This window comes from Phascolarctos cinereus, unplaced genomic scaffold, assembly GCF_003287225.1.
Source record: "Phascolarctos cinereus isolate Bilbo 61053 unplaced genomic scaffold, phaCin_HiC Scaffold_4;HRSCAF=312, whole genome shotgun sequence".
NCBI classification, from domain to species: domain Eukaryota; kingdom Metazoa; phylum Chordata; class Mammalia; order Diprotodontia; family Phascolarctidae; genus Phascolarctos; species Phascolarctos cinereus.
Window position 1 is genome coordinate 147,842,579 of NW_027555847.1, and position 72,089 is coordinate 147,914,667.

The following is a 72,089-nucleotide window of genomic DNA, read 5'->3' on the forward strand; positions in this document are numbered from 1 at the left end:
TCATCTACTGGGATCACCATTATCCAAAGAAATGTTCCAAGAGTTGATGGAAAATATATATTTGTGAGTCAAAATTCATGCATTTAACAGGTAAAGCTGCCAGATCTTGACTTTCAACCTCCCCCTCTCCATTACCACCACCTCAGCCCCACCTAAGCTTTTGTTTGAGAATACGCAAAATGTATCCTAATAATCTGGCATAACTTGGAATGTTTTTTTTTAAATTATTGAAATCTGTTTACATTTTGCTTTGAAGGACAAAATAAAAACAAACTATATATACATGTATACACACATATGCGTGTGTATATATTTGCCACTCTTGTTGTTTGGGTGTTAGTAACAATAAGGACTTGGGTTACCATTCAAAACCTACATATTTATAGAATATGTTCTTACCCAGAATGCCTGGGCCACACACACATTTTGTGTACACATAATACTAATACAAGCCCTCTTTCTGCCCTCACACCTTATCCTCTAATATCTATCTCATCAAGTGAATCTGATTTAGAAATCTTGTTTCCCCACAGTTGCTAGGGCATTGAACCCTTCCACCCAGGGTCTACTACCCATCCTTAGCCATAGTCCATGGATGTTATCGAGCAAGATTTCTCATGCTACACTCTGCAGTCAGATGTTTTTGTGTATCAAAGATCACTTTTTTTTTTCAGGGGAGCCTCCCAGGACTCTTCTGGTTTCAGCTCACTTCTTTCCTCAGGCTTCCTATGGAGAAGCCAATGGGCTAAGCATGTAGAGTTTAACCTTCAAGCCAAGGTCAAGTAACAGTATAGCCCTCCAAGGCCTTTATACACTCTCTTCTTAAGGGTGGCCCACCTTTCTTCTTCCATGTTGCTTCAGCTTTTGATCAGCTTTGTTTTTCTTATGCCTCTTGGATTCTTAAATCTTGTGCCTGGCATATTGATCCTGGAAGGCAACTTCCCCTCTGATTCACAAATGGAATTAATACTGGACTATGTCTTATCCCTTGTTAACATCAGCCAAAGTATCTCAGCAGGCCTTTCTGTTTCACTGAAATCCTCCATGACTAGTTGTATGGCCAGAGAGACCTCTCTTCAAAAGGTTTAGCCACTCATTATGCAACAGCCTTATAAGATTTCCTTTGGTATATATTCTTGTACTGGTCACTGCGCAGCTGAATTACTTCTCTACATACTAGATGTTTAGTTAGAGTATCATTGCAAGCAAATTTCTTCTTAAATACTTTCACTAGTTTCCTTTTTATTGTAATCCTTACCATTGTAACCAATGATTCCATGGACAGTGGTGAGCGTCTTCTCAGTTAAATTCTTATATAGATATACTCTTCAGTGCCAGTGAGAAGCAAGTTTTTCCCTAGTTTGAGTACTTGGCGTATGAAGGGCCTGATTTTCTCATGAAAAGAGACTAAATTTAAACCTCTGGGTTCAAGGTGTCAGAAAATATTCTTTTTCTTACGGTAAATATATAGTTCCTAAGTTGAGGACTCTCGCTAAAGCCCAGAAACTGGTAACAGAGAGAAGGTATGTAACAAAATACCCATTTGAGTGATGCTTTGCAATCAACCATTGTATGCACCACGCAGCACAAATAATCCAACTGCTATAAATCCCTACTTGGAAGAAACCAACACTAGACAATAGGCCCAGTGGTAGAAGTATGATGAAATCACCAGAAGGCAATGTCAGCCCAAGAGCATCAGAGATAAGTGGCCTCTCCATCTGTATGCCCTAGTCACATGTGCTCCCTCCATATGTGTCCCTTCATATGTCTTTCCTAGGTGTGTCTAATTTTCCCATTGATGATGTATTTATAGAATATTATACCCAAGGTTTATAGGGAAGATATTCTATTACTAATTTTTCTACTGTGATATTTCACGAAATGCCTTTAATTTGAACTTATTCTGCCCTCTGGATGATTTTTTTAATGGTAGACACATCGATATGAGCTCATTAATTTTTTTAAAAAATTTCTTATAGTGAATGTGAAACTATGAATACCTTGAATCAGTTACAGCTTCTCTGTAGGGGGCTCACATGAGAATGGGATGGGGAGAAGTGGGCCAGTTCCAAATGGATATATACTTTTGGTTCTGCTTTGTTTACTCTTTTTTAATTTTCTTCTTCAAAATAGCCACCCCACTGCCAACAAAGTATGTCTGTGCAGGATCAAGTTAAGGGTATATGCCTGCCAATGAATGCCCAAGATTCTAGACCAGAAGTCTCCAAAATCAAGTTAAGTCAAATCCTCTTTGAAGGATTTTTTCGTCTAGAAAAAAATTGGGGATGGGGATAATTTGTAAACCTTCTCAAATAAAAAAAACAATAAAATGCAGAATTTTGGGGGGGTGGGAAGAAATATATAGTTATTGTTTATTGGAAGATTTTTGCCATTAAAAAACTTGCTATAATAAGAAAAGATTTGATGGAGCTGGCATGCCACTCATATTTTCAAGAAAATCCCTTCTCTTTTTGTCTTCAGTGCCAGAAAATTTCTCCCTTCTTTCAAGGCCTAACCTTTTCAGACCTGGGAACAGTTTGTGAGTCCCACAGACAAGACTTATTACACATGGTCAAGAATGAGTACTGTGGAATTTCTAATTTCCAATCTAATTTCTTTTTGATTAATGTTTATATTATTGAGTCATATCATCAAATGGTCACATAATGATGGGCTGACAGAATAATTAGTTCCCATTGAAATATATAAAGAATATATGAAATGCTCTGTGTGGATAGCTCATATTGATGACATTTTGGTAGACACAAGACTATTCTAGGTGTCCTGAAAATTTTGTAGCATTTTTCTTGCTACAATGATTTACATTTTATCCATTTTATTCATTTATTTTTAAAGGGGTTGCAAGGACACTGGTGGATCCATATTTTGCTGGAAGTTGCATTCTTTTTACCCCTATAATCAAGGATTCTACTCATAAATTCAGCTTGAATTGGAGTGGATTTGTGGATCTGTAGTAGCCCTCTAAATCTTAGGTATTTCCTCAGATAATCTTAGAATCACTGAGCTGGAAATGACTTGAGCAGGTAATCCCAATCCATAAACAAACCTAAATTCTGAGAGGAAAAATGCCCTAGGAATGAATGGTATAAAACATTTGCTTTGTGGATCACTGCGGCATCAAATAGCTTAGACACTTATGAAAAGTTCAGTTTCTTAATATTTTAGTTTTTTTTTTTCTGAAAGGAAAAATAAAACCCATCAGTCATCTACCCAAGTCTCTGGACTCACAAGATGTATCAGGCAACGCATACTTCAAGTCGACACTTTCCTCTAAAGGCCAACATCTCCCTGAATTGCAACTGCTTCAAAGGGATAGAATTAAAACAGTGGGAAAAATCAAAAGGTTGAACAGCAGCCTCTGAAGAATCTCTCCTTCAAAATGGCAGTCAGACTGTAACGTATCAAAAAATTTAAATGAAATGATATAGAGGAAATATTTTAAAAGGTTCACATAGATTTGCATTATCTACAAGTTTATCTTCCTACAATAACTTTTCCCAATGAAAAAGAGGAAGAAATTAAAGAAGAACTATGTAAATACAACATACTACATGAGGGATTTTTTTAAATGCAGGCCAAATGGTAGAATAGTCAACCATCTCTTTCTGTGGTGTAATGATTGAAGGGGTACCTGAAATAAGGTCTAAAACATGGTCACTCCTAATGCGTGATCATGGTAGACTAGAGACGGCTGGCATGAAGGTGAAGAGATTGAAGAAGGCCAAGATAGAAGAATATGGAAGTTGGGTGGACAAGAAGACCATAGGGCAGACACTAAACTTATTGGGAAGTAGAGGAAATAAATTAGATGTGTGACAACAAGGATCTGGACCGTATATAATATTACTATCATTTAGAAAGCTTATTCTCTCACTTTTAAAATCCCCTTTCCCCCCTTGTTTTTGTGCTCCTCATGTTGTCTCAGTTGTAGGTTTTCATTCTCTTCACATTTTTATGGTTTGAACATAGTTTGCTAACATAGTTTAACCCCTAGCTGGTGTTTTTGATCCTATGCCCAATATGAGCTAGTTCTGGGAAGTTTCATGCTCCTCCCGGCAGGTATAATAGCTGGTATTTATATATCACTTTAATGTCCACAAAACATTTTACATGTTATCTTATATGAACCTTCCAACAACCTGGTGAGGTAGGTTACATTTTATCTCTATTTTACAAATGAGGAAATGAAGAAGAGAGAGGTTAAGTGATTTTGCCCAGGGTTACACAGCTAGTTAAGTATCTGAGGGAGGATTTGAAGTCAGGTGTCTCTGACTCTATTACTGTGCTCTCTACCATCCTTCACCCTTCACCAGACAGAGCTCTAAGGAAGTGCCAAGCCTTCTGTGGTTCTTAGAGAGTATTCAACCCCCAGCTCTGCCTTTATCTAAGTGGCTCTGTTTGGATTGTTACCTTAAGAAGTGTAGCCAGTGTGGGTCATCTAATCAGAATGGTTCTGAGTGCCCATCTCACCAGAAATCCCATCTCCTCCCTAAATTTGCTATATTTCTTCTAGTCACATGAATATGACATGACATCCTCCACTCAACAGATAGGCTTAACTGTATACATTGGGTTTTTTGATGTTTTGTTTTTGTTCAGGTAGAGACTCAACAAAAGGGATAAAATTATACATATAATTCAATACTACCCTATCATTATATGCCTACAACTTTTCCCAAATTTGGCAGTCTTTGACCAATTTACAGACATGCTTCAAACACACAGGAATTCTAGGAAAGAAATAATTTTTTTTAAAAAAAAATCTCACTGGTTGCTTTGCCCTAGAGCCCCTTCCCTATGAGCAAGCAAAAGATATTTCTGCAATAAAATATGCTTCACAAATTCTGATCCATTCACAGCATCTAGGAAGGTAGAATTCCACTGCTTTTCTGCTCAGAATTTCATTGCCAGCAGCAGCCTCCAACCCTCCCTCAGACTGCTTCCTTGCAGGTTATTAATCAGCTAAATTTTAGAAGCCTCTGAACACTCCTACCGTTTGTTCATCACTAGTGGAAGAGTGAAGTCAAGGGCAGGCCACACACATTGCTAGATTCTCTCCACCTTGATTTCTAGCTTGCCTACCTTGTTCCCTTGTGTTCTTCAACTTCCTTTACTCTCTTTGTATTTGAGTTCTGCTTGACTGAAGACTATGTCCATTCCTTCTCTATCTCTTCAGTTCTTCTCAGCAATTCAGTTTGATGGACACAAAGCTGCCTTGGTTGTCAAATGGTGCCTTGATATTTAATCTCCTATTTCAACAGATTTAGAATTGTCCCCTCCCTTTCTACCACCCTAGGAAGGTATCACATATTATCTTGAATTATAGTTGATTGTGAAGCAATGGGAATGGGTTGTGGTTTTTTCCCTAGAGATCTTTAAAGGTAAAAAAGATACCTTTCTGAATGAGATAATTTAAATTGAGTCCTGCTTTAAGACAGGAGGATAGAATTATTGAATTTTAAAGACCCTATACATCTGAGGGTTTAGCACTTTTAATCAGTCATTCATTCTAATTGTCACTGAACCCCTACTTGACACAGTACTAGGTTGGTAGCTAATATTAAAGAAAATAACAAGAGCTAGCATTTATATAGTGCTTAGCCTAGCTAATTTTGGAGAGACTCATCACCAGTTTGGACACAGGGTAATGAATTTTTTTTTTACCACAATAACACTTTAAAAAACACATATAGTGAAATGTAGAAGGTTTGAGGAAATCAGAATTGGTGGAATACTCTCAACAACAAAAATCACAGATACTGGTATTAAAGTTAACATTCCCTCAGATAGAAACCAAGAGGACATGGGTTTGAGTACAGCATCTGACCCATGTTAGTTGAGTGACTGTGGGCAAGTCACTTACCTTCCCAATATCCCAAGCAACTCTCTAAGAGAAGGACAAAGAATCTATTGATTTGCTTTAGCAGAAAGAATTTCCTGACCAAGGAATGTCCTATACCAATGAAATCACAGGTTCAGTCCCTATCCCTCTTCCCCCTAAAGCCATCACTGTTTCCTTGTACTCAATGACATAGTTGTAATTTTCCGTTTCTACATTCCAGTGATGTCTCAATGATGAATGCAATTTTTTAAGCATTTTAATATGAAAAAGAAGAAAACACAGAATGACATCAAATGAGAATCTGATCAACTCAAACTTGATCAAACTTGAAGGAAAATGAAGTACTCCTCTTAGTTACAGTGTTTTCTAATGAATTACATAGGAAATGATTTCTCCATGGTGGGAAGAGGCAACAGCCAGGGTTTGCTGAAGTAATAGAGATATTGGGCTCTATGAATGTATTGCAACTAGCCATATTTGTCAATTTCAATTTCTTTCCTAATAATAATGAAATGACACTATTTGCAATGGGAGAGGCAGTATGGCTGGTTGGTAGAGAGCTTAACTTGGATTAAAATATGTTAGTACCAAATGATATAAGAACACTTTATTTAAATTTGTATTCAACATTATCATAATGTAGAAAGCAATTGTTATTCAATTTCAGGTACACATTTAGACAACCATGAAAATCTTACTTTGTTGCCTTAGGGTGTCATGGAAGTGACATTGAGTTCTTGGAGGCTGTCCCAGTGAAGTTCAAGATCTGGTAGGCCCTATCAAACTGGAAAGGCTTCAAGATTAAGAGAACCAGACTGGCCAAGCCTATACAAGTCTGTTATCAGAAGAATGATAGCCAGGTGATGAATGATTGGTCCACAACAACTCACAAATATGGCCCATTGTGACTATAATCTGGATTTAATAAGTGAGTTACCCACACTGACAAACTCATGTATTCTTCAATCAATGGATCAACAAGTATTTTGGGGATTCAAAGAAAGGCAAAAATGCAATCACTGCCCTGAAGAACCAAGGCATGTATTTAGTTAAAAATTACTTCTATGATACTAAAAAGATGAGAAATTAGTTTTATAATGGTTGTGTTGTTGGATAGCTGTTATTTATTGGGAAAACTATCACAAAATGTGCATTTCCTTGTGACCATGCAGCAATCACCTGTGAATACTATGTGAACAAAGGCACTTAATAAATATTGAAGCCTAGTTCTCCTGTTTGAGAAGGGAGAATAGGCTGTTCTAAAACTACAGATAAATACTCTTAGCATTTCTCTGGAGATTTATTTGTGTGTTTTGTGTTGCCATGAAACAGCATATTGTCTAAATACAATCATATAGCCTTGAAAATGGAAAATGGCCAGGAAGTAATCAGAGACCATGTGTTTAATGAAGATTGGTTGAATGATTGATGAATTCATTTAACAACTGTTTATTGAGGGCCTACTATAGGCCAAACACTGTTTTAGGTGCTATGTTGGATATAAACTGAAGAAGAAATGGTTACTCTCCATAAGGAGCTATAATCCAGTGAGGGAGAGAAGACATATTCACAAACCACTACAGTACAAGATTACATAAAATAAAGGGGGAAGGGAGAAGGGAACAAACATTTGTTAAGCACCTACTACATGCCAGGCACTGTGCCAAGTGCTTTACAAATACCATCTCATTTTATCATCATGACAACCCTGTGAGGTAAGTGCTATTACATCATCCCTGCTTTGCAGGTGAATAAATTCAGGCAGACAGAGATGAAGTGACTTGCTCAGGGTCATATAGTCAATGTATGTCTCAGGGGGAATTGGAACCCACTTTTTTCCTAACTCCAAATTCAATATTCTATCCACTGAATCACCTAAGTGGGAAAAAATTAGTTCAGTGCCAGATTGTAGAGAGCATTCATTGCCGAGCTAAGGAATTTGAACTTTATTTTATGAAGAACTGTAATCTTTTGAAGATTTCTAGAGAAGGTCAATATAATCAAAGCGCTAGTTTAAGACATTATTTGGCAATGGATAGGGCAAATTGGTTGGGGGGGGGGCTCCAAGAAGCAGTTAGTAGGTAAGATAGTGTGGTATAGCACCAGGAATCCTGAATTTGAAGTCAGAGGATCTGGATTTGGATCTGGCTTGGTGTGACAGATAGGTGGTTGGACTTGGAATCAGGAAGATTTGAGACACTTACTAGCCGTATGATCCTGGCCAAGTCACTTAACCTCTTTCTATCCCCATTTCCTGATCTGTAAAATGAGGATAATAATAGTACCTATTTCCCAGGATTGTTGTGAGGAACAAATAATATAACATATGTGAAGTACCTTTGCAATCCTTAAAGCTCTCTCTATATGCTAAATATTATTGTTGTTATTGGTGGTAGTAATATAATAATGATAAAGATGATAATAATAATAATAATAATAAACTGATCATGTTACTAACGACCTGGACATTAGTTTCAGTGTATATCAATAATATGCTCCCATGATACATAGGCTTAGGTAGCTGACATGTAGTAAATACAAACATGTGCTTTTCCAGGGCCATATCCACCTATGCAAGGACATGCATAAAAGGAGCTGTCAAAATACGGAAGGACAGAGAAAGTACAAATATTCAGCCTGCGAGGGGACCCATTTGTTATGTTGTGAACAGGAGGGAACCTATGAGCCCATCTTAGTCTGTCATAATAGGAGGGGGGAATAGCTGTTTGTATATGGTACATGTGTCTTTGCTGGCACTGGAAAGTGCCAGCCTTGGTGGAACAAGGAATATAAGTGATTGTGAAAGATAAAATATATAGTTTTGATTATATGAGATTAAAAGGCATTCTCATGAATAAAATTAATACAGGCATAATAAAAGGAGATACTATTGAGTGGGGGGAAAGCTTTACAGTAAGTTGCATCAAAATATCAAATATTTCTGATAAAAGTTTGAGATTCAAGATGTCAACTAATCAATCAACAAGCATTTATTAAGAGACTAATATGTGCCAGGCATTGTGCTACGTTCTGGGGATACACAAATAAAAGTTTACTTTAAATAATTCTTGACTTCAGGAAGCCTATATTCTAACAGATGAGACAATATACAATGTATAGATATATGTAAAACAAATATAAGGTAATCTTGAAGGGGAAGAGACAGCAGCAACTAGGGGAAGGACGAAAGGCCTCATGGAGTAGGTGGTGGTTGAGCAAAGTCTTGAAGGAAACTAGGAATTCCAAGATATGTCAGTGGAAAGAGAAGACAGCTAGTGCAAAGGCATTTAGGGACAATGTGATGGATAATGACCCAGCAAAGGAGACTTCAGAGTAGTCAAACAGGTAGGAAGAGGACCAAGAAAGGTTTTGTCCACCAAAACCCAGAAAGGAAAGAATATTCAGAAGGAGAGGGTAGTCAGCAGTGTCAAATGCTGCAGGGAGGTCAAGAAGGAAAGGTCATTTAGATTTGGTAACTTTAGAAACTTTGGACAGAGTAGCTTCAGTTGAGTGGGGCTGGAACACTGATTGTAGAAGGTTCAAAGGAATAATATAAAGAATATGGTTAAAAGCTACGAATAATTTTCAAGATAAGAAACATAAGTTGTCAACAACCACATAAAAATGTTTGAAATCAATAATAAGACATGTAAATAAAAACAATTTTGAAGTTTTATTTCATACTCAGAAAATTGTAAGAGTTGAAAGAAGTAGTTAACAGTGGAGAAGCTGTGGGAAGACAGGGACGCCAATACACTATTAGTGGAGCTATTGATTGGTCAAATCATTCTGAAAAATTGTTTAGAATTATATGAAAAATCATTAAAATGTATATACTTCTTGATCCAGTGCATATATTTCAAAGACAGAAAGAAAGTTCCCACATATTATATATCAAAATATTCTTAGCATTACTTTTGGTGGTAGCAAAAACCTAGGTACAAAGAAAAATAACAATTGCTTGGGGAACAGCTGGACAAATTGTGGTATATAGGTGCAGTGAAATACTACTATACCATAAGAAATAAATGTATGTGAAGCATTCAGAGAAACATGTGAAAATTTGTTTGAACCAATGCACAGCAATATAAGCAGAACCAAGAGAACAACAAACCCAAAGACTACAATAATATAAAGGAAAAGAACACTATAATTCAGTTAAATTTAGATTGACCACAATGACCAATCTTGGTCCCCAAGAATAGAAGATGAAAAACATTTTCCCTGGTCTCAGTAGGGAAACTGCAGGTACAAAAAGATGCATTTGTTCTAAGTCGGGGTGGTTTTGTTGGTTGGTTTCACTTAGCTGGTCTTTTTTGCTGTTGATGTAAGGGAAGGCTCAGCAAAGGAGATATATTAAAAAATGACTGGTGTAAAAAGTGGAAGGCATTAATAAAAACTTTTAAAAATAAGATGCGTATTTAAAAAGTTATTAGGCTAGAAACTCTTAACCAATCACTTACATCGTTTTTGTGTGTAAGCCCTGGCACATCTTGCCTACATCTTCTATAGATTTCCTTTGTGTCAAACTTAACCATTTCATTGACTTCAATACCAGATTAAATATTTTATTACTTGCTAATGACTTGGAATAACAGGTTTTTGATTGCTGTTTATTCTTTCCTTATCTTCTTGTTAATGACCTAGTATTGATGAAAGAGTTTGATTTTTGCTTCCCCTGAAAACCATGGACCCTGACAGGATGAACAGATTAGCAAAGATAACAATGTTATGGAAAACCGAGACAAAGCAGAACTATTCAATTTTTTTTTTTTTGGCTAGGCAATGGGGTTAAGTGACTTGCCCAGGGTCCCACAGCCAGTAAGTGTGAAGTAGTCTGAGGCCATATTTGAACTCAGGTCCTCCTGACTCTAGGGCCAGTGCTCTATCTACTGCACCACCTAGCTGCCCCCAGAACTACTCAGTTCTTAACTTGTTTCTGCTTTTTTTGTGCCAAAAAAAGAATGATAGAACAAAATATGTTAATAGGGACTTAAAGTCAGGAAAAGTAAGATAGCACTTTATTGCTCTCCATGAGTTCAAGTCCCTGAGACTGAACAAACTACATCCAGGGTACTGAAAGCATTCTCAGATTTAATTGTTGAGATTCATTCACTGACTTTTGAAAACTGGAAAATTAACAGGGAATAACAGGGAAAGGAATAAATATTTATATAGGGCCTACTATGTGCTAGGCTCTGTGCTAAGTACATTTTAATAATACAGATATTATCACATTTGATCCTCACAACAAACTTGTTACTATTTGTTTGTTTGTTTGTTTTTAGGCAATTGGGGTTAAGTGACTTGCCCAGGGTCACACAGCTAGTAAATGTCAAGTGTTGTCTGAGGCCGGATTTGAACTCAAGTTCTCCTGCCTTCAGGGCCGGTGCTCTATCCACTGTGCCACCTAGCTGCCTCAGTAGACACTATTATTATTCTCATTTTGCAGTTGAGGAAACTGAGGTTAAGGGACTTGCCCAGGGTTACATAACTACCAAATGTCTCTGAGGTCAGATTTGAATTCAGGTTTTCCTGAGGCCCAGTGCCCTATCCACTGATCCCATCTTGCTGCCTCTAATGGGAGAGGTGCCACAAGATTGAAGAAAAGCAAATACCTCCATTTCAAAAAAATCAAAATTGGCAAAATTTTGGCCAAAACTCAAGATTTTATATATTGTCTCCCCAATTAAATTATGAGCTCCTTGAGAGAAAGGACTCTCTTTTCCTATATGTATTCTCTATACTTAGTACAGTGCTTGGCACAGAGCAAGCACTTAATAAATGTTTTTTCATTCATTCATTCATTCATTCATTCATTCATTCATCCATTTGTTAAAGGGAAAGTTTATGAGTACTTAAGAAGGTAAATGATGATCAGAAGGAGCCAGCATAGCTTCATCAAGAGCAAGACATGACCATTGTTCTGGGGAACAATTCCCCCAAAACAGATGAGAAAATACACCTCCCTCCTTTCTTGGTGGAAGTGGGGAATTACAGGTGTAAAACATTATATAGTCTGTCAGATGAAATAATATGTTGATTAGTTTTGTTAAACTGCCTTTTTTTCTCATTTTTATTCTTTATTCCAAGGGATGGCCCCCAGGGTAGGAGAGGCTTATATTTAGAAATAAATGTGCTGTAAAAACAAATGACAGCAACAAAATTTAATTAAAAAAACAAACATGGAAAATTCAGAGAAACATGGGAACACTTCTATGAACTGATGCATAGCAAAGCAAGTAGATCTATAGAAACAATATATGTAACTACAACAATGAAACAGAAAGAACTATAAAACAAAACTGAATGCTATGTAATTATGATGATCACACTTGGAGAAGAATTACAAAAATGCATCTCCTTTTTTTCATGACAGAGGTGGGGAATATTGTATAGGCTATCAGATGTGGCTAATGTATTGGTTGGTTGTGCTTAGCTTTTTATCTCTTTCTTTTTTAAACCACTGATACAAGAGCAGGCTTGCTGGATAGTTGGGAAGGGATATATTTTTTTAAAAATGCAATATTAAAATACAAGGTATCAATTTCTTAAAAGATTAAAAATAAAGAACAAGTCATGCCATACTAACTTCATTTGGCAAATGTCCCATTCATTAAAGGAAGAGTTTGTGAATATTTAAAAAAAGAAATAATAATTACAAGGAACCAGGATGGCTTCATAAAGAACAGATTGTGTCAGATCAACCTTATTTGACAGCTTTCTAAAATTTTGTAGATAGACATGGGATATCCAGATTTTAACAAAGCATTTACCCAAATCTTTCATTCTAGAATTTATGGACAAGACTGAGAGGTATAGACTAGATGTTAGGACAGTATGGTTAGCTAGATTTGGGATTGGCTGAATGAACAGAAGCAAAGAGTATTTACTAATGGGTCATTGTTGACTTGGGGGTAGTGTACTATAGTGGGGTGCCTTGAGGAGCTGTCCTTCACTTTGGGCTCTTTAAGTTTTATTACTGACTTAGACGAAAGTATAAATGACATGTTTATCAACTCTTCAGGGGATACAAAGATGTACATAATAATTAACACTTAGATGACAGTATTGATTCCAAAAGATCAAAAAGTGATAGACCAAATCTACTGGACAAAATTTAATAGTGATAAAAGTCCTACACATAGGTTGAAAAAACAACCTCATAATTACAGAATGGAGGAAGCATGGCTAGACGTAGGAACTTAGGAAAGATTCTGGATTTATGGCTGGAAGGGACCTATGAGATCAACTAATCCCAATGCCCTTTATTTTACATATGAGGAAACCGAGGTCCAGAAAGGATATGGAACTTGCTTAAGGTCACACAAGTGGTCGAACCAAAATTCGATCCTATTTCTTCCACATCAACTTCAGAACTCTTTCTTCTGCACTAGACTGCTAACAAATTGCTAGGAAAGGATTCTTGTTCAGTTAACAGTCGCCTTTGAGGTGTGTTTCAACTCTTGGAGTCCATAAATAACAGAATTATTTTTCCTTGCCAGATAAGTGGGCAATTGACCTATCTCCAAAAAAACTGATTTTTAAAAAGTTAATCTTTTCTCTAGCAACAAAAAGCTGGAATTAGAAGCTTCACATTTCCTGATGTGTTGAAAATTCCTGTATTTACCGACATACTTCCTCCCTAAATATAAAGAAGTCAACTTTTGGAATTATTCCAGTGGCAATCAACACTGCAATAAGAATTACAACAAATATATTATTTAGTTGGATTTGTTTATTAATTTAATACAATTTCCTTGCTCAAAAACTATGATAGCTGCCTAGTGCTTATCACCAGGTTCAGGTAATAGTCATACTTCAATTTTAATGGATTCACAATCTCAATGCCATGGTTCTGAGGATTCATTGATGCATATTACAATCCTCATATGACTCCTTATCCTGTACACAATTCCTGTTCATATCTTCCCATAAATGCTCCATAGAGTCAATGCACTATAGGCCTTTCTTGAAGTCATTTCACATTATATAGGTATCATGTCAGCGCACGGATCTGATATTCCTTGCTCTTGCTGTATGACTAAGCCCACAACTTTGTTCAATTACACATTTCCTTTATAACATCACAATCTCTTGACATGCTCTATATTGACCTCTAGGTCACTTACAATTTCTTAATTCTTTGGAAAGTATTATATTCCATGATCAGTATGCATATGGAATCAGTGCAAGAATATTGGTTTTGAAAAGATTTTTTTTCTATCAAGGTACAGCTTGGAATCATCAAAAGTGTTATATAATTTCCCAGATGCAATACAATCAATTCCCTCATCCTCTTCTGAGCTTAGTGGTTGTCTATCTGTTGTACATATCTAACATATATATATATATATACATGTTGAGAAACTAATTCAATAGGTTTCCTATGCAATTACATATCATAATCTGTGCAATATACATTTGTCATCCACTTAGTTTTCCTGTGTGGACAATTAGACTTGACTCTTTTGAGTGACTACAGAGTCACTGTAGTATTCATTGCAATTCAACAAGCCTTAATTAAGCACCTTCTGTGTTCAAGGCATTATTCTAGGTATTAGTGATACAAATTCAAAACAAAAACAAAATTCTCTTCCCTCAAGAAACATATTTTGAAGCCTTCTAAGAGGACTAAGGCTTGACCCAATCAATATGTTTCTAAACAGGAATATTTGGAAAACGTCACAATCTCCAGGAAATCTCTCTTCCATTAGGACATTGCATAGGATATCATCCATGATGTCTACACATTCAAAGTGGTTTAATTCAATCCATGATGTCATCATGACAGCATCATGAACACTTATCTGACTGTTTATGCCTTACTTTAAGATTGATAATATTGCTGAATAAAGTTACATCTACATTTATAAAGAATCATATATGTTCTTCACAAATGCATGCTGGGGTAGAAACTTCAAAGCTATGTTTTTCTCCTTATGGATTCTCTATAGGGAGTATATTGGAGGATACATACATCTATACTGCAATGTGGTAATGGCATATTCTTTGTATCTGTTCCCTTCTTACCCTATGTGACTAAAAGATAAGACTGACTGTGATGGTCATTGTTGGAAGGAGTAGCCACAAAAATGAGATAACAGATCTATTGAAATACCAAAGAAATGTGTGGTAGAAAAATTAATTATAATAATAATTTATTGTCCCAGTTCACAGGCCCCAGATTAAGTACCCATGCTCTAGGAGAAAACACATAATTTTCTGTTTAGCATTTAGAGCCCTTCACAAACCGGCTCCAATATGTCTTTAGTAGACTGATTTCATATCGCATATTTAATGTTCCTTTTGTGTAATTTACGTACCAGACAACCTGACTTGCATGCCATTCTCTGCAGACAATATTCTATCTCTTACTTCTTTTGCACGCACTGTTTCCTATGCCTAGAATGTTCTCCTGCATCTTATATCTTGGAAGCCTTACTTCCTTCCCTTCAAAACTTAACTCAAAAGACATATCCTACCTGAAGCAATTCCTGAGGCACTCCCTACCCCCATAGTTAATGCTCTTCCTCTGCTCTCAATTTGCTCTGCATGTGTTTTTATTTATGCATCTGCGTGTTTTTATGTGTCTATAGCCATACCATCATGTCTACTCTCTCTCCCCCTCTAGACTGTAAGTTCTTTGAGAGTAGGTATTGATTCCTTTTTGTCTATTTATCTGAAATCCCAAAACTATGCCTAGCACGTAGTACATACTAAATGCTTGCTGAATTATGTTTTCATCATTTAGACAAAATGTAAGAGTTTAAATGATGACACATTTATCCATTTAATGTGAAATTGCAGGAAATTTATGATAAGAGTTGTGGAACTAATGCAAAATGAAGAGATGACTGCATGACTGTGTAGTACTCAAGATGTGGCCCCTGGAAAACCCCAGTCTACAAACTGAAGCAATCATTAAGACAACAATAATACTCTGCATTTGTATCCCACTTTATAGATTTCCAGGCATCTTTTATAATCGCTTTGTCTTTTAATAAGTGTGATGCCATCAAAAGAGTATTGGAGAAGTGGTCTATGCACAAGGAAACCTGGGTTCAAGCTCTGGTTCTACAACAAACTAGCTATGTAGTCTTAGGCAAAGTCATTTATCTGCTTTGAGCTTCAGTTTCTTCATTTACAAAATAAAGATAACAACCCCTCTCCTTTCTATCTCACCACGTTGTTTGTTGTAAGAATCAGCTGAGACTTAATTCCTATCAAAAAGCTATATAAATTATAAAGAAGTCTGTGATTATGATTATTATTCAAACATGATAATAATCATGATAAGTAGATATACACTAAACAGAATTATATAATTATATATAGAATCTTATATATATATATATATAATTATATAATTCTTATTTAACATTTTATTTTTTTATCCCAATTATATGTAAAAACAACTTTTTAAATTTTGAGTTCCAAATTCTCTCCCTTTCTTTCCCCCTCCACTGGGAAAGAAAGCAATTTGACATAGGTTATACCATGTGCAATCATACAAAACACATTTTGATGTAAATCATCCTGTGAAAGAAAACAAAGACAAAAAAAACCTCCAAGGGGCAGCTAGGTGGCACAGTGAAAGAGCACCAGACCTGGAGTCAGGAGGACCTGAGTTCAAATTTGACCTCATACACTTGACACTTACTAGCTGTGTGACCCTGGACAAGACACTTAACCCTGATTGCCTCATGCCAAAACAAACAAACAAAAACTCCAAGAAAAATAAAGTATGTGGTTCCTCCTATTGGTTGTAATTTTTCTTTACAACATGACTAATGTGAAAACATATTTAACAGGAATGTATATGTAGAGCCTCTATAGGATTGCATGCAGTCTTGGGGAGGGAGGTAGGAAAGGAGGGGGGGGAAATTTAAAACTCAAAAGCTTATGGAAGTGAATGTTGAAAACTAAAAATAAATTAATAAAAAAATTAGAAAAATAAAGAAAAATAAAGAACATAAAGAAAAAGTATCTTTGATCTGCATTCAGGATGCACCAGCTCTTTCTCTAGAGATGGACAGCACCTTTCATCATAAGTCCTACAGAATTGTCTTGGATCATTGCATTGCTGATAATAGCTAAGTTATTCATAGTATATCATACAATATTGCTATTACTGTGTACAATGTTCTCCTGGTTCTGCTCATTTCACTTTGCATCAGTTCATGTAAGTCTTTCCATGTCTTTCTGGGAGCATCCTTCTCATCATTTCTTAAAGCACAATAATATTCTATCACAATCGTATACAAAAACTTGTTTGGCCATTCCCAATTGATGGACATCCCCTCAATTTCCGATTCTTTGCCACCACTAAAAGAGTTGCTATAAATATTTTTGAACACACAGGTCCTTCTCTTTTTTGTTTCTTGTCTCTTTGGGATACATACCTAGTAATGGTATTGCCTGGTCAAAGAGAATGCATGATTTTATAGTGCTTTGGGTAGTTTCAAATTGCTCTCCAGAATGGTTGAATCAGTATACAACTTCACCAACAGTACATTAGTATTTTAATTTTTCCCACATCCCCTCCAACATTTGTCATTTCCCTTTTCTGTCATATTAGCCAATCTGACAGGTGAGAGGTAGTAGCTGTTGTAATTTGCATTTCTCCAACCAATAGTGAGTTAGAGCATTTTTAAAATGTGACTATAGATAGCTGTGATTACTTTGTCTGAAAACTGCCTGTTCATATCCTTTGACCACTTATCAATTGAGCAATGGTTCTGATATCTATAAATTTGACTCAGTTTTCTATGTTTGAGAAATGAAATCTTTATACAGAAACTCATAAATTTTTTTCACAGTAATGATTACTGGCTATGTATTTCTCTCCATCCTATTTCCCCCTGTTTATCCTACTCTCTTTCCTTTTATCTTGTCCATTCTCAAAAGTATTTTGTTTCTGACTTTTCCCTCCCCAAAATTGCCCTCCTTTCTATCAGTTCCCCCCTCTTCTCTTATCCTCTTCCCTTCCTACTTTCCTGTGTGGTAAGATCACCCAACTGAGTTTGTGTATTATTCCCTCTTTGAACCAATTCTGATGAGAGTAAGGTTCATGTTCTTCCCTCCCCACCTTCCCCATTTTCCCTTCCACTATAAAATCTCTTTCAGGCCTCTTTTATGTCAGATAATTTATCCCATTCTATCTCTTCCTTTCCCCTTCTCCCAATGCATTCTTTTCTTATCCCTTAATTTTATTATTTTTTTTTAGATAATCATACCATCATATTCAACTCATACTTCTGCTTTCTATCTATGTTTACTCTTTGTAACTGCTCTAATAATGAGAAAGTTTTTAGGGGTCATAAATATCATTTTACCATGCAGGAATATAAACAGTTTAACCTTATCAATCCATTATGATTTCTCTTTCCTCTTTACCTTTTTATGCTTCTTTTGCATCTTGTGTATGAAAGTCAAAATTTCAGGTCTGGTCTTTTCATCATGAATACTTCAAAAGTTCTCTATTTCACTGAATATCAATTTTTTTTTCCCTGAAGGATTATACTTAGTTTTGCTGGGTAGGTGATTCTTGACTGTAGTCTTAGCTGTGTTGCCCTATCTGCTCCCTTAAATATTATTAGTTTAAAGGATGATGTAATTTTAAGATTCAAGCTAAATTCTTGATCAGTGTTTCTTAATGGAGAAGGGAGGCCCCCAAGGAAAATATCCAAGTTGACTTCTTTCCCATCAAATACCAGTTCACAATGGGCATACATAGCAAATAGCAAAGAAACTAATTTATCTAAATTAATAGAAAAATAGAGATCAGAGAAAGTATATGTATGAGAATATGTATCTATATCTAATTTATGTCTATATATTTCCCAGACAATACAAATTGAAGGAGTTCTCCCATTGGGAGCAAGATAATTTACTCAACCAAGAGAGTTCCTGATCTCCCCCAAGGGGAAATTCTCCAAAATCTCTAGCATAGCAAGCTGAGGATAAGGACAGGATTGACTTCTACATGTTGGCTTCTTCCCAGCATCTTTTTCTTTCTTCAGCAACCTGAAGAGGAGTTGGTATGGCCATCATCTCTCTTGAAGCAAGGAAGCCGGAAATACTGAAGATATTGAAGAGATGGGATTTGTCTTCTCTCTCAATTTCACTGATTCCATTCAGCCTCTCATGCAGGGCCTGGCCACTGACCTCCACCAATGAGGAGAGAGTCCCATACCAATTAGCTTTGGGGTTACTATATGATGTAAGTGGAAGGTAATCTTGGAGAAGAAAGGGAAAGTGGAGACCAGAAAAGGCCTCCTGCAGAAGGTGGGATGTATACTGAATCCTGAAGGAAATCAGGAAAACCGGGGGGCGGGGGAGCATTCCAGGTGTGAGGAACAGACAATGAAAAGGCGCAGTCAGGAGATGAAGCGTCCTGTACGAGGAACTGCAAGTGTCTCTGGACCATGCAGTGTGTGGATAGGAGTCAAGTGCAAGAAAACCGGAGGAGTTGGAAGGGGCCAGATGGTGAAGGGCTTTAAATGCTAGAGAATTTTATATTTGATCCAGGAGGTCAGGGGTCACTTGAGCTAGGGGTAAGCGTACGTGGTACGGTCAAACCCGCCCTCGAGCTTTAGGAAAATCTCTTTTGACGGCTCAGGGGTCTCTCCTAGATAACTAGGGAGGTGGTGCAGGCCGCTGGAAAAGGTGCAGTCGGAGGCGGGAGGAGGGGGTTTCATACATCCTTCTTTGCAACTGCTGAATGAGGGGCTCTTTTCTACCTGCGTGATTACGTCACTTAAGCCCTCTGGGCCTCATTTTCCTCATGTGCAGAAGGGAAGACTGTGGATTAGATCACCTTTAAGGGCCCTCAAAACCCTAAGTCTTGGATTCCCCGACCCGGGAAGTACTTCCCAGAGCTCGCATTCCGTGACTGAGGCTGCGAGGAGCATGGAGAGAACCTGAAAACCCGCCAACCTCCAGCAGCCAATCCCGTGATCGCGAACGGCCCGGCCCCGCCCCCTCCAGGCGCCTCGCGGGCGGTGTCGACGCGATGACGTCATCGGCCTGCGTGGGCACGCTCGCTCGCTGTCGGCGTCGGCGCTACCTTCCCGGATTACACCAAACAGAAGAGGTGCGGTGGGCGGCGCCGACCTGAGGAGGACAATGGGACGGCAGCTAACGGCCGGAGCCCGGCGGAGCACCGCACTGAAAGACATGTAGCTGGGGGTCAACTTTCTTTAACCGAAAAGGTGAACGGCGCGGAGCACGGGGGATGGGGTGAGGGAATGGATTGAGTCTGGGGAGCCAAGCCGCGGGACCGTGGCGCCTCCTCGCCCTGGGCCGCCGGCGCCTCGCGGCCCGCGCGGCTGCTGCGGCTGCCCCCGCGCCTCCTCCGGCTCTGCTTGCCCTAGGTTGTGTGTGTGTAGATTTGATCAGCTTTGGGGTGTAAAGGGGGTTCGTTATAAACAGTACTCCACCCAGAGACCGGGGAGGGGGGAACCTGATTGTAACTGCTGCCGTAAGCGTCCTGCAAACGACCTCCCCCCCCTCCTCTGCATACACATACATCAAATCATTCAGATATGTGTGCATATCTTTTTCAGTGCAAAGGAAGTTCATAAGTAGCCAGAGGCCTGGGAGAAGAGCAAATTCCAATTGTTGTCCTAGCATCCTGCAAGCAACCCCACCATCCCTTTAAAAAAAAATCTACTTTTCGTTGTAAAGGGAGTTCTTTATAAAGCACCAACCGGAGATGTGAGAGAGATAACTGATTCCAGTTGCTGCCCTAACATCCTGGAAACCACCCCGGCCAAGCATCTTTTTTAAAAATCTGCTTTTCTGGGTCAAGGGGGTTCATTATAAATAGTACATCATCCAGAGGTGTGGAGGAGGGGCCTGATTCCAACTGCTGTCCTAACATCCTGCAAACAATCCTTTCCACACTTTTTTAAAAATCTGCTCTTCAGTGTAAAAGGGCAGCTGGCTGGCACAGTGGATAGAGTGCCAGGTCTGGAGTAGAGACATTTATTAGCTCTGTGAGGTAAGGCACTTAACCCTGTTTGCCTCAGTTTCCTCATCTGTAAAATGAGCTGGAGAGGGAAATGGCAAACCACTTTGGTATATTTGCCAAGAAAACCCCAAATAGTCATGATGTCAGACACACTTGGAAAAGACTGAACAACAATTTCGGTGTAAAGGGGGTTTGTTACAAGCAGCACACAGGCCGGAGATGTGGAGGTTAATTTCAGCTGCCCTCCTACCATCCTGCAAGCAACCCCTTCGACACCTTACCCCTTTTCAGAGTTTCTCTATTCTTAGGAGGTGGTGGAAGGTGGAGTACAGTCTGTGGGAAAAGTTTAATATAGCCATTCTTCCCACTCTTCCCCTTACCATCAAAAAAAAAAAGAAGGAAAAGAAAAACCCCACTCCAAAACCCAATGCCCTGCCAAAATGAGTGGTGATTACTCCAGTTACAGTTCCTGCTGGGAGTAAATCTCTGCCTTTCTTTTCCCTTCCCAGGGTTCAGGGTGGGTTTCAGCTGGTGGCCGGAAAATGATTGACTCAGTGAAGCTCCGAAGAGAGAGTGCTGCAGATTTCTTTTCTCACTATGAATATCTTTGTGCACTTCAAGACTCTATACCTCTGCCTGTTGTGAGAGCCAACCTGAGGCTAGGGGTGCTCGATTTCAATGCAGACCGCCTCAAGCTCCTGGACTGGGCACCTTTGCTAAGCGCCCTTAGGATAAATAAAAATTTGCCCTCTGTTGCCATCAGGAGTTCCTATCAACCAGGTTTTGGAGATTCAGGTTTGTGGTTCAGATCTGAAATGCTACTTAAGCCTTTAAGCTGTTGTTAGGTTCTCAGGGAGAGAATGTGTGAAATTTTAAACAATTGAGAATTTACACTTTCACTAGTAGGTAGGTGGGTACCCCCAGGTTTTTTATCTGTAATAACCGAATCCCATAGGGTAGATTTAAGAGATGGGTGAAGTAGAATACTATATATTAGTGTGGTTTTCTAGAAGCAAGTTTCAAGTAGCGTTTATTTGTTGTGGCAAGAGCTTACTGAGAAAATAATTGTAGCAGCAGAGTTGGCATCCAGTCACCATGTATTAAGCACCTGCATGTGCCAGGCACTGTGCTGCTAGGTGCTTTCTGACCCAAATCATTTGATTCCAAGTCCAGTGTTCTTTGCGTATATGGAACTGCATAGTATTGTGTGCTTTTCTACTTCAGCCTCTAATGTCATCATTTTTTATGTGACATTTATTGTGTGCTTATTTTGCCACATGGTTCCATAGAATAGCTCTCCACAAAACTATTTTCTGACTTTCCAACACCTCTTGCTTGCTACTTAGGAATTCAAAACAATAATTTAGTAAACAGAATAGTAGTCATCTATAATGTTCCCTGGTAATTTATTTGGATATCACCTAATACGAAGTACTTAGTCACCAAGGTGTCAAAGGGGCTTAGGGGGTACAGTGCATAGAGTTCGAGGCCTGGAATCAGGAAGATTTGAGTTTGAGTTCAGATCCAGCTGTGTGACCCTGGGCAAGTCACTTAACCTCTCTCTGCCTCAGTTTCCTCACCTTTAAATTGAGGGTGGTAATAGCACCTGCTTCACAAGGTTGTGAGGGTTAAATAAGATAATGGTAAAGTGCTTAGCACAGTGCTTGCTGTGTAGTAGACAATAAATGTGGCCTGTTATAATTACTGTGACTGAGGAGGAAGTTCATAGGCTCCTGGATACAGTGCTGGAGTGGACCTGAGTGATTTTCTAGTCTAGCCCCTTCATTTTATTTTTATTTTTGAAAAATCACTTTAATTGATGCATTTTGCTCTTGTGATTTCAACCCAGTTCTCCAGATTGAGCTCTTCTTGGGGACAAAGAAAAGCCACAAAGTTGAGGTTTCCAGTATGACAGTGTAGATGATATTCTGTCCTGTTAGCTCTCCTCTTCTCCCAGTAAAGACTAAGGATGTCATCGGAGCCAGGCAACTTTGTCGTCTGCTTTTCATTCACATTGTTGTACTCCTTGTGTGTATTGTTCTCTTTGGTTCTACTTTGTTTCCCTTTGCTCCGTTTCATACAGATCTTCCCCCCATTGCTCTGAGAATTCTTGATAGTCATCATTTCTTACTGTCCAGTAAGAACTCCATAAAATTTATATGCCCTGTTTTTTGGTCATTCTCCAATCATGAACACCCACTTTTTTTTCTTACTCTGCTACCACAAAGAGCACTGTCATTAATATTTTGGTTTTGGGTCATTAATTTTTTTTGTTTTTGTCTTTGGATTATATACCCAGTAGTGTGATGGCTAGAGTGGCAGATAGGGACACTTTAATCACTCGTTTTAAATAGTCTCAAATTGAAATCTAGAATGTTTGAAACCTTCACATGTCTACCAACACTGTATTTGTTACTGTGTGCCTTCCTATAGGCTTCAAATATTGTTCATTTTTTGTCATTTTTGCTCATTTGTCTTATGTGAGGTGAAACCTTAGAATTGTTTTAGTTTCATAAATAATTTGGAACATGTTTTGAAACCATTTATAGTTTGCAATTTGAAAACTATAATGACTGTTGGTGTTATATTCTTGTCAATTCCATATATATTCTGGATATCATTTTATTAATGATATTAATGCAAATATTTTTCCCAGTGTGCAGTTTCTCTTAATTCTGTTTTCATTAGTGAATAAAGCTTTTTAATTTTGTGTAGTCAAAATTGTCTATTTTATCTTTTTTTTTTTCAAGTCAATTGGGGTTAAGTGACTTGCCCAGGGTCACACAGCTAGTAAGTGTCAAGTGTTTGGTCTGAAGTCACATTTGAACTCAGGTCCTCCTGACTTCAGGGCCGGTGCTCTATCCACTGCACCACCTAGCTGCCCTTCTATTTTATCTTCTAAAAATTTACCTCACCCCTGGATGATGTAGCACACAGTTGTAATCCCAGCTACTGGGGAGTATGAGACTGGCTGATATCTTGAGATTCAGAGTTCTGAGCTGCAGTAGGCTGTGCCAATCAGGTGTCCCCACTAAGTTTGGTATGAATATGGTGTGCCTCAAGAGTTGGGGAGCCACAAGGTCACCTAAGGAGTGCCAGCCAGCCCAGGACAGAAGTGGAACAGGGTCAAGTTCTGGTGTCAATGAGATTGAGCCCTTGAGTTGTCCCTGACTTTTTCCAGCCTGGGCAAGGTAGGGGAGACCCTATCTTTTTTTTTTTTAAAGCATCTGTCGGCATAGCTGTGAAAGGTATTTCATCCCGTATTCTTCTAAGATTTTTATCATGTGGTCTTTTTATGTTAGTTCACATCCATTTGTGCTTGTTGTGGTATGTGGTGTAAGGAAGCCTCATCAAACAAATAGTCTGCAGCATGCCTCCTGTAACATTTTACTCATATAAGTCTACATTCCAGCCAAACTGGACTACTTTCTGCTTTCCTGAACACTCACTATGCCCTTACAATTCCATTCTTTTTTTCTGACCCTTTTATAATCCCTTACTTTTCCTCTTTACCTGTCAAACCCATCCTTTAAAGTCTCAGTCAGATATTACTTATTCTAAGAAAATCTTCTCTGATCTCCCTAGATGACAGTGAACTTTCCCCTTAGATCTCATGCTTTGTTTTATAGCTTTTTATTTGTAACATGATTAATGTAGTTAGTTCATCATGTATGTTATAGATCTTGACCCCTTACTAAAGCTTTCAGCTTCTAGAGATAGTTACCTAAACTTTGTATCTTTACTCATGCAGTTGTTTAATGTTTGTATTTATGTGAAAAGTTGGAAGAGGGGAGACAGCTTATTCACACAGGATCTAGTTTTTAATATAGGAAAAAGAATGTTCTACATAAGCACTTTTTGTTGTCATTGGTGCAGGTTTTCTTTGGATAACAATTTTGGAAAACATTTTTTTTTCTAGCTTCTGATAGGTATAAAGCCTATTCTAAAAGGCGAATTCCTACAATTAGATCCAAAGAAGTGACCATCCAATTATGTAAAGCTATTAAAGGCTGCTTAAGTGTATCTGCTGCTCTGAAGAACCTAGAGCTTCAGGGAATATATTTAAGAGAACGAGATTTAATATTGTTAACAAGGGTAAGGTTTCTAAAATTCATCCTGGCAACATTTGGTGGTAATTCTGGTTTTTGAACTCTCCTCATGTGTTTTTAACAACATGATTGTTTTTTTCATTGAAGGGGTTGAATAAATCAGCATCTTTGGTACATCTGTCTCTAGCCTATTGTCCAATTGGAGATGGAGGTTTAGAAAGTGAGTTTTTAAATTAACTTATTTTTCCTTCCGTCTATCCTAATCATACTTATTTTTCAGAGGCTAGACCAAGTTTTCTAACGTGAAGCTAACTACTACTAACTATTCCTACTACTACTAACCACTAACCTGACCTCCCCAATCTCTTATCCTATTTTATTTATTTTGCACTATACTAGTTAGCACTTGATTATATCTTGTTTTGTAATCTGTCATTTAAAAAAAATGCATGGTGTGTTGCCTTCTCAAATAGTTGTTGAGGTCAAGGACTGTCTGTGTTTTCCTTGTAATCCTCCTTGGGATGCAGTGTAGTGGTAGACATGTAGTTGTTATAAAAACCAATGAAAATAAATTGTAGAGCATGTAATTTTGGAGAAGGTTTTTTCTTTTTTAGTGATTGTATGGAAATTAAGGCATAGACAGGAGAAAACGTTTATAATTTATGCTTTAAAAATACAGGAAAATTCCTGGTATATCAAAAGCAAATTCCATACATTCAGACTGTATACTTTTTAGCTAGCTAGCTCATGATTTTTGTCAGTTGGAATAACATTGCCACTGTAATAGACTTTATAGTTTTCGTGTCTTTTATGTTCAACAGGCTTAGTGTATATACAGGTATTAGGAAAAAAAACACAACTTAGTAATTGGTAAAACAGCTATTGAACAAGAATAGACTCAGAAAAGTGAATAATGAATATTTGTGTTTGATCTGGTGTTTGTCTTTGGTTTCTCTATTATTTTTAGCTGTCTGTCAAAGTGTTAAGACCTCAGTAACCCTCAAGACTATAAACTTCTCAGGGTGTAATCTGACTTGGCGTGGAGCAGAACATCTGGCTAATATCTTAAAGGTGATTAATATTTGAACTTTAATCTTAATAATTTAATGCATCTAGCACAAAAAAATTAACATGAATTGATCAAAAAATTTACTTTTTTTTTTTTTGGTTATGTAACTTGCCCAGGGTCACAGAGTTGGTAAATGTCAAGTGTCTGAGGATCGGATTTGAACTCAGGGCCGGTACTATATCCGCTGCGCCACTTAGTTGCCCCTTACTTTCTTAGATGACCAAACCGAAAGTGAATGCAGCAGTTGCTAAAGAGAGGTGACTAGGTTTTGATGCTTTGGGGGCACCTACAATTCTGGTTGTTCTAACCACAAATAACTGCCCAAGCTTTTCCATTTATATAAAGAATTTCTTTTGAGAAGCTTGCTTGATGTTTTTAATTTTTCTTTTTATTTTAATGTATGATGGTGGATGTTTCTGATTTATCAGTTGTAGGACAGCATGGTGTGATGGAAGGTTCATTGGACCTAATATTTAGAGACATGGATTCTAGTCCTGGTTCTGTTTTAGTGAACTCTTACATAACCTTGTTCAAGTCGTTTTAATTTGCTTCTGCCTCATTTTTAAAGCATGGAGTTAAGAAGCTTGCCATAGCACCACTGTATGAATTTTAAAAATAATCTATTTTCTTTGGCATATGTCATGTTCACTTCTTAATATGTTGAATCCTGGAATTGTAGGATCTTACCTATCATTTTTTAAGTCTCCTCATTTTATAGATAAAAAACAAAACCCAGAAGGGTTCAATGACTTGCCCCAGTTTGTACATTTCAGTAGTGGGGATGCAGGGGCTAGACCTGATTATTTACTAGCCCTTTTTACTCAACCACATTTTTCAAGTTTGTTTTCATGGCCTCTTGGTAGTATATGTGAATTTGCAATTTAATAAATCATTTTATAAAAGAATTATGTTTACATAAGTATTGATTTTTCCCAGAGCTTACTTCATTTGTCTAAATCTTTCAAGTACCAGGCGATAAGGAGGTTTGAAGATGTGTGGGCTGAGAGTCTTCGATATCGGAACCCCGATCTGGATGGCATGGCAGGCTTGCAACGCATCTCACTCAACTGCAACAGCCTTATTGGCGATCAGGGTGCCAGCGCTTTTGCAGAATGTCTTCATGACAGTTTGTGGCTGAGAGGTTGGTAAAACCAATTGTTTCTGGGAGACAGTAGAAGTGGTCTCTGATCTGGTCCATCACAACAAGTACAAAAATGACTTATTGCAAAATTTGTTGCTTTGCTCTGTTGTGGAATAAGGTATTTTAGTTTGATATTCATACCCTGGCTTTCAGAATATTATTTGAGTAATAATGTTGAAGCAAGGGACATTACATACAAGATCTTTAATTTGTGTTTTCTCTATATTATAGCTTATATGCTTTAGAGAAGTGCCTTTATTAGCTCCTTGCTCCTGGGAAACATTGGCTGGTTAGAAAATTCTTTGTGGCTATTTTCTTTATTCTTTTTACTTTTATTTAATATGTGTGTACATAAAAAACTGACATATAAAAATATAGTATTTTGAATATTTTAATATAATTTTTATGCTTTTAATAGATTATGTAAAATGTATTTTTTTAATGTCCCAAAAGTCTTAGTTCTGTTTTAAGATTTAATGGCATAAAACAGCACTAAGACTTTTGGGACACTCTGTGTGTCTTTATTTTTTTTTTTCTGTGCTCGTCATAATTTTTCCCTCTTAGCATTCTTCCTCTTCCTTTTTGCTTTTGTCTTTTATTCTTCTCTCCATCTTTACTGTTGTAGGTCCTCTTCTCTTCTCCCTCTGCATTCTCTCCCATCTCTCTTTAGGCGACTCTTTTCATATTTTTTCTCCAAACCCTCTCTTCTTCCCAATCTCACTATTTCTGTCGAAGGCATCATCACTCTTCCAGTCTCTCAGCTTTGTAACCTCATCCTCCTTGTGTCACTTTCTCTCTACTCATGTCTCATGCTCAGTTGTTAGATCTTGCTGTTTCTGCCTCTGTGTTGACTCTGTTGTCCAACCCCTTTTGTTACACAGCCACCACCTTATTTCAGGCCCTTATCACCCCTTGCCTAGATTTATTGCAACAACCTCTTATTTGGTCTCCTAGCATGAAGTCTTTCTCCAATCCAGTTCATCCTCTGCACAGTTGCTATTGATTTTCCTTAGTAACCACATGACTTCTCTACTCCATAAACCACAATCTAGGATCCATTATAAATTCCTCTCTTTAGCTTTAAAAAAAAACTCCTTAACAACCTGACTCGAAACTGTCCTTTCTTCCCCATTGTACATTACTCCACCTTCTGCACTCTGTGATACAGCCAGACTTATCTTCCTTCTGCTCTTCACTGATGACACTCTAGCTCCCATCTCTGTGCTTTCGTACTGACCATCCCCAATTTCTAGTATGTCTTTTTTCCTCATGTCTGCCTCATAGAATCCATCTCCTCCTTCAAGATGTATCTGAAAAGACTCAGCTTATGTCAATACTTTTCTGGTCCTCCCTTGACTGCTAATGCCTTTTCTCACAAACTCTCTTATATTAACTATTTTGTACTTATTCTATTTGTATTTATTCTGTATATACTTATATATGCTCTTGTTGTCTCTCACATTAAAATGTAAGCTTTTTGAAAATAGAGATTGTATCATTTTTTTTTATCCCAAGCAGCTAGCTTGTAGTAGGTGCTTAATAAGTACTTGTTAATGTTGAATCTCTTGAGTGTTTTGTTTGGCTGACTACAAGAGACCAGGTAGATGACCAGGGGATGTAGTACAAAATTTTTACTGCTTACTATTCCTAACAAACCAGTGGAGGCCAAAGAAGACAGAGTAGTTATGGCTCTTTTGCTATAACTGTGAAGTTTATCAACACAATTTTGGTCCTATGCACTAATAGAAAGTAACTGTGGCACAGATTATCCTTTCTGTTTTTCCTCCTCACCCTACCAAAAATGAAAGTCAGGTGTTAGAACTTATTGATATTTTTAATTTCATTCATTTTAAAATTAGTTTACATTTCTTTTGCATATATGCAATGATAACAGCCCAGAAATGTTCTCAAACAGGGAGGTCAAACTAGAATTAAAATATTGATGTGGATAATCTTCAGAAAGCATAATTTAATCTTTGGGAAGGTAAAGTCCCTGCTCTGACACTTGCTTTGTGACCTTGGGCTAGTCACTTGGCCTCTGTGGACCTCAGTTTCCTCATCTGTAATGTAGTGATACTAATACTTGCATTACCTACCCTCCCCCTTAGGGGGAGTTGTGAGGTAATTATACATGCATTGGGCAGGAACTTTTCATTTTTATCTTTGTATCCTCACTGCCTATCCAGGATCAGACACATAACTTAATAGGTGTTTTTTGATGGTTTAATTTTATTTCCAAATTCATGGATAAATAAGTTGTGACTATATATTAAATATAAGTAAAGTTTATACTCCAATATTTTGCTTCATAAGCCCTTTAGTCCTGTATACATGTGGTGGTGTTAATAATAATAAAAAGAAAGTGAAGAAAGCATGTCACATGTTAGCTAGGTCACTGACGATAAATGTAAAAGTGGTCTTTGACAGTAGTCACACTGGATAGATCGATATGGATGGGTTGTCACATGCAGTGTTAGAGGCAATACCCATGTCAATGACATTAACAGATTCATTTCAGTATAATAATGTGAAAAAGGATACTCCATATGTGAATAGTGATGACTATGCATTAAACATATATATTTAGTAAGTAGAAATGTTTTTTTCTTATTTCAAGCACTTGATCTGCAGCAGTGTGGGATTAGCAATGAGGGAGCTAAAACTCTGCTAACTGCCCTGGAAGGAAATACAACCATGGTGGTTCTGGATATAAGAAAAAACCCACTAGTTGGTATGTTAATAAAGTTGTTTTGTTTAGTTAAGCTTGCTAGTGACAGAACTTAAAAAAAAGTATTTAAATTATTATAAGTATTACCAAGTTGACTCTCATAATCTCAGTTTCTTTTGCAGTTTTTAAAGTGGAGATTGTGTTATTAAATGGGTTATAATGGTTCCTGGTTGTTCTTGTGCCAAAGTCAGGGTGGGTTTTGGATCTTGTAGTTGTAGGCCAGGCACTGCAGAATAATTTTGGCATTTTATTATGTAATTTTTTTGCCACAGGCTTTGTTTGCCACTTGGCATATGGCCCACTAGGGTGGGGCAGTGACCCTTGCTCCAACCCAATTGAACTGTTTATCCTTGCCAGGGAACTACATATATTAAATGTTCTGACTTTCAATACTTAGATACACCTAAATATCCCTAAAATCTTTACTTTTGTCTTTTAGACCCTTGCTAGAGCCTGTTTCCTCACAGGGAGTCTTAGGTTAAAAATTCCCTTGTAAAGGTGCATTTTTTTTTTAGCCAATAAATTCATAATGTTTATATGATCTTTGAGATTATGCTTAGAGTATTTAACATATAATTCATATGTCTTGGCTTGTTTAATACACTTACCATTGGAAGCCCTTCTCTATCCCTAGAGTCTGAAATCTCTAGAGGTGCTATTGAAGAATTGGTAAGACTGTGTCATGTGGTTTGAACAATGACTGAGTAAAAACTTCAAGCAAAGAATATTTTTCAGGCCTCTTAATCTGTTCTTTCATCTACATTACTTGTTATTGACAAAGAAGCCTTTTGGAGGGAATTTTTGTGGAGAAATAGCCACATATATTGATTGAATAGAAAGGAAATATGCACAAAGAGGTCACATGTATATACAGTAGTGAGAATTTTCTATGTTTCTGGAAAAGGACAGCAGTGATATTGGGCTACTTTTCTGTTTTTCAACAAAAACATGTACAAAATCACTAGAAAATTTGCAATTTAATTTTCTTTTCACTTTAGATCATTCTTTGATAAAAGCAGTTATTGACAGAGCTGTCCAGAATGGAAAGAGTGCTAAATCAGAGGTATGGTGTATTTTTTTATTTCATCCAGGAGGATTTATTGTTGTGTTTATTCTTTAATAGCAAAGACATACGTGAAATTCATTTTCCAGTTACAGTTCAGTCATTTTCTGGCTAAATAACATAAAGGCAATCTTATACTTTTCATTTAGTTCTTATTGCCAAAGATTACATTGCTAATTGTATTACCAAAAGGACAAACACATTTTTTTATTTATTTAAAATTATAATTGCTGGCTGAAGCTAAAACCTCATAAATTGCCTGTCACTGAAATGTAGTATTTTACTTCTCTTTTCTAGTACAAGTGGTTAAGTTCTCCAACTTTAAAGGACCTTTTCAAAACTAAACAGAAAAAAAGAACTATAATTCTGGGAAGTGGTCGAAAAGGAAAAGCTACTATTCGTATTGGTAACCGTGCTTTTTTAACGCCGCTTGGAAGTTCCCCCTGTAATATTTACTTACCTTTTTTTTGGGTGCACGAAATGTTCAGCAACAGAGCTTCAAACTTAAAATGTACTCTAATTACTATACTGTATTGAAGATATAAATGCTGGCTTTGTTCAGATTGTGAGCATTTTATTTAAAATAATTTGGCATGGGCATAATATTCTCAACTTTTTCTTTTCAGAGAAGAATCACCTAGGAAAAAAGTGCTCCTAATTAAACACCTGTCCAATACCCCAATCCCAGCTTATTTGCCCTTTTGGGAACTTTTTATGTTGACTACTATGAGTAGAATATCTGTTTGTTTACTTCTAATATTTTGAAAGTAAATTTTGGGAAAGGATTTTGATGAAGAGTAAACTTAAAGATAAGGCTTATTAAAATCAGTGATGTTTCCAAAGATATCTGTTTTCTTCTGCCTTCTCCCTTCTGTACATTTACCTAACGTAAATGAAGTGCTAAACCAGAAAATAAATGTGAAAATGTGTCTGCTATTTTCAGAGGAGGGCATATCTACAGTTATTTTTTGAAATATTTTAAAAATGGTTTACTAATTCAGATGAAATAGATTTAAAGAGAGAAACACTCTTTGAGTAATGCATTGGAAGATTAGATATTTGTGTTCAAAAGAACTTCCCAAATATGAGTTATCTAGACTTCTGAAATTAGAGCTATAATTCCATGATCAACTGTAGTTAAAATTTATGTATTTGTAGAACTTTTGTTCTATAAGAATTTTTAAGACGCTTTCAGCAAAGGCTGAGTAAGAACTTACAGTAAAGTCTCTTTTTCAGATCCTCTCATTTGCTCTTGGTAATCAGTCTTTTATGTGCCATCTTGTGGCAGTGTATTGGGAGGATGTCTGTGTGGGAAAATATCAAGATTGCCTTCATTGTAGATTGTGGTCCTTTTAATTAAGGAAACTTAAAGAATACAGGAGATGGCCTTCACTGTACATTTATAAGGAAAGGGAAAGAAAAAAACATGAAAAAGTACATCCTAATTAGAAGCCTTTAAAAAAACTTATCCACTTGTTTGGGAGCATCTATATTTACTTTGTTGAGCAGGAATTTTGATTGATTGTATACTTATTTTGGAGAACAATTTGTACCTGACGGTAGAAAAAAGAGCCAACTTTTTTTTCCCCATGATAGATTTAGAGATTTGACAGGTATTATGTAAAATAAATGTTTAGGTCTTAAGTTACCCTTTAAAAATCTAAATGAGAGTCTCAGTGGACAACATAAATATGTTAGTAAGTATATGGTAAAATTAAGTACATTTTGCTCCCATATTGAAACATGTTTACCCTTGGTCAGCTGTGAATTTTTGCTTTGTTCTCAACCCTTAAATGTAACTTTCTGAAAGAAAGAACTCTGGAAGGTATCTTGTTCTTCATTGAGCTTCTTTTAGGAATAAGTAGTGGTCCAGATGTTCTAGAGTGAAAATATACCTTACATTTATACTGAATAAGTGGATCAAAAGAGATAATTTTCATAAAGGATTTGATAGACTTGAAATTTAGCTTTTACAGCTTTTTGAATACTGGTACATTAGAGCAGTTATTGAAAGAATGACTTATTAAAAATTTTATTATTGGTTCAATTATTAATCATCATTTTGTTACCCACGATGTGGTATATAATTTAGTGGATCTTGAGAGCATTCTTTTCATCAGTATAAATAGCAAATCCATTTGTGTCTTTTCATCGTGTTCAGTTCTTGTGCAAGTTGTCCCACTATTCCCACGGAAGATCCACTCCACTTGTCAACACATAAAGTAACCTATTATTTGATATTTCATACGTTGTACAGAAGAATTTTGTTTTTCCTGAATGTGTACTTTCATTAAAGAAATTACCCTCTTCAATGAAGATTATCGGTTGCTCTGTAACTTTTTTAGTTTTAGAAAGTGACCTTGGGTCCTGACAAATTAAGTAACTTGCTCGGGGGCCACACGGCCATTAGGTACCACTTTGCCTCTCAAATAGAGTTATCGTAGCAATCCTGTAAGGATTTGATATGGAAACCAAGGGTAGATTCTTTTCCATCCCCACCCTTATGGGTATATGAGAATAAGAAGAACATGTTCAGTGAGGACATCGTATTTTTTTAAGTTGTGCATAGTAGAGAGCTGACCTTAGAGTCAGAAGAACAGTGTTAAAGTCTTGCCTTTTGACACATACTGACTCTGTAAGTACAAGCAAGTCACATAACTGGTGCCAACATACAGTGGTAGAGAAAGTTTCTCATTGTGAGCCCTATACCAGTGACATTATAGGTGTATTAATATAAATATCCTTAAATCATCCTTTAAATGTTATACATCCTTGATTTCACACTGGTTCTTTTATTGGAAGATACATGCAACAGTAGTTTTTAAGAGTATGGATTGCTAAATGGAAAGAGACTGTGATTTGCTTACCAATATTATTTTTAAATATTTGGATCACATCAGATAATGAAAAAGTGGTTAGTATGTTAAAAGATACACTTTCTGTAATGTCAGTTTTCCTTTATTATCTTAAGAAGCAAAGTGAAAATGTGACAGGTTTGCAAGTTTTACTGAGCTACTGAAAAAGTAATTTTGTTTCTTGGGCTTTTTTATGTTTGCTTCAGTAATTTGGAGGCACCAAGGTAAGCACTTTAAGTCAGTGTCTGGGTTAGTAATCACTTTCAGAGAGCATAGGAGATTAATTGCATTACTAGTATTTAGTATATGCTTTAAAGACAAAATTCAGTATTACATTTAGACTTATATTAAGAAAGAAAAAAATTTAAATTAAATAGCACAAGGTAAACTAAATTTTAATGTAATTTGTGAGGTGTAAATTCATTCCATGGGCATGACAGAGTAATAGTCTTATAAAGATTTGCATATTAGTGACTTGTAGTGATTAGGACATCTTATATCCTATGTAGTGACTTTACATATGCTGTTTGGAATAGTGGGAGAATGGAATAATAAATTCTTACACTTATATGAAAATTTAACTAAGGTGTTCTTAATGTTGCAAGGCAGGAAATTTAATTTTTGAATGTAAACTTCAGCTTACTGTTTGCTGTCCTTTCTAATTATTCATAAATCATAACCCTGCCTTGATAATTAAGATAATTACATAATGATATCATATTAATGCAATTGTATAAGTTAATTATGCATAATAAATTGTTCTGAGAGGCAGTAAATGCATAAATTACTTGGACCTTTTAAGAATGAATTATTGGCTTCTTATAATCTCAGAAATATTTTCTTTCACCTGTTTTTTGCTGTTATTTTTTACATTTTATTTTGTCTTCCTTATGAAAGTTAAGTTTGCATTATTGAGAGATTGTTTTAATAGACAGTTCAGTGTCAGTCTGTTCTGTGAAAGCAGGGAACAGATTCTTAAGTTTCATGCCAACAACTCCCTGTGGTAATGTTAGGGTGAGAGAGTGGTCTCAGAGTAGTATGATACTGTAGCTGCAAAGTGCAACCTGTTCAAGAGAAAGTGTATACCTGTTTTCCTATTTCCCTTGAGTATAGGAGTGCCAAAGATGTTAGTGTGGCTCTCTGATGCTGATGAATTTGGTAGAAAAAATGTGCTAAAAATTAATTCTAGCCAATAAATTGGTGGCATCATTCTTTACATTCCATGATAGATATTTAACTTTTTTTTTATTATTGTCTAACACATGCTTAAGTGTCATGTACTGTCCTGCTCAGGTTTGGATTATAAGATGTTGTTAAGGCTAGAGGTTAAGTGAAAGATTCACAGACTGGAGCAGGTGGAAATCAACAAAGCAGTGGTACGTTTCCACCAGCCCATAGAGGTAGGACCATTTTATCATAGCCAGTCCCATGTGATAGCTTCCAGCACACTGAGATAATTCTGTGACAAGTCCTGATAGGAAATACACATGGCAGCATATATGCTTACAGCCTATTGCCCCCCCATTCCTATATTCTCCTCTTCAAAGGAGAAGTTTTAATACGGCCATGCAAGGGCTAAGTAGAAAAACACTGAAGTAACCTCATAACTTCTCCTGTGATGATATTTTGTAAAGATTAGTGGCATATGTCTTCCATACTTGGGCTAATGGACTGAGTCTTTTCAAGCCAGTCCATGAGTTGCTAACCTTAGCATATTGTATGTGACTTAAAACATCATACTAAAAGTATACTTGGCACAGTACAGCAATAATATAAAAATGAAATGATTGTTCTTTATAAAAGGACATTAAAGTAAATGGGCTTATTCTGTATTGCATTAGCTTAAACGCGACATGCATATTTTTCTTTTACCCCAGAGTGTATATACATATATATGCTAATCTAGTCATATATACATATGTGTTTCATATTGCTTTTAATTCCTTCTTTTAATCCCTCTTCAAACCATTCAGGAGTAACAACAATGAAACCTTTAGGTACAGGAAGAAAACAGTTATGTAGTAAAGACTCTTATACTCCAGAGTCATTACCACCTGGTACATATGGCTTCCTGCCCTGGCGTACTGCAGAACGTGCCAGTAGGAGCAGGTAGAGTATTTTTAGCTTCTGTCTTTATAATGTAAGAAAAATATTGATCATATGAAATATGAGCCAGGCAACTTGTCAGATTGTATATCTTTTGAACCCAAATGTAAGCCACAAAACTGGGGATGGGGGGAAGAATTTTTGCCATAGAGGGAAAAATTAAGCCATCAGATTTCAATTCTGATAAAAGGATCAGTTTGTAAAAGTTGCTTTTTTTTTTAAAGGCAGTTAGGGATAAGTGACTTGCCCAGGGTCACATAGCTAGTAAGTGTCAAGTGTTTGGTCTGAAGTCAAATTTGAACTCAGGTCCTCCTGACAGAAGATCTGGTCCTCTATCCACTGCGCCACCTAGCTGCCCCTAAAAGTTATTTTTAAAAAGGCTCAATGGGATAATTTTGATCTTCAAGGAAAGGTAATTGTTTTTGTTTCATAAGAAAAAAATTAAATTCAATAGTACAAAAATTTTTGAAGGGATAAAGAGACAACAAATAGTCTTTTTTCTCAAAGAGCTTACATTCTAATAGATTTCAGTGACACTATATCTAGATCTTTTTAGCTACTCATGTGAAAATATTTTGAGGTACATACATTTTAGTATGTGTCTGAATATATTTTGCTCATAGCAAATGTTATATTTTGTTATAAATTATGAAAAATAAAAATGCTCTAACAGTGTCAGTGCATTAGAACATATTCACTTGACTTAATGAGAACTTGTCATGCTTTCTTTCAGGGTCTGAACTCTTACTTTACATATAGTTCTAACAACTTTGGTTGTCTAGGTTCCATCCAGAGAAGATGAGAAGCAATAAATTAAATAGGAACAGAAGAAAACAGTATAGTTGTGGCATTATGGGTGGTTATACTGACAGTAATATAAAATGACAGCTGACAGTGAAGAGACAAAAAAAACTTGGTTGCGTGTCCTTGAGGCACCATCTCCTCTCTAGGCCTCACTTTCTTCATTTACATAGTTAGAGTTGGACTAGAACAGGGATTCTTAATCTTTTCTGTGTACGTGGACCCTTTTGGCAGTCTGGTGAAACCTGTGGATCCCTTCTCACAATGTTTTTTAATGCACAAAATAAAATATTTTGGATTACGAAGGAAATGAATTATATTGAAATAGTTATTAAAATATTCTAAAAGACAAATTTATGCACCTCAGATTTAAAACTCCTGAACTTAGTGGTCTCTCTGGGCTTTTCCAGCTTTAAAGTTTTGACACATGAAGCTTTGGGGATTTTTTTAAAGGGAAAGAAAATGAAAACTTAAAAAAAATTGTAGCTTGGGGCCATTTAATGTGGGCCTTATCTTGATGTTTATAATGACAGCCAAGAAAATGTTAATTATGTTCACTGTATTCTTTCACAAAAGAGAAAGATATGTGAAATATTAAACTTAAAAATACCTAGAACTTTCAAATTTTTTTTGGCACCTTAAGGGTTAAGATTCATTTATCTGGAAAATTAAATTATATAAAATAGATACTTCTCCAGAGATGTCAGTTTAATGTGCTTTTGTATGTTATTATAAACCCCGACATTTTTACCTTAAAATGTGACCTAAATTTACTGTCTCTTTAGGGGATTTCCACTGATGAAAACTCGAGATTTACCTTGGCCAGTTCAGGTAATATGCTAATAATATTTATCATGTTTCAATTTTGGGGGTTGAAAGGAAATTTCTGTCCTAATTTTTGAGTGCAGGTTGGCTGTCCCTTAGAAGACTTAACCTTCCAGTGAACTATTTTTATTATCTACAATGTGTATCTTTAAAAATTCCTAGGTCGGTATTGCAGATGTTTGGCTTAAGAGACCATATGTTGTTAAGCAGAAAAGGGAAAAAGAACTCTGTTGCGCTCATGGTATTTCTCCATCCAAATAGTAATTTCTGCCTCCTACCCCCTGCTTTGCAACTTAAATTAACTGTCTATTTACAGGCTTTCCCCTGAATAAAACCCAGAATATTCCTTGGCCAGTTCACTTAAACTCAGGGCATTAGGTTTCTCCAGTGATGAGATTTATATTAGATCATCCCTGAAACCCCTTTCGGCTCTTAATCTATGATCCTAAACCCAACTTACTATACCATACTACTTATGTGAAGTTAAAATAAAAGTACGATTCAGGATGTTGAAATTATTTAATCACAGTGTAACCAACAGGAAAAAGTATATTATGCTACAATTATTACATTTGGGTTGGTTATTAATAATTATATCTTTACGTCCAAGATGAAATGAAAGAAAAGTACTTGCAGATAGATTTGCACATTCATCTACTATTATATTACCCAAATATATATACAGTCAAGTGTTACATAATGAATATGTCAGATAAGGAAATTTTACTTAGTGTTTGGAAATATTTTGAAATGTGCTTTAATGTTTGATCATTTTAACCTTGCTTAAAGTTTCCTATGATTTTCTTTAAGCAAATGGATTTTCCTGTGAAAGTAACTGTGGAGACCCCATCATGCTCAGAAACAGAAGAATCAGAAGACACTATTTTAGAATCTCTTCCTGAAAATACTAGCCTAACACCATACAAAATAAGTGAAATACAGGTATGAATGAGGGTGTCATCTTTAAGGTTTCGATAGGTTTATTCCACTTTGTAGCTTATATTTGACAAAATTTCCACCATAATATACTGAATCCCTTCATGAGGACTTCCAGAGTCTACACATTTTTATAGTAAAGTTAGGACCATTATGTAAATTTAATTCATTGGCTCTTCTCTGAAAATTGATTTGATCATCCAGCTATATGATTATTGTGAGTTTAAGTAACTATAGTTTATTTTTAAAAGAAAAAATATCTCTTTCTCTCTATCAGAAGGAGTCATGAGTTTTGAATTGGTTATCTTGGCAGTAAAGAATTAGAACTAATCAAGAATAATGTGCTTTCGATTTTAGCCTTGCAGTTACTAATTTTGTAGGTGCAATGAACTCTTCATTATATTACCTAGTATTTATTTATCATTTAGAGGCCGGTCGAAAACTAGATATATCTAGTTGTGGGGCATGTTACAATGGAAATTTCTTTTGTATATAAGTTGGACCTAGATAGCTGTTGAAATCCCTTATAATTCTCAAATTCTGTGATTTGTGGGAGTAAATGACTAAGGTTTCTCAAATACTATGCAAGTTGGAGTGCAAGTTCTAACATGTTCTGTCGTGCTTAAAAGTCTAGAATTTCTAATGACTAGCTGAGGGTGGGGAGGAAGGAGAGTACCTTCTATTTTTTTTTAATATTTATTCATTTATTTATTTTTAGTTTTCAGCATTCACTTTTATAAGATTTTGAATTTGAAATTTTCTACCCCTGCTCGTCCCCAAGATGGAGTGTGATCTAATATAGGCCGTACGTGTACAATCATATTAAAACGTATTTATACATTAATCATGTTGTAAAGAAGAATTAGAACCAAAGGGAAAAACAAGAGAAAGGAAAAAAAAGGGAAAAATAGTATGTTCAATCTGCATTCAGAATCCATAGTTCTTTCTCTGAAGAATGTGAATAGCATTTCCCATCATGAGTCTTTTGGAGTTGTCTTAGATCCTTGCATTGCTGAGAAGAGCTAAGTCTATCAGAGTTGGTAATTGCACAATGTTATTGTTACTGTGTACAATGTTTTCCTGGTTTTGCTCACTTCACTCAGTGTCAGTTTATGCAAGTCTTTTCAAGGTTTTTCTGAAGTCTGCCTGCTTATCATTTCTTATAGCACAATAATATTCCATTACATTAATATACCACAACTTGTTCAGCCATTCCCCATTTGATGGGCATCCTCTCACTTTCAGGAGAGTACCTTCTTGATGCAGGTAACCAGTGTGGAGGTGGAGTGGAGTAAACTTGAGGCTGAGCCTGAGAGAGAGAGTGAGTGAAAGTAGCATGGCTGAGCGTTCTCATGATGTGGAGGTTCAATCAAAGACCAGAAATTACTGAGTCAACCTCAGGATGAAGATTTTCCCCAGGGGGGCCATGCAGCTAGGGTAGAGGTGGAACTGGCCAGAGGCTAGTCCCAGTAGCTTGGCTACTTGTTGATGAATTCTTTGGCCTTGGCAACCCATGAAGAAAAGAAATATGAAATAGCCATCTAATCTGTCCTATGCCAGCCTCTTTGTTTCTAGAATTCAGATGACAGAATTGTAATGGGGGGGGGGCAGAGGTTGCCAAAAACCATACAGTTTTGGGCTGTCTGTAAACATTAACTAGAGTACCGGGAGTTAGGAAGACTTGGGTTTAAATCTAGCCTTAGACACTTCTTATTATGTGACCCTGGGCAAGTCACAGTTTCCTCAGCTGTAAAATGAGGATGATAATAGCACCCATCTCCCAAGGTTGTTGTGAGGATAAAAGTAGATAATAATTGTAAAACACTTAGAACAGTGCCTGGCAAATAGTGGATGCTATAGAAATGTAGCTGTTAGTGGTGGTAGTAGTATTCTAAATGTGAGAACCTTGTTTACTGACTTAGAAGCAGGACTTAGTGGAGGAACTAAATTGGTTTGTTCTTGACAGTCTCCCTATAAACAAAAGCAGAAAACAAAACGATTACCAGTCTCTTTGAGAAGGAAATAAAGGTTTGGTGTAGTGGTTTCAGCTGACCTTGTAGGTCAACAGGAGACCTTTCATGGGACTTTCAGTTACCTCATTTAGCAGTGCTTATGAAAAATATTCACAGAAAAACCATCATCAAAGTAATTAAAGGAAATGTGCCAACATATATTGCAGAAGATGAGAGAAATTCTATGGATGGTTGGATAAGATATTCCAAATTAAGTAAACATGGTTTTGTACTTAGTGTTTTGAATGCAAAAGTAGGCTTGGGTAAATAGAGAAGAAAATATGTTAGAAATAAAAGAGCCAAAGACTTGTAAGTTGCATAGATGCCTCATGATTCAGTGATATATATCGTGAATTCAGAAGGCTTCTGAATTCTGAATATGATAAACACCAGTTAGAGGTGGAGCCAAAATCTCTGAGTAGAAGGAGCGTTCAAGCTGATCTTTGAGCATTCCTCTCCAGACAACTTTAAAATAGCAGATCAAATTCTGGAATGGTACAGCCAACAAAAGGTCAGATAAGACACTTTTCCAGCCCAAGACAACTTAGGGGATTATAAGAAGAGGGTTGTGAAACTGGGGTGTGGGCTAGCCCAGAGCACACGTGGAAGCAGCACCAGATGTGGAACTCAGAGGTGCTGAGAACACCAGCAGCAGCAGCACCAGGTGTGGGAGCTCTCCATCTCCAGAGACAGTAAAGAGTTTGGACAACTGGTCAGAAAGAGATTATAGGGGACCCGCATGTGGGCACTGGGTGCAAGACTGTAGTACTTGTCATCTCCATTACCCTGTACCCAATTCTGGATTGCATTGCTAAGGCAGAGAAAGCACTGCTGGTCACAAGCAAGGGTACCTGTTGTAGTTTCAGGACAAAGAGAGAGCAGGGGCCTTAGTCACAGTTCCAGGGCAGAAAGGAGAGCTAGCACTTGTGATTGAAAGGGAGCAGGGGACCTTCCTGGCAAGTACAAGAATGCAGACCAAGAGAGCAGTGAACAGACTGCTCCTTAGTTCACACCACCTTAGAAGCACCAAAAACTTGCAGATCCATCCCCCCATCCCCACTTCAGAACTGGCTATGAAGATAGTAGTGTGAAAAAGTCTGAAGTTGAGGACAATACACTCCTCTCCTCTCTAATTTCTCCTTTTCCCCAACCCCACATTAGCCTAACCTTAACCTAAAGTTCAAAGTCAAGAAGTAGGCTGGGAAAATGAGCAAAAAAAAAAAAAAGGAACCTGCCAATAAAAAGCTGCTTGGTCTTGGTGACAAGGAAGCTCAAGACAAACTCAGAAGACAATGATGAGAAAACATCTACAAGCAAATTGGACACAAACCCAATAAGACTTCACAGAAGAGCTAAAGATTTTTTTAAAAAAAGATAAACACCAAATTAAAAAAAAAGAAATTGGTTATATTTTGACAAAAAAATTACTCTTTACTAATGCAAAAGTTGTACCTGCTTGAATCACCTTTCTTTACTGACTGGTTAGAGAAAAGATCAAAATTAGTATAAAGTTAGCAGAAAGAATAAGAATGGGGAAAAATTTGGAGTCCAGTTAAAACAACTTCAGCCTGACCTGTTTAAACAAATTATTGAAGTTGCAAATTAGAAAATGAAACTGCCGTATATATATGAGGTCCAAAGTACCTAAAAACTATCTTTGTCAACAAATGCTTGACCTTCTTACCAAATAGAAAGATTTGACTGCCAAGGAAAACAGTTTCATGTATAAAATAGTTTTCCTGTGGAGAAGAATAGAGGAGGATTCAAGAGTATTTATGCTTCATAAAACAGGGAGAAACAGTGGAAGGAAAAAAAAACAGTTTGTTGAATCCTTAATAAATGACCTGATAAGCAGTCATCCCAGTATAAAGATGTAAAGGTTAAACTCTTGAGTTGGAAAACAACTTACCTTAGGAAAAGATCTTTGTAGTCTTTTCAACATATGGAACTACCACATTTGGACTCTTAACATGAGTTAACAGTCCTAGACATGCAATGGAAATGTCACTGAAGAAAAGTAGACCAAATGTGCATGGCAGAGGAATTGCTACTTGCAGTATTTGAAGAAGAGAAAGATACTAAAGGTGTGGGGAAAAAAACTCAGACCTTCTTGAATCAAGAAAGGTAACCAAAAGAATACCCATAACTACCAAGTCATATCCCCACTTTGACATAATTTGTAGGAGACTCATGTATTCATATGTGCATTGAGGCTGTCCTAAATGAGATTATTCATAAGGGAACAGGCTGGTTTTTGTAAGTGACATTTCACAGAGGACTATATCTTTATTATCACATACTCGACTGAAGAATGTAAAGAATCCAAGATCTTGATGTGCTTGTTTGTTTTCTATAAAAAATCAATTGATTCAGTAAAGCAAAACATTATCCAGCTCAAGTCACTTAACCTACCAAGGCTTCCGTTTCCTTATTTGTAAAATATGGAAGTTGGTCAGGCTGGCCTCTGAGGCCTTAATGGCTTCTCTGAAATATCTCCCTTGCATGTATCAGGCTTATACAAGATTACTTAAAAGTTGCAACAGAAATAACCTCATTTTCGCAATGTTCTGATCATTAATGTCAAGCAAAGGCAATAGATGGAGTTGAAGTTAAAGGGAGCCCCTATAGAAGGTGAGATGCGCAGATGCTAGTATTTGCTGATAATGTTTTGATAGATGGTCCATAATCCTCAAGAATTTGTCCCATTAGAGGAAGAAAACCTATTCTCCAAACAATGCTGTGAAATTGAATGATTAGCTCATAGATCTCCATTGATCTATGTTGTATCTTTTACAGCTATTACAAATGAACAAATTGAGCCCACAATTAGAAAGATAATGTGGTAAATAAAAGAAGTGGTAGGATAAATAAAATTAAGTACTGTGTTACACAGTGGGGTCATGAACTCAGGCACTCATTACCTCCAAAGTTTGTACTGAATGAAAATTTAAGTGGATTGAAGTTTATTTTAGATATCTAATAGGTGTTTTATTCCTAAACTGACAAAAATGTAATTTTTGCTGAAAAAGTACATTAGTTCCTGAGGTTTTGTGAGATATAATTTGAAAACCAGTCTTCAAACCATTGTGGGTTTTTGTTGTTGTTGTTTGTTACAAATTTCCTAAGGTGTTTGTATTAGAAATAACATTTAAGTGTAAAAGTGAAAGTGTTGAAGACATCAGTTTAGAAACCATTCTTTTGTTTATAAGACTGCATAGGTTTAAATGCTTTCTATAATTGGGAGTGAAAGATGCTTGATTTTCTTTGACTATTTGCCTGGTTTGTTTCAGCATTGGCTGAAGAATCAGATTGCACTCTATAGCGTGCCTGCCTTAAGAATATGTAATATTTAGAAATTTAAATTTAACCAACAGATAACAGAGGCCAAGATTATTTGCATCATGTGGACTTTTTGTTTTACAAAAGAGTTCACTTCAAAAATCTTCTAGGGTGGCAGTTAAGTATTTCATAGATGAATAACTTGAATATATAGGTTGAAAAAACTTGAAACTAAAGTTGTAAGAGCTGCTGATAATTGACTGTCAACAAGAAAATTAAACAAGATAATTGACTATCAACAAGAAAATACTATGAAAGATATCTGGAATTATAATGGAAAAATATTACTTGATTTATAGAAGATGGATTTACATTTTGGGAACTACTGCATGTTTTAGGTAAAATTAGGCTTAGCTATACTGGAAATAATTTGTATAAAAATTATATTCATCGATGTCCTGCATTTACTTAGTATCATCCCTGTTTTTAAAATATAAGTAAGCTCTTTTATGGTAAATAAGACAGATTTTCTGTAATTGGCACCAGGTTAACAATCTGGACTTATTCTAAGAGAAGGTAATTATATGATGAGATAGTCAAATATTTATAAAGTTGATTTAAGGAATTGTAGAAAGTATTACACATTTTCACTTTAAAAATATTTTCTGGTACTTTCTTTACTAATTAATTCCCAAAGTTTACATCAGAAAGTAAATTCAAACCTTTTCTATAAGAAGAAAGTTTTCATAAAGCCAAAAGTTCTTTGGTCCCTTGCTTTGAATAAAACCAGCCATTTCCTTAAAGTTTCAAGGCCATATAAATTTTATTTCCTGATTAAAATCTAGTAAAGCACAAGCATTGAAACAGGCTTCTGAAATACTAGACAGAAGTGTAAAATTTTAAAGACAACACTGAGTTATGTCCCCCCCCAAAAAAAAAAAACCTAGAGCTGGATTCCAGAGTTATGGGAAGTGTTCTGTCTCCCCACCTTTGCTGTTAAACTTAATCCTTCTGATTGCCACAGTGAATTGAAACAATACATTTTTCTTCTTTTTAATAGTGACTGAGTGTTCCATGTTAGAAAATCTATTATGTGTACCCAGATAAAATGATAGTAATTAAAGGAAATTGTGGCCAAACTATACCCAGTATCTTTGATACATACATTTATGGAAATAAGGTTAATATAGGACAATCTCATTCTGAAATGTATTTATAAAGTGTTTTTTCAAAGCGATAAAATTATTAATAAAAGCTAGAATAGTTTTCAGAACTCCTTAAAATATTTAACATACACAGAGATGTTTTTCTCGAGTCTGAGACTATTCACATAATGTAATGTGTGCTAAATGTCCAAATTTTGGCATTATATAGAAAAACTGGTTTGTGTTTTTTTTTACTTTATGTCCAGATGTTTATTTCTGTGTAGACCTGGTCTTTGTCATGAAACAATGTCAAGTAAGATTTTGCAATCTTTGTGTAATTGAGTAATCTAGGGCAGATAAACTGCACTTAATAGTATATGATAGTTTTCTAAGTAAGTCTCTCTTTTCAAGGGTCAGAATTTAACAATGTTTTTAAAATTATTTTACATGGTTAGGTAGGGTCTGTTTGTCCATGTGCTTTGCTAATATTGGCAAAGTTATCAGTAACCACAGTCTATACCTTTACCCTCTCTGTTCCCTTCCCCCTCTCCACCTGCCCTGCCGCCCAAGTATCTGATTAGTCTCAAAGGTGAAATAGTGTAAAAAAAAAAATCCATGCAGATTCATCATTCTGACTTAAAAACATTACAAAGCATATATATTACTGATCACAATCACAGATTCGCAGAGTTGGAAGGATCTTGGAGGCTGCTAGTACAAGCTATACCTGCACAAAAATCCCGTTTACAACATCGCCAATAAGTGGTCATCCATTATTCTCTTGAAATCCTCAGATAACTAAAAACCTGGTATTTCTAGGAGCTACCCAGTGTCAAGCAGAACAAATCCAAACCTTTTTTCATGTAACAACCTTTAAAATAGATAACATGGAATATAAAGAAAAGAAGCCTGATGATAGTCTCACATGTACTCTAGACTTGGAGAGAGTGGGTTTCTGTGAGTTAAAAGGAAAAAATAGGATTCTGTGGTTTAGGATCCTACAGAGAAAATCAGCTCAAACAGGATGAGGTGCTCCAGACAATGAAATTCTGACAGCATAGATTATGTGAGAACTAAAAGGAGAAATTAGCTATAGTCTCTTCTGTGACCTAGCCAAACTGGTCTTTCTAGTCCTCACTCACTCATGACACACACCCCACCCTCTGTCTCCCTACACTGGCTGTTTCTGTGCTTGAAATGTGCTGCCTTCCTCACTCAATGTCATAGAGTCTCTCTTCCTTTATGATGTAACACAGGCGTCATCTTCTACATGAAGATTGCCTGACTCCTCCTGTACTGCTAGTGACCTCCCTCCCAAACTGCCTTGTATTTAACTACTCTGTCACTTAGATCCAGTCTAGGTATACTTTGTGCTGCAGCCAACTTGGACAGTTAGTCCTCAGTTGATGAACATTTATTAAATGTGTTAAGGATAAACATTTAAATGTGCTAAGGGCTAGGAATACCAAAAAGAAAAAGTCCCTGACCTCAGGGAGCTAACAATCTGATGGAGAAAGACAACACACAAAAGGAAGCTGAAAGGCAGGGGGCCTTGAGGAGTGCAGTTCTGGGGGAAGGGAAAATAAAGGATGGCAGCCTAGGTGCCTTGCTTAAATGGAGGTTCGGGAAGGAGCCATTCAATCAGAGGGAGGATTCCATGGGGCTAGGGCTTCTGAGAAGGTATGAGTTTCCTGAGAGAAGTCATCTTGCAGGATGATGAGGTTCCTGGAGATGATGTCATAAGTCTAGAGGAGAGTGACTGGGGCAGGAATAAAGAGAAGAGGTTCTTTTGCCAACAGACAGACTGTTCTAACCTATCATTTCTTGGTATCATTTTTCCCTATGCCTGAATTGAATAAGGTCCAGCTCTCCAAAGATAAATGAATAAAAAAGCATTTATCTAGCACTTAACTCTGGGCAAAGCTCTGTTCTGTGTTCTGGGAATATACATGCAAAAATGGGAGGAGATATATCAACCTCATCCATGAATTGGTAGATTTTTTTGATGATGAAGGTAGAGTGGGACAGGGAAGAAAGGAACATGTGATGAGGCAATACAAGAAGAGGCTTGAGAGGAAGCCATGAGTGAGACAAGAAGCCCTTTTCCTGAAGCATGGTAGTCTCATAAACAGTCACACTCAGGAGGGAGGCCTGGGGTGGAAAGGAGGATGGGAAGACTATGGAGGAAATAGTGGGAGAATCAGGACGTGCCCCTGACCCTAAGATTTCTGACAGTACATTATGATATGTTACAGAATTCGATGTTGATGGGAACAGTATATAGTATAGATTTGGACTAGTCTTTCCTTCAGTGGGCTGAGACCTGAACATAGATTTTGAATAGGGGAGTAGATTGTGGGTAATGGGAACATTTCAAGGGGCTAGAATTAAAAAATGTATATATATTCTGAACTTAAACACCCCCCAAAACTCCTGTGTGCACGGCAGAATGCACAGTTATGGAATCATAAACGTCCACTTCATGCCACCCATTTTTTATTTTAATAATATATAATAAATTCTCCTACTTGTCTGTGCTTCCTTTTGAATTTCCTTCTTTCTATTGTGTATGTATTCTTTAAAGTGTTATGGTGTCTTCTTTTTGACATTGCTAACCTCTCCACTCACTTAACAAAGAGAAAGAAAGGAAAGGGGAAGAACTTCTTGTAACAAATAAGCAAAGTCAAACAAAATAAATCCACAAATTAGCTGTGTCTCAAAAGGTGCATTTCTGCACCTTGCGTTTGGCACTGCTGCCAAGAGAGGAGTATCTTGCCTTATTATGGGCCCTTTGGAGTCGTCGTTTTTTTTCTTGTTCTTTCTTTCTTTTTTGGGGGGGGTTGGTATAAATTATCCTTCTGGTTCTGTTCTTTTCACTATCAGTTTTTACTACCTAGGGTTCTCTGAAATTTTCTCTTTCATCATTTTTTACAGCACAACAAAATTGCATTACATTCATGTAACACAATTTGACCAGCCATTCCCCAGTTGTCTAAGAGGCCCTCCAAGGTGCTCCCTTAGATGCTAGTTCCCTCCTTTACAGACTAACTGGACTGAAGCAGAAGAACAGGTTTACATAGAGTGGAGAGGTCATAGGATCATAGATTTAGAGCTAGAAGGAACCTCAGGGGTCCTCTGGTCCAACCTTTGCATTTTGCAGATGAGGAAACTGAGGCCCAGGGAGGTTAAATAACTCACCTAAGTTCATACTAGTAGTGAGTCAGAGATGGAATTTGAATTGGGATCTTTTAACTCTAAATCTTGAGGTTTATGTTGTGCCTCGTCCCCCATTGCCTCAGTTTAACCAAATCATTTTTATATGGTGAAGTGCTTTTGAAGTACTAGTATTTTGTAAATTTCCTGAGAGAGTTATATTTCATCCCCAACCCCAAAGAACTAAATGGAATTGAGGGTTTGGGGGCAGGGGATGTGGGGAGGGGAATCAGTTGCTCGGAAGGCTCATACATTCCCTATCAGGGAATTTAAAAATAAGTGACCAGAGTCTTGAATATGTAAAAAAGCTGAATAAGAAATTAGAAAAGAATCAAAAGAATTTTGAAAATTATTGAAAAGTACAACAGAATTTCTCCCACCAAACTAGCACCACTTCGTCGTTCCTAAATGATTTGTAATAATACAAACAACAACCGAGAACTCCCTCTTCTCTACTCTTCCTCATCTCCTATCATTCAGATGCCTTCTGCCACTCTGTCTTCCCTCACCCCTGTCTCACTTGATGAAGTGGCCTTCCAAGGCTAAAAACTCTTCTACTTGTTCAAGTAATCCCATTCTATCCCTTCTCCTCCAACAGATTGCCCTCTCTGGTCATCCTCACTCTGTCACTTATTTTCAATCTGCCTCTCTCCCTATTACCTCATTCCTCTTATGTACAAACATGCCCATGTCTCCCCTTTCTTGGATAAAAAAAAACAACCCTCATTTGATCCTTCCATCCCTACTAGCTATAGTGCTATATTTCTTCTGCCTTTTGGAGCTAAACTCAAAAAAGGCTATCTATGATAAATGCTTCTGCTTTCCCTCCTCTTGCATTTCTTCACCTCTTAGAATCTGGCCTCTAACTTTATCGTTACACCAAAACTGCTCCCTCCAAAGTTATCTTTTAGTTGCCAAATCCAGTGGCCTTTTCTTGCTCCTCTCCTTGACCTTGACACTGTTGACCACTCTCTCTCCTTGATACACCCTTTTCCCTAGGTTTTCAGGACATACTTTCTCCTGGTTTTCCACTTACCTATCAGACACCCCTTTCCTGTCTCCTTTATTGGATTTTCCTCCAGAACATGCCTTGTAACCATAAGTGTCCCTCAGAGTTCTGTCCTGGGCCCTTTTCTCTTTTGTCTTTATACTACTTCACTTGGTGATGTCATAAGCTCCCGTAGATTTAATTACCATCTGTATGTTAAAGATTCTCAAATCTATCTATCCTACCCCAGTCTCTCTGCTGACTTACAATCTTATCTTCAACTGCCTTTTAGGCCTCTCAAACTGGGTGTCTAGTAAACTCAATCTTAAACTCAATGTATCCAAAGCAAGTCATTATCTTTCCCCTAAACCCTCCCTCTCCCCCCAACACACACACCTTCCCTATTATGGAGAGGGCAACACCATCCTAGTTCCTTAGGCTTACAACCTAGGAATTATTCCTCATTATCTCTCACCTTCCCCACACCCTCTATATCTGTTGCTAAGGCCTGTTGATTGTATCTTTGCAGCATTTCTTGAATATGCCTCCCTTCCTCTGACACTACTCTATGCAGGCTCTCTTCACCTCACACCTGGATTATTGCAGTGATCTGCCTGTGGGTCTATCTGCTTCAAGTCTCTTCCCATTCAGCCAGTAAAGAGATTTGCCTAAAATGTAGGGCCAATCATGTCTCTCTCTCTCACACATGCATACACACCCACACACCCCTCAATAAATTCCAGTGGTCTCCTTTTGCCTCCAAGAGCTAATACAAAATCCTCTGTTTGGCATTCAGAACCCTTTATAACTGAGCCCCTTCCTACCTTTCTAGTCTTTTTTTCACCTTATTCCCTCACATGTCCTCTTCCATCCAGTGACATTGACTCCTGGCTGTTCAAGACTCTTGGCTACAGCTATTATCTTTTGTCCACCATTCTTGGGATACTTCCTTTCCTCCGTTTCAATAACTGACCTCCCTGACTTCTTTTAAGACCCAACTAAAATCACTCCTTCTACAGAGCTGTCACCAACCCCTCTTAATTTCAAGATCTTTTCTTTATTATTATTTCCTGTTTATCCTGTGCATAGCTTGGTTTGTATTTATTTGTTTGCATTTTTTCTCTCCCAATGTATTGAAAGTTCCTTGAAGGCAGGTACTGTCTTCTTCCTCCTTTTTGTGTCTCCAGTGTTTAGCATAGTGCCTGGGAAAATAGTAGACACTTAATAAGTGTCTATTGATTAACTTTGTGATCTGCTTTTTAAAAAAACTTAATTTTTCTGAACATGAGTTTGTCCTTAAATTAGAAGATTCAACTAGATGACCTGTAAGATACCTTTCACTTTAAAATTCAATTTTTAGAACTGATTGAAGCCTTAAATATATTCTAGATGAAGAAGTTGAGGTCCAGAGAGTCTGTGACTAAGACTTTCCACCTTTGTGGGTCTTTTTAAAGTATAATAATTTGCTGGTTTTCCACAGGAGAAGTTGGAAGAGTGCATAGAGCAATTAAAAGCAGAAAGGATTATGAGAGTCAAGGCTGACAAACGAGTAACTGAGGTAAAATTAAAATTAATTTGTGTTTTTGTGACATATTTGAGCTGAGATGTTTAGGCTTTCGCATGAAGTCTAAATTAAAAAGTACATTTGAAAATTGGTCACTCTCTTAACATAAATGTTGCATTCATGTACATATCCCATTATTTAGTCTAAAATATAAGAGTAAAAAGCTTAGTTATTTCTGTATTTTATTTGGCTTTGTTTACTCATTAAGCACCAATTTGGTGTACAGTAATATATGGAGAATTATAGTAGGTGCAAAAGAAATTTAAGACATAAGCAATCTTGAGGTGCTTGCAATTTGCATAGGAAGGTGTGGGACCACTTAGAGTATTAAAGCAAGTCTAAAATAATAAAGAGGAGATGGTATTTATAAAGTATCTACAGAATCCAGAATCAAAGCAGAAAAGGTAATATGAGCCAGGGCATAGATGAAAGAATGAACACAGCAGTCTGGTGGGAGAGCATGGAGGCAGAAGCAGCATAGTGTGTTGGTGGCGGGATTGGCAGGCTGATGGAGAACCTTGAAGACAGGGCCAAAAAGTTGGCACTGAATTCAACAAGCACCAGAGAGAAACTTTAGTAATTAATCCATTGGTTACCTGTAAGGACATTTTGGAAACACACATGAACACATTACTTGTTTTTCCCTCAACTTCTTGTGTTAGTTTGAACTTCTGTATATTTTTCCTGAAATCAGACTTTTAATTTTATTTCCTAATTAATGAACTGTTTTAGCCATTTTTCGAACAAAGTAAAGTAAGCATTTTCTGGAAACCTGGTATGAATTGAACTAATCGTGACTTTTTTTGTGTGTATATAATCATTTAGACTTATAGAATCGCAAGTTGTCTGTATAATCATTTAGAAGAGGTAGCATGGGACTTGGCCTCAGAGTCAGGAAGATGTAGGTTCAAGTCTCACTTACGACATTTACCGACTTCCTGACCAGAGGCAAGTCACTTGACCTCTAAGTGCCCAGACAGCTCTCTGAAACTACTGCAAAGCAGTTTATAATAGCTGTTGGTAGGAGTGGTTTTACTGGGAGCTCCTTTACTACTTTCAGAGAGATGAACCCTTTTTGTGTTAAAAAGAAGGATTTAATAAATAAAAAATGAATCTGAGTTTTTATGCTGTTAACCCAAGATTATAGAAAATGGTATCTGTTTTCACAGTGGGGCTTGATGGAATACAACTACAAGTTTCTTAGTCCTTTTTTCATTTAAACTCTGTTTCTTGTTTACAATGAATGGCAATTATATTCTTTCCCAGCTGGAACTTGAAAATTCCCAGTTGCGAAATATAAATTTCTCTCTATCTGAGGCTCTTCATGCACAGTCACTGGCAACCATGATTTTGGAAGATGATGGTGTTTTGGGTAGTATTGAGACATCTTTTCAGAAGTTCCACGCTTTTTTGGATCTCCTTAAAGATGCTGGGTAGGTTACATGCTGTTTCTTTCCTTGGCTTAACTTTAGTTTTTGTAATTTTTATCACTTGTTTAAAGAAGTTTAAAGAAGCATGGACCTGGAAATCATTTGAGAATAATATTCAACTATTTGCAAATATAATGAACTGTTTTCTCCACTGGTATTTGTAAAGCTCCATCAAATTGAAAATCATATTGGATTACACTAAAAAATAAATGCACAGTGGTGAATTTATATTTCTGAAGGTTTAGGTAGAAAACACATTCATGCAAAAATAACCCTATGAAAGCAGTAACAGACAGGTGTGAGGTCAAGGTATAGCAAATAAAAGTGATAGCCATTCAACAATAGTTTATTAGGAGATTAGTCTCACAATTTGGACAACAACCCAAGAAAGTACAAGACGATAACTTCTGGTGAACGAGGTGGGAAAAGGATCCCATTTTGAGACCAAATATGAGACTCCATTTTAGTCAGTTTCTTTGCTCTGATCTGAGACATTTATATGCATCTATAATAACTATTGATTCTTCTCCTCACCCAATCTTTCTTCTAGACTTGGGCAGCTTGCCACAGTAGCTGGTATAAATCAGTCGGATTTTGATTTCCTAGATCATCCCCAGATGAACTCTACAATTAATGCTATACTTATAGAAGAAAAAAAGGGACTTGAAGAAAAGCCAGAACTTAATCAAAATACCCTAGGACAAATGCATAGTATGCAAGTAAGTGAAAGTGTACTAGGAGCAGGCACGCCACCTTCAAACTATGCCTTTTCTCTCTATTTCATTTTGCTATCATTCTACCTAATACAATAAAGAATCTCTTGATTTCATCATTTAGAATATTATTGAGAAGATCTGTTCAGTAACAGTAGGTTCATGATTTAACCTTCCAAATGTTGCCTTAGTGTTGAGGTCATTTTAGTACATTACAAGTAAATATTATTAAAATTATATTATTATCCATTATTCATTTCTTCATGTTATTTTTATTTAATACGTGTTAGACTATAATATAATTGGAAAGCTAGGTGGCACAATGGATAGAGTGCTGGGTTAGGTGTCAGCAAGACTCATCTTCTTGAGTTGAAATCTGACTTCAGACACTTACTAGCTCTGTGACCCTGGACAAGTCACTTAACCCTGTTTACCTCAGTTTCCTCATCTGCAAAATGAGAAGGAAATGGTAAAGCATTCCAGTATCTTTGTCAAGAAAACCCTGAAAGCAACTGAACAACAATAATAAAATAATGGTTTATATAATCACACTGTAAATTAATATGTTAATATTTGCTAGTATGCCTATTCTACAAGTCAAGTCAGCGAACATTTTTAGGTGCCTGCTATGTACCAAACACTGCTAAGCTCTGGGGAGGCGAAGAAAAACAAAAAAACAGCATCTGCTCTCAAGGAGTTTACCTAGTAAAGGAGACAACATACAAGCAAGTGTGTACAAACGATACAGAGTGAATGGGAGCTATGCAAGGGAAGGCACTGATATTAATATAAAGAGGGCTGGGAAAGGTTTCTTACATAAGATTGGAATTTAGTGGAGACTTGAATAAAGTCGATGAAGCCAAGAAGATGGAAATGAGAAGGGAGACAATTCCAGGAATAGGAGACTTCCAGTGAAAATACTCAGAGTTGAGAGATGGAATCTTATGCGAGGAATAGTAAGGAAGCCAGGGTCACTGAGTCTCCTGGGGTGGGCAGAGTGGGGAGAAGAGAGGTGTTAAATATGAGAAGACTAGAACAGTGAAAAGGTTATGAAGGGCTTTAAAAACCAAACAGGGGATTTTGTATTTGATCCTGGATGCAATAGGGAGCCATTGGAGTTGATTAAATGGGGAGTGACCTCAGCAGACTTGCAACTTAGTAAGATCATTTTGATAACCAGTGCAGAGGATGAACAGAACTAGAAGAGTCTTGAGGCAGGCAGACCAGCTAGCAAACTGTTGCTGTAGTCCTTGTGTGTGTGAGGTAACAAGGGTGAGGACCAGGGTCATGGCAGGGTTAGAAGAGGAAAAAGGGTGAGAAAAGAGAAGGCTGTATACAAGAGATAAGTTTCAAAAGTAGAAATGAGAAAGAAAGATTTAGCAACTGATTGGATGTGGGGAATAGAGGATGATGTGTAAGTTGAGGAGCCTAGAATCTTAGAGCTAGAAAACATGAAATTTAATATTATGCTTTATATTTATAAGCTGCTTTTATATATTGCTTTGCTTGTTTCTCACAACATAATAAGGTGTAGATAGTAGATTCATTTTATAAATGGGCAAAATGAGGTTCAAACTGAAAGGGGTCATCTATTCTGAAATGGAAATCCAAGAAAGGTTATGACTTGCCCAGAGTTACATGTTGTTCAGTTATTTCAGTCATTTTCTACTCTTGGTAACCCCTTTTGGGGTTTTCTTGGCAAAGATATAGGAGTGGTTTACCGTTTTTTTCTCCAGCTCATTTTACAGATGACAAAACTGAGGCAAACAGGGTTAAATGACTTGCCCAGGGTAACATAGTAGGTATCAAATCCCACATTTGAACCCAGGAAAGTGAGTCTTTCTGACTCCAGTCTCAGCACTGCATCTATTGCGCCACCTAGATGTACCTCCAGAGTTAGATAGCAGCTAGTATCACCTGAACTAGAATCCAGATAGTGCCTAGACCTGTGCTCTTTCTGCTGTACTACTGTTTTAAGAAGAGTTTTATTGTGAGGAAAATGCTTAATAATTCAGTTCTTTATAAAGAGAAAAAACAGAAATGGGTTTAAGTAATAGTAATAGTTTAGTTTGATCTAAAACAAAAGGTTAATAAGCATTGGCTTAGATTACCAATGGATTCTATGTCTACAGAAGTTTTCAAAGATGGAATATACATGGACTTTATCTAGGATGATTAAGACTTTGACATGCTTTGAAGTAAGAACTAAGCCACTTGACCTCTTAAGATTCTTTCCAGATCAATGATTAGTATATAGGTACTTTATAGATTTAACAAAATAAGAAAGTGATATTTTAACATAAGAAACCCTAAGAGCCTTTTGACAATTTGGCGTATACTAGTATAAACAAATTTTTTCAGGGAGGCAAAAAATAAGAAATCAGAATAAAAAGCACAGTAATACAAATTAGGTACTATGAATGAATGATCATAAGTCAAAAAGGCATTTTTTTAAAGGGTCTTATATAAGTAAATGTATGTATAGATATGTATTTCTAGGGGAAAAGATTGAGAGTCAGTTTTTAGTTATCCAGATTAATAAGAGAATACAGGCAGTTTTTTAAAATGAGCGCTCACTGACTTGATTGTTTTTTATGTATAAAGATGGCGATCTACATTGAGGTGACCCATAGGGACTTCCTTTCGCTAGTCCCCTGCTTTCTCTTCCCTCCCTGTTGTAGGCCCCTTTTGAAGCACACCCTGTTTATTAGTTTGGAACCTCATAACTTGTTTTTAAGTTTTCATCTGCCCTCCACATCCTTGAGACTTGGTAGGCAATGGGAAATGCCCTTAGCCATAGCTGAGTAATTGTTGAAGTTTCTCAGGACCAAGATAGGCCCCCAGTAGGAAAAATGACCCCCAGAACTTTGTGGGTAATCAGCAATTGAATTTTAAATGTCTTTTATATTTATTTATAAAGTCATAGTAGCCAGTAGAAATTTCAAACTATTGTTGTTAGGTGCTTTTGACTAATTTGAATTATACTTTTCAATTTCAGAAAGTTAGTGATGATATTAGAACTTCTTTGCCTCTTGACACCTTCCAATTTCCAGCTTCTACTCAGGAGGCCTTATCTTCTTCCAGAGAAGTTCATGGAATCAAGGGCACTGATCATCAGCAGGTTCCTCCTAAAGAATTTGTCCCTGCACCATCATCATCATTTTTAGCAAATGTTTTTGTTGAAGCTCAAGATCAAATAAAAGAAGAAGAATCTTCCAGAAATAGTAGAAGTTCCTCAGAGAAAAGTGCCAGAATGAGTGAACATACCTCAAAACACTCTTCAAAGAAACAGTCCGAAAGTTGTTCTCGTTCCTCTTCTGAGAGCCTAAGCCAGAAAAGCAAAAGACATGGAGAGCATACCCCTTTGGCTCATGAAAAATTCAAACATCTGGCTTCAAAAAGATACAGTCTTGCTAGGAAAGAGACAGGCGATGTGACAATAATATCCAAGACAGAGAAAAGTAAAAACAAAACATCAGAACATTCTAAGAGTGAAACAGTAGTATCTGATCTTGAAATTTCAGAAAGTATCCATTCTCTATCAAGCACATGACTCAGGTCTAGATATTTGAAATTATGTCTTGCCTTAAAAATTTCAATAAACTTGGAAGCATGGACCTGGAAATCATTTGAGAAACTCTGCTATACTTTATAATGATGAAATATTTGGTGTGTATGTTCTCCTTGAACAGGATTTTGTTACAGATACTCAAATCTCTAAAGGATCTTTGATTTCCTCAGCTTTCACAAATCTTTTATATATATATATATATATATTTTTTTTTCCACTCACATGTAAAAATTTTTAACATTTTTTTTTTAAATTTTGAGTTCCATATTCTCTCTTCCAGCCCTTCCCTGAGAAGGCAAGCAATTTGATATAGGTTGTGCATGTGCAGGCATGCAATACATATTTCCATTATTAGTCATGTTGTGAAAGAAAACACAGCTACACCCCCCCCCAAAAAAAAATAAACTTAAAAAAAGTATGCTTTGGTCTGTGTTCAGACTCCGTCAGTTCTTTCTCTGGAAGTGGATAGCATTTTTCATCATGAGTCTTTCAGAATCATAGATTCTTATCTTAGATCATTACTGTCCACAATGTTCTCCTGGTTCTACTCACTTCACTTTGCATCAGTTCATGTAAGTCTTTCCAGGTTTTTCTGAAAGTATCCTGTTTGTCATTTCTTATAGCATAATGGTATTTCATCATAATCATATATCACAACTTGTTCAGCCATTCCCCAATTACTGGGCATCCTGATTTCCAATTCTGTGCCACAACTGAAATAGCTACTATAAATATTTTTGTGGGCAAGTAGATGGTACAACAGATAGAGTGTTGGGCCTTAAGTCAGTAAGTTCTATTCTAGGCTCGGATACTTACTGGCTGTGTAACTCTAGGCAAGTCATTTAATCCTGTTTGCCTCAGTATCCTCATCTGTAAAATGAGCTGGAAAAGGAAATGGTAAACCACTCCAGTATCTTTGCCCAAAAAACTCCAAATGGGGTCACAGAATTTGACATGACACAAGACAATGGGTCCTTTCTTTTTGGATCTCTTTGGGATACAGACCTAGCAATGCTATTGCTGGGTCAAAGGGTATGCACAGTTTTATAGCCATTTGGGCATAGTTCCAAGTTGCCCTCTAGAAGGTTAATCAGTTCACAATAGTATCACAACAATCAGTGTCCCAGTTTTCCCACATCCCCTACAACATTTGTCATTTTCCTTTTTCATTGTATTAGCCAATGTCCTTAGGTATGAGGTAGTACCTCAGAGTTGTTTTAATTTGCATTTCTCTAATCAGTAGTTTTTGGGAGCATTTTTCATATGACTATAGATAGCTTTGATTTCTTTGACTGAGAACTTTCTTCAAATCCTTTAACCATTTATCAGTTGGGGAATGACTTGCATTCTTATAAATTTGACTCAGTTCTTTATATATTTGAGTAAAAAGGCTTTTATCAGAGAAGCTTGCTGTAAACATGTTTCCCGGTTTTCTGCTTTCCTTCTAAACTTGGCTGCATTGGTTTTGTTTGTGCAAACCCTTTTAATTTAATGTAATTTTTCCCTGTTTAGCCTTCTTTCTCTCTCTCTCTCTTTCTCTCTCTCCCTCTCTCTCTCTCTCTCTCTCTCTCTCTCTCTCTCTCTCTCTCTCTCTCTCTCTCTCTCTCTCTTCCCCTCCCTCCTTTCATTCTGTCTCTTCTGAAAAGTGTTTTGCTTCTGACTACTGCCTTCCCCAATCCTCCCTTCCTACCATTAGCCTTCCCATCCACTTTTCTTATCACCCTCCCTTCCTACTTCCCTGTAGGATAAGATAGATTTCTATCCCCAATTGTGTGTGTATGTTAGCCCCTCTTTGAGCCAATTCAAATGAAAGTAAGTTTGAAGCATTGCTTGCCACTCGCAATAGTACCACCCCCCAGCCCATTTTCATCTCCATTGCAAAAGCTCTTTCATGCCTTTTTTATGTGAGATAATTTACCCCATTCTACATCTCCCTTCCCCCTTCTTCCACTGCATAATTTATTTTTTTGGATAACATCCCATCATAGTCAACTCACATCTGTGCCCTCTATGTATACTTCTAACTGCCCTAATAATGATAAAGTTCTTAGGAATTAAAAGTGTCCTGTTCTTATTTAGGAGTATAAGCAGTTTAACCTTATTGAATCCCTTATTATTTCTCTTTCCTGTTTGCCTTTTAATGCTTTTCTTGAGTCTTGTATTTGAAAGTAAAATTTTCCATTCAGCTCGGGTCTTTTCACCAGGAATGCTCCGAAAGTCTTTCAGTATTTTACATTCTTGTTCTAGGATATCAGGGCAGGTTTTCCTTGACAATTTCTTGAAATAAAATGTCTAGATTCTTTTTGATCATTGCTTTTAGGTAGTCCAATAATTTCTAAGTTAGCTCTCAATCCAAGTCACTTGTTTTTGCAGTGAAATATTTCACATTTCTTCTATTTTTTATTCTTTTGATTTTATTTATCATTTCTTAGTGTTTCATGGAATTCCACTTGCCCAGTTCTGATTTTAAAGCAATTATTTTCTTTCTTTTTTTTTTCTCCTTTTTTTTTTGGTAAGGCAGTCGGGGTTAAGTGACTTGCCCAGGGTCACACAACTAGTAAGTGTCAAGTGTCTGAGGCTGGATTTGAACTCAGGTCCTCTGGACTCCAAGGCTGGAGCTCTATCCACTGCTCTTCCTAGCTACCCCCACTTATTTTCTTCATTGAGCTTTTGTACCTCTTTTTCCATTTGACCAGTTCTGCTTTTCAGTTCTGCTTTTCATCTGATTTTTGTGCCTTTTTTGCCATTTGGCCTATTTTGTTTTTTAAGGTGTTCATGATTTTCTTGCATCACTCTCACTTCTTTTCCCACTTTTTCTGCTACCTCTCTTACTTGATTTTTATTGATTTATTGATATTTTGATTTTTTTAATTATTTTTGAGTTTTTCCAGGGCCTGAGACCAATTCACATTTTTCTTTGAGGCGTTGCATGTAGTTGCTTTGATTTTGTTTTCCTTTGAGTTTGTGTTTTCCCTGTCACCATAGTAACTTTTTATTGTCAAGTTCTCTTTTTGTTGTTTGCTCATTTTTCCTGCCTATTTCTTGACTTTTAACTCTTGTTCAAGTTGGGCTGTGCTCCCAGGTGGAGGGGTTACTGTCTCAAGCTCAGGTTTTTCATGCTGCTGTTTTCAGAGCTAGTTCTGGGGGAAATGTAAGTTTTTAGTTCTTCTGAGGTGGCATGATCTAAGGAGAGGTGTAGTCATTGCTCTCCTGGCCTGTGCTCTGGTTTGTGAGAGACTACAAGTACTCTCTTCTGTCATGGAACTGTGAGGAGGGTCCCTGCTTCTGTTAGTGCTCATCTTCCAGGGCCAGCACAGGATCCCCTGTAATTTCCTTCCGGCCAGTTGTCCTACTCCTTTACTGTTGGTAAGCTGAGATCTCTGGAAAGTGGCTATCATGCTTCAGTTGTCCCCAAAGCATGCTTCTGGCTTGTTTGGGCACAGTCTGCATTGGCAAGGTCTGTACCAGACTGCAGTCCACTGTCACTCTAGTTTTGTTTGTAAAGCAATTGAAAGTATTAATGAACTTCAGGTATATTGAAAGCCTTTCTGCCTTTATGCAATTAGATCACCAGACTAGTATGTTGGATTCAATACTTTTTTTAATTCTTGGAAAATACTGAACTGACATTTGCATTCGGGTGTCAAAGCAGACTGCAGAGGGCCTATTCTTATGAATATTCCACATCAAGAATGCTACCAGTAGCCAGAACTATTAGACAGGGAAAGAGATAAGGCCTGAGCCTGTGACTTTTTATAGGAAACTCTCAGATAAGATAACTTCCTCTACTGCTGGCACCTTTTCTGAAATATATTGTTTTGGTTGCTTGTAATACCAAGAGGTTTTAAGTGACTTGTTCACGGTCACACACTTATTTTGTTTTCCTAGTCTTAATGGGGTTTTTTTGATCCTAGCTCTTTTTTTTTCATTATACCATGCTACCCTGAAAACTAGTGGAATTCAAAAGGTCAGAATAGTGGTGGTCCAGTTTGGGTACATGTAATGCGAAGTTAGAGTGTAGAGTATTATCTTATAGGTAATCAGGTATCCTTGAAGGATTTTAAACAGAGGAAGACATTAAAATGGTATTTTGGAAAGATTATTTTTGAAGCAATGTGTAGAATGGAATAGAGGAAGAAGAGAAAGGCTGACAATTATGAAAAGCCTTGGGTCCTATGTCATATGTGGATTAGTTGAAACCCTAGAGATGTTTAGCCTATAGAAGAAAAGAATCAGGGTAACATTATAATTGCCTTTGAGTATCGGAAGGAAAGAATAATTAGATTTATTTTGTTTGGTTCCAGAAAGTAGAACCAAGAGCAGTGGGTGGGAGATGCCAAGAGTACAATTTAGGTTTGATATGGGGCAGGGCGGGGAGAAGGGGGAAAATTTAAACTCTAAAAATAGAATGGGCTGCTTTGAGAACAAATGGGTTGGAGGCAGCTAGGTGGCGCAGTGGACAGAGCACCAACCCTGAAATCAGGAGAACCTGAGTTCAAATGCGGCCTCAGACCAAACACTTGACACTTACTAGCTGTGTGACCCTGGGCAAGTCACTTAACCCCAATTGCCTTTAAAAAGAGAAAGAGAGAGAGAGAGAGAGAGAGAGAGAGAGAGAGAGAGAGAGAGAGAGAGAGAGAGAGAGAACAGATGGGTTCCCCCTCCTTGGAGGTCTGTAAGCAGAGACTAGATGACCACTTAGGTATATTATAGAGGATAGTCCTTTCATGTATGCATTGGAACAAATGGAGGTCCTTTCCAGCTGTCATATTCTGGATGATTATTCCGCTACCAGTGACATTACAGTCTGGGGTCTGTCTCTTGTCAGTGGCATCTTGAAGTAGTAGATGTTTGTTTCCACCCTATTCTCTGCTATATTAACTTGAAAATCAATACAGTATTCTTGTTTCCTCCCTTCCAAAGCCTAGTACCTCTGAATTATTTTGTCAGTCTTAACTTTTTTTCTCTTTATTTTTTTAAAATTAATTTTTAAAAATAGATTTACTGATTTTTTTACATCATCCTAGCTTTCTCCGGTATTTCTCTCCCTATCCCTTCCAGAGAACCATCCCATATAACTTAGTATTTTTTAAAGACGCACACACAAAAAAAAGAAAAGGGAAAAAAATCAATAGCCAATCACTACATTGAAGAAGTCTGAAAGTAAGTGCATCATTTACTTTTGATTATTGTATGTATGGTGGTTCTTAGCATTTACATTGTTGTCGTCTGCATATTTCATGGTTCTATGTATTCATCACATTTATCATTTTTTTATAGCACGATAACGTTCATTTACCACAATTTGTTTAGTCGTTCCTTGATGTGCATCTATTTGTTTCCAGTTCTTTGCTGTCAACAAAAAGTGCTGCTATCAATATTTTGGTGCATAGGGGGACTTTTCTTCTTATCAGTGGCTTCCTTGGGAGATAAGCCTAATAATAAAATCTCTGAGTCAAAGTGGATGGACATTTTAGTTACTTCATTTGCATAATTCCAAGCTTTTCAGAATATTTCTACAGATTCACAGCTCTGCCAGCAGTGTATCAGTATGCCTGTCTTCATACATGACACTGACTCCTCCCATCTTTTGTCATCTTTGCCAATTGCAGAGTATGGGGTGAATCCTTGGTAGTATTTTGATTTGCATTTCTTTTGTTATTATTTATTTGGGGTATTCTTTTATATGGTTGTTAATATTTTAGAGTTTTTCTTTTTGAGAACTTACTATCCTTTGTCCACTTTTCTATTGAGGAATGGCTTTTGGTCTTTTGTATAGCTGTATCTAGAGACAGATAGATAGAACTGTTAATTGTTTATATAACGTATTGGTTACCAAAGCCTTACCAGAGAAATTTGGTACAAAGTTTTGCCTCCCCCCCCCCCATTCTGCTGTTACCCTTCTTATCCTCAGTGCTTTAATTTTGTCCACACAGAAGCTTTTCAGTGTCATATGATCAAAGTTATCTATTTTATCTTAATTACCTGTATCCCTTGTTTGGTTAAGAATACATCTTCTACCCATAGCTGTGAGTAGTATATGATCTGCTTCTCTTCTAATTTTTTAATAGAATGATCTTTAATATTGAGGTCATGTATCCATTTATAATTTATTGTGACAGTCTTAACCTTTTTATAATGTTTCCACCTAGGTTTTTTTTTGTGGAGTTTTTTTTTGGCAATAAAACCCAATTTTTGTTCAGCTTTATAACATGATCCCCTTCAGTCTTCAAATTAATTCAGTATGAAATGTTAGAACATCATTTGGCCAAGGGTTAAATAAATTAAAATGGTAGAAGGACTCAAAATTTTTGCAGTAGTTTTTGACCTAAAACACAAGTGGTGTTCTTGATTTTTTTTTTTTGGTGAGACAATTTAAGTGACTTGCCCAGAGTCACACAGCTAGTGAGTGTTATGTGTCTTAGGCCACATTTGAACCCACGTCCTCCTGACTCCAGGTCCGATGCTCTATCCATTGCCCTATCTAGCTGCCCTGATTCTACTTTAGCCACCCAAAAGAGTGGTCATTCAGTCCTTTTTTTTTTCTTTTTTGGTGAGGCAGTCGGGGGCTAAGTGACTTGCCCAGGGTTACACAACTAGTAAGTGTCAAGTTTCTGAGGCCAGATTTGAACTCAGGTCCTTCTGACTCTAGGCCAGAGCTCCATCCACTTTGCCACCTACCTGCCTCCAGTATTCTTGATTTCTTATAAAAGTGCATGATGTACAAATGAGGTTGGAAATGATCTTAACCTCTGTTTTCTTATGCCAGTTTGTAAATTTTTATCGTGAATTAAGGAAAACAACGCAGATGGTTTTAACCCAAGGTTATCACTTAAAATAAGGAACTCAGTTTTCTAAATTCTTTTGAAGGATAACTTGCACTGTTTAATGTTTCCGGGTTACCGTTAACATTCTTGAATGTGGAGGAGATTGTGCTGTCTTAAAAATGTCTTTAAAAGACAAATTAAAAATACTGTATTTTTCCCATTTCAAAATTTAAAAACTGTAGCATATTGACAATTATTGTCAAGGTAGTCAGTGCTTCTGAAAACTTTGAAGTAAAATTTGATTTTTCTTAACTACTAGAGTAAAATTATTAATTCCCCTTCTCTATAGCCAAATAAAAACGTACTTTTTATTTGCCTTCACTGACAGAGATCATAACTTCTTCAAGACTTACTGTAAAATAAGTATTGGAATGGCTAAAAATATTTATCAGCACGCAGTCAATCTGATGATTAACCTCTCTAAATTTAAAGAAACTGATTGGTACTTAAAACATTAAACATAAATTTTATCATTAATACCATTGCTTGAAAATTTCTGCAAGATGGTAGGATGTTTCAGGAATTTTGTGCCAATTTGGGTTCTCCAGCTTTTGGGTTCTCCAGGTTACCTCTACATAACGTTAAGGTACCACAGAAAGATCTTTGTGGAGAAAAGATGTTCTTAAATTGTAGTATTTCCTGATCATCAACTGTATAGTCAGTTCAATGTTGGTCATGTCAAAAATGAAGCACGTATCACTGGGCCTCATGTCAGGATAGCAGAGGAAAGTTAGTAACTCACTTGAAAAATAATTAGGTTTTATTGTATTGTATATTCTTGCCTTTGGTTTATATAACTTTCTGTAAATGCCTTCCTACCTAAATATTTCAAGAAAGCCTAATTTTATGTTTGCTACTTACTGTGTTACTTAGGGCAGTCACTTCTCTGAGCCTTAATGTCCTCATCTGTAAAAAGAGCAGGTTGGACGAGATCATTTCTAAGGCTACATTTCCTTCAGGCTTGCCATTCTGTGTAACTCCTGCTCATGTCTTTCTGTCAGTTCTTTGCTAGGGTTCTTCCTTACTTTCAACATCACAAAGATGTCAGTAGAATACATGGGTTCTTCATCAGTTATCCCTTGTTCTTGGCATGTGACTAGTGATAGCCAGTGCAGATGCCCTGAAAATTAGAATAGATCAGACAGAAAGCAATGACTCATTAAGACAACAAGGAACATTAAAAGAAAAAAATTGAAGAAAAAAAAAAGATAGTCTAACAACTATTGTATCAAAAATAACTGACCTGGGAAAATGGAGAGAACTCACGGAGAGATAATTTAAGAATCGTATTATTTGAAAATCATAACCCCCTACTGCAAAAGTCTGGGTACCATATTTTAAGAAATTATGAAGGAAAATTGCCCAAAATATTTAGTACCAAAGGACAAGGTTAAAACACAAAGAATTCAGAGGTCACTTTCTAAAGCACCAAAATGAAAACTATAAATATTGTGGCCAAAATAACTTCCAGGTCAAAGAAAGAATACTACAATCAGTCAGAAAAAAAAAATTCCAAATACCAAAAACCACAATAAATCTCACACAATAGGTTGTAATACAATATTCCAAAAGACAAAAAATAAAAGCTTATAATTATATGAGTATGCATAATCCTCCATGGGAAAAAATGGATCTTGAATGGAAGATTTCCAAGTATTCTTAATGAAAAGGCTAGACATTTTGCAATGGAAATACAGGCAACAAGAGAAACATAGAAAGATATACATCTGCTTAATTGGAAGGGAAATTTGGGAATGGATTATTAGCACATTAATAAAGGATAAGAAATAAATGTCTTCTTAGAACCCTAACATATTTAAAAGTCATAGAGAAAGGTAAAAAAACCTGAAGGCTAAGGAGAAGACAAAAATAGGAGAGAAAGGGGGCTATGCTGGGGATGAAAGAAGGAGGAAGAGAGAAGTCAACATCACATAACACAGGTCCATAAAATGAAGAGTATGTAATTATGAAGGAAGGGGTAGGGGGAACTAGGATCCCATGAACTTCACTTTTGTCTGAAGCAAATAAAGGAATATTGAACACAATTACATAGATCCACACACACTCAGTATAGAAAGGCATTAAACTCAAAAGGGAAATAAGATATGAGAGAAATGAGATGGGGGAGAGAAGGTTCTATGAGGAATTACAGAACAGGTAAGGGAATGGTAGATCAAAACAAATGTAAATGTTGGAGAAGGAACATATAGGAGAGATTAAAAGGAAATGAATAAAATCTTGAGAGCAATGGTGGGGAAGAGGGAAGAGAAAAGCTGAAACATGGAACAGGTTATTTCCTTAGTAGATCCCAAGTATTAGGCAAATTCCCTTTCTTTTACCATCTTTTTATTTACAAAGTGATGAGTAAGAGCAAAGAGAAAAAAGTATAAGAGGACAGTATAAAAGGAAATAAACAGTAAATAATCATGAATGTAAATGAGATGTATTCAGCCATAAAATGGAAGAGGATAGCAGAATGACTTAGAAAACAGAATCCAACTATGTACTATTTATAAGAAACTGACTTGAAACACAAAGATTTACCTAGAGTTAAAATAAAGGGCTAGAGAAAAATCTGATGCTTCAGCTAATCTTAAAAAAGCAGGTGTTGTAATCATGATTTTAATTAAGGGTACAATAAATATAAATATAATAAAAAAGGATAGAAATTATACTTAAAGGCACCATAAAAAGGATCAATATAAATTCTTAATATATATACCTAATAGCATAATTTCTTAATACTTAAAAAATTAGTCAAACTAGAAAGAAAAATCAATAGTAAAACTATAATAGAGGGGCATCTTAATGTACCTTTTTCAGACCTAACCAAAACTAACCAAAAGTTAAGAAAAAAATTAAAGACCTAATCGAACTTTAGAAAAAAAAAATAAAGATGATAGATACCTGGTATATTCTGAATGGAAATATACTCTCAGCTGTACATGGCACTTTTACAAAATATTTACAATGTATTAGGGCACAAAGCTTCTCAAAAAATGTAGAAAAGCAGAAATATTGAATACAGCTTTTACTGATAACAGTGCTGTAAAGAGCAACACCATCCTCCCAGTTCCTTAGGCTCACAACCAAGGAATCATCCTGTATTCCTCAGTATTTCTCACTTCCCCCCCCACCATACCATTACTAAGGCCTTAGTTGATATGAATGATTTGAAAGAACTAACAACAATTGAAGATGTAAAGGCAATTACTAGAAACTATTTCACCTAGCATATATTAACAAAAAAAAATTAGAGGAAATAAATAAATATGTATAAAAATATAAAATACCCAGATTAAAAAAGAAGTAATCTATTTAAATCCAGTATGAGAAAAAAGAAATTAAACAATCCACAAATGAACTCTCAAAGGGGAAAACAAAAAACAAAAAACACCAAACTGCAGGACCAGATGTATTTACAATTGAATTATAGTAAACATTCAAAGAAAAATTAATTCCAATAATATATAAGCAGCTTGCATTAATAATAAAAGAAGGTACCCTTCTACTGTCTATGATACAAATACAATTTTGATATCTAAAACGGAGAGACAAAGCAGAGAAATAAAAATATGGATCAATATCCCTAATGAATTTTGAAGCAAATATTTTAAATAAATATTAGCAAGTAGACTGAAACAACATATTAGAAAGATTACACTATATTGGGAAAAGTATTCTCTATCTGACAAAAAATTTTTTTGGAAAACTGGTCAGCAATCTGGCAAAAATTTAGAACTATACCTCACCTAATAGCAGAGCATCCACATACATTAAGGAAAAAAGTTAATTGGATTTGAAGGTAAAATTGATAGTAAAACTATAACACTGGAAAATTTCATTGTATACCTTTCAGATGTAGATAAATATAATTGAAAGACAAATGAGAAAGAAGTTAAGGACCTGAATAGAGATGATAGATCCCTGGCACTGAATGGAAATAGCAAATAATTTACATAATTTTTGGCTGCACGTAGCACCTTTACAAAAAATGACCATGTATTGGGGCATTAAGACCTTATCAAAATACTAAGAATCATTTATTGATCACATTACAATAAAGTTATATTCATTAAAAGGCCCTTGAGTAAAGAATAAAAAAGTAGTTGGAGCAGTTCTCCTACTACTAAGGAATAGTTAAACAAATTATGGTATGAGAATATAACAGAACATTATTGCTTCACCAAAAAAATGATGAAATGAACAATTTCAAGGAAACTAGAAAGACCTTTATGGATTGAAGCAGAGCAAAGTGAGAAAAACTAGGAGATCAATTTGTACAATGATAACATTGTAGAGAAATACAACTATAAAAGAATTTAGAATTCTGATCAATGAAATGATAAAAATCGTGAATCTAGAACACTGATGAAACACACCATTCACTTCTGGCAAGGAAGGTGATGAAATGCAGAGAGAGTTATACATTTTCAGACATGGCTAATGTGGAGTTTTGTTTCAATGGATTGTGTATGTTTATGGTAAAAGTTTTATTTTTTTTGATGGTAAGGACATATTTTAAATGCATGTAAATATAAAGAAAAACTTATTTTAAAGCCAACAATAGAGAAGTTAGGAGGAGTGGGGAAGTATTTTGGGGAAAGTTGAGTTCTGTTTTGCACATGTTGAGTTTGAGATGTTTTGAGGACATTCCGTTTGAGATGTACAAGAAGCAGTTAGTTAGTTGTTAGTTAACTACAAGAAATTGTTAGTTAACTACATAGGTTGACTGAAGCTTAAGCAAAGAGGCTGGATACATAGATGTTGGAATCATTTGCATAGATACAATTGAACCTATGGGAGCTGCTGAGATCACTAAGTAAAATTATATAGAGTGAAAGGAGAATAAGGTCTAGGACAAAACCTTGCAGGATACCCATGACTAGTGGGCATGATATGAATGATCAACCAGCAAAGGAGACAGAGAAGGAACAATTGGATAAATAGAAGAACCAGGATAGATCATAGTCGCAAAAACCCAGAGGAAAGGGTATTCAGGTGGAGGTGATCTGCAATGCCAAATGCTGTGGAAGGGGTAAGAGGGATGAAGAATGGGAAAAGGACATTAGATTTGACAATTAAAAGTTAATTTTGGAGACAAATCTCATTGAATGATGCAATTGTAAGCCATATGGCAGAAGGTTTAAAGAGAATAAGAGGAAAATTGGAGCAGCAAGTATAAGGAGAGATATAGGTCAATAGCTATTAGGGATGAGAGGATAAAGAGAAGCTTTTTTTTTTTTGATGATAGAGACATAGGTATGTTTGTAGGTAGCAGGAAAGGAGCCACTCACTAGAGAGAGATAGAAGATAGGAGAGTGGCGATGATAGCACAGGCAGTTTGCTAGAGCAGATGGAATCAAGGGTAAATATAAAGGGACAAGGGGCAGGGGCCTTGGCAAAGGAAAGGGCCACCTCTTTGTCAGGGATGAGTGAAGGAGAAGATAGTGGAGGGAGATGTCTGAATAATGTAAGATGAGCAGGAAGGGCTCTGGGGGAGTAGTTATCAAATGGTTTCAGTTTTTTCAATGAAATTTGGAGCAAGGTCATCAGCTGAGAGGGTGGGAGGAGAGAGTTCCTTGGGAGGATTGAAGAGAGATAAAAATGCTTGGAATAACTGCTATGAAGAATGGGATAGTGTATCAATAAGAGAATGTTTAACTAGCTACCATAAAGGCTCAATTGAGATTAGATAACATATATTTGTAGTCGATCACAGTCACCAGCGTTTCATGATTTCCTTCAGTTCTGTTCAGCAGCATGGGAATAGGAATAAAGTAAGCAAGTGGTGAAAATAATTTGGGGATGGGGTTCTGCACAACATGATTAGCCATAGGAGAAGGGGATCAAGATAGGGAAGAGAAGAGAGTGTAGCCAGTGCAGGGATGATAGCCTGGGAAAGAACTGAGGAGTGGAAGGATTGGAGCTCACCGAGAGGACATAGGCTTTAGAGTCTTAAGGCATAGGGAAAATGGAATGACAAAAGTTCATGATCAGATTAAGGAATTTCAGTATGAACAAGGAAGTGATTGATCCACATGGGTGATGGCAAGATCCAGGATATGACCATCTCTGTGAGTTGCTGAGGTGATGTGGAGGCATAGGTCATGAGGACTGAATAGATTAAAGAACTGTAGTTAGGCTATTTGAAGGGGGTAACACTATGTATGGTGAAGCTCCTAGTATGGGGGCAACAGATGGATAGGAGAGAAAGAAAGTGATCCTGGCACTGAACTCTCTGAGGAAGGTAAATACCCTGAGGGTTAATAGATGATGGCCACCAGTATATAGAAGCTGGGATACATTTGGATAAAGTGACTCTCAAAAAAGGAGAGCTGCTGGACTGTCCTGGGAGTGGCAATGGGGAATAAGGATTATTCTGACTCCTTCACCGTGGCCAGTGAGTCAAGTAGTATGAGAGAAAGTGTAGGAATTAGCAGAAGAGTGGAGAGGGAAGCACTGTCATCAGGAGAAAACCATCTCTCAGTGACAGCCAGAAGACGGAAAGAGTGAAAAAAAAAAAAGTTGTACTTGTGCATGTTGTTTTCCTTGTTTGTTTCTTTAACTATGTAGCAATTCATTCAATCAGCCTATAAACATTTATTAAGTACCTACTGTGTTCCTGGCACTGTGTTAAACATACATATTAAACTTACCTTCTGCAGTGGATTTACATTAATCCTTTATGCTTAGAGATTATCTGACCTCGTGCTCACAGCTCCTTGTCTGAGCATTTACAATTCTGATAGCTCTAAATCACAATCTAAGAACCATTATCTTACTCATGATATATGTCATACTAATAATTCTATATTAATACTTTAGTTGTTTAAACAAATTGATGTCAACCTTCATTAATTTTTCAGATTTGCAATTTATAGTTGAACTTATTTCATGGGATTTATTCTTATGGGGTTGATTCTAACATTCACTTTTCCTTCACTTTTATAACACGTTTACTTTTAAAGTGATAAGAAGCTACCAAAATTGGCATTGTATTTCCTCTTTTTTTTAGGGGGACCTCAACTCCAAGTTAGTAGCATGGTAGAATGGAAAGCAGATTGGCTCTGGAATTCAAATCCCCAGGATTCAAATCTTACCTCTATATTTAATATCTATGTGACCTTAGTTAAGACATTTGTGAAAGCCTACTTGCTCCCTTCCAAAACCCTGAATGAGGATGCCCTCAATTCATGTTTAGATTACTTTCATGAGGTATTGGTGCAGATGAGAGAGTAGGCATTTAAGTCAGCAGTTACTGATGTCCTCTTAGGCATCTTTTAAATAACATAATATAGTTAATAATAGAATATTTTAGTATTACATGTAATAATATATTTTATTTAATACTTAATACTATAATTTTAATTTAATTTAATGAAATAATAGTTTGATAATACAATATAGTTAATAATATAGAACAATAATAGCAATATAGTTATTGATGTTTTTTTAGTCACCCTTTTTTGGTATTAATAGGGTCTGAGATTTTCCCCATGCCCTTGGAATCTTCCTCTCCTTCAGGTACCTTCTATTAGTCCCTCAGTATCATCACAATTGTGTCACATCAGTTATGGATTTCCTTTGCATTGGTGCAATCAAGCTGCTTTCCCCATCTTGGTTCTCTATAGTGCCATTTCACATCTGGGACTGTGATTTTAAGGGCCAAGTGTGATGGTTCCACCATTTTTGACAGAAAACTATTTATTATAATAATTTTAGCAATCTTCCATTTTTCTTATGTATTCTCCCTCACCCCCCAATTTTCACTGTTAAATGCCCTTGGGGTGACTTTGCTTAGTTGGATGTCTTGACAAGCTTTCTTGAAACCATTTCTCTTTGCTTTATGAGGCAATGCTGCTCATAATCGCCCATCATCCTCCTCACAAATGAGTTTCTATTCTAACTCTGCATTGCCTTTGGCAGACATCTTTCTCCTTTTGGCAAGTAAATCGTATATTGCTGACTGAGGTACTTTCTAGCCTTTTTTTGGAATCCTTACTGTAGTAATTAATTTACATTGGTTCAATTTCTGCATGGCATCATTATAATGAGCATTTATGTTGATCATTTCCCATTTTTGATGATCAATTTTCTAAATAGCTTAGGACTGAATTTTCAATTATATTGTCTCTTTTTCTTATAATTCTTTTTTATGCTTTTTACTAATTCTGATCTTACATCTGACAAGTTGATGGTCTGACTGTACGCAAACAGCTGACTCAGGGATAACTCCCACTTCGATAATTTTTTCCCTGTCTATTAAATATAATTTATTTTGTTCTTGCCATGTCCAACATCTATCAATTCATTCCCTGAAGAAAATGTTCATGAGACATGAAGTTTCTGCATAATCTTCCTATCTTCCTTTGTTTTCTTTCATTACCTCTCCCTAAACCATAATTTTCTGTAAACACACACACATACCCCTTCCTATCCTCATCTTTCCCCACTTTTGCATGAAAGTCACCAAGCATTATAGTATGTGTTGCTTTGGTTTGGAAGGTCTTATCCTTCATGGAATTTATCTACTTCTTTTATTCTCAGCAATAAACTCTTTTCATGATAGTCCTTTTGCAAATATTTCCTAAAAACACCGTAATATGTATTGACCAAATGAGCCATGAAATAATTAATCTTGTTGTCTTTGGGCATATGATAAAACCCACTCAGCCAATTCTTTCTTTGGTTTTCCATTGAGTACCTATGAACCATCCTTCCATTTAGTCCATTTAACTTCAAATTCTTTCTTCTGGTTTTGTTTTCAATAGGAATGTCAAGATTACTATAATTTAACTTCTCCAGCAAAATACTAATAGTCAAATTTAAGTTTATTGACAGTGCAAAAACCATGTGATTCTTATTCTCCCTGACCCCTTTCCTGACACTCTGCTACCATCTCTATAGACACATGAGGGTACTGCATAG

General features: G+C 36.6%; 1 protein-coding gene across 3 annotated transcripts; it reads left to right on the forward strand.

The window, feature by feature from the left end:
- The first annotated feature begins 19,905 nt into the window (after positions 1–19,905).
- On the forward strand, positions 19,906–56,385 carry CEP78 (centrosomal protein 78). Of its 3 annotated transcripts, none has more exons than XM_020995541.2 (17): positions 19,906–20,082; positions 21,353–21,638; positions 24,763–24,938; positions 25,040–25,112; positions 25,860–25,963; positions 26,928–27,102; positions 29,720–29,833; positions 30,829–30,893; positions 31,191–31,338; positions 33,955–33,972; positions 35,722–35,857; positions 37,441–37,486; positions 38,291–38,422; positions 50,534–50,611; positions 51,884–52,050; positions 52,598–52,766; positions 55,759–56,385. In XM_020995541.2, the coding sequence occupies exons 2-17, from the start codon at positions 21,386–21,388 to the stop codon at positions 56,311–56,313; spliced, it is 2,409 nt and encodes an 802-aa protein (XP_020851200.1). In that variant the 5' UTR covers positions 19,906–20,082; positions 21,353–21,385; the 3' UTR covers positions 56,314–56,385. The 3 variants fall into 3 exon arrangements, with proteins under 3 accessions (XP_020851200.1, XP_020851202.1, XP_020851203.1); XM_020995543.2 differs by having other exon boundaries at positions 31,191–31,299; XM_020995544.2 differs by lacking the exon at positions 33,955–33,972 and having other exon boundaries at positions 31,191–31,299.
- The last annotated feature ends 15,704 nt before the right edge of the window (positions 56,386–72,089 follow it).

Coding starts and splice junctions, on each gene's coding strand:
- CEP78 (XM_020995541.2), top strand. CDS start 21,386: ATGATTGACTCAGTGAAGCTCCGAAGAGAGAGTGCTGCAGATTTCTTT. Junction 21,639..24,762: donor ACCAGGTTTTGGAGATTCAG/GTTTGTGGTTCA, acceptor TTTTTTTTCTAG/CTTCTGATAGGTATAAAGCC. Junction 24,939..25,039: donor ATTTAATATTGTTAACAAGG/GTAAGGTTTCTA, acceptor TTTTCATTGAAG/GGGTTGAATAAATCAGCATC.